A 72,089-nucleotide genomic window follows, 5' to 3' on the forward strand; every position below is an offset into this window, starting at 1 on the left:
TTTACTAATACTAAAGGGGCACAACGATCCCCTGATCTGGTGTTGCCACCCTACCAGTGTCTAGGGGGCTACTACATTGCCTATTCAATGCAGGAAATTCAAAGGGCTTAGTGTTCGGCTTGACCGAACTATGGGCAAACGCGTCTTCGGACAACAATAGGTACCATCTGGACCTATCTGGCGTCAAGCTAATATATTGCGGCAACTTCTCAAGACCCTCTCTCAAGGGCCCGTTCACTGATCACTATTATCTCTAATATATTACACTGTGTTTCTATTCCTACGTATGCTGCCAAGCTAGGAGTTGATCCTCAGGCCGATTTCGTGCATCGACCTGAGTCTCAGGGGCTACTAGGATTAGCGGTTTCATGTTTTCCTTCAGGTGCATATCGGGTTTTACACTGACACACACCTTGAGGGCTACTAGATATACATATACTGGCTATATATCTCGGCAGAGAATAAATTGCACCAGTCAAAAATGTTCACCAAAAATCAGCCCGCGGTCGGGGTGGTACACCACCTCGTAAATAGTCCGGCATAAGGCTCGGGCGCCAGTGGCTAGCTCCATAGAGGGCATTTACAGCATTAAGCTCGGCTAAACTCCTTCAACTTTTTCGAACCAAGGTGATCTATGACACTTCGGATACAGTCCGGCGTTGGAGCTTGGACACAGTCCGGTGTTGTAGCTCGATACATTCCGGCATTGGAGCTCGGAAGCAGTTCAGCGTTGGTGCTTGGCTGCAAAAGATACCTCAAATACAATCCGGCGTTGGAGCTCGGACGCAAGAGGACACTGCCGCCCGGGAACAACTTCAAACCCAAGGTGTGGCGTAAAAATAATAAGGCATTGATAAAGGCCGAAAACTTAAAGGGGCTCCTTGGATACCCGACGTGTAAACTCTTCGGATGCACTTCGGCGATCCTCAAGATCAAAGATGAGAAGATTTGTTGAACCAGTTTTCAAGACCAACGACTGAAGATGAAGAATAGTTCGGAAGAATCAAGGAGCGTCCCCAACTTGAAGACCGGTTCAGGGGGCTACTGTCGGTCTCCTAGACTAGGGGGTACTCACCATGTTGTCTCCCAATCAGTTAGATTGGGCTGAGGACCCCCATGGCCGTATACTCATGGGCCAGTTCGCACAACGGTCGCATACAAGGAAGATTCCACAAGACTTGGTGATCAAGACAAGGACTCCTCCCCACTGGCGTATTCTAGGACTCTTGTTATCCTAGGCTTCTGGTACATTATATAAGCCAAGGCCAGGCTAGTCGATAGATTATTATGACAATCATACAGGCTAGACCTCTAGGGTTTAGACCACAACATATGATCTCGAGGTAGATCAACTCTTGTAGCCCTATACTCATCAAGATAAATCAAGCAGGAAGTAGGGTATTACCTCGATAGAGAGGGCCCGAACCTGGGTAAACATCGTGCCCCCTGTCTCCTGTTATCCATCAATCCATGACACACAGCTTGGGACCCCCTACCCGAGATCTGCCAATTTTGACACGATAGTGACCGAATGTTGTTCGGAGTCCCAGATGAGATCACGGACATGACGACAAGTCTCAAAATAGTCGAGAGGTGAAGATTGATATATAGGACGATGGTATTTGGACACGAAGTGTTTCAGGACGTACCGAGAAGGAATCGGGTTTCCGGAAGGGGTCCCCCCCCCCCCAGCAAGATATGGGCCTTATGGGGCAAAGGAGGGGACAGACCAGCCCACAAGGGGGCTGGTGCGCCCCCTCCCTCGTTTGGCCAGCCCTAGCGAAGGAAAAGGGGGAGGGATAGCCCATCCTGCCTTTCCCTCTCATGGCATATAGGAAAGGGGAGCGCCACCCTCCCCTACCTTTCCCCGCACTCCAAATAAGGAAAGGGGCGCGGCTTGAGAGGGACCCCAAGTAGGATTCCTCCTACTTGAGCGCCTCCTTTGGCTGCTCCTCCCTCCCTCCCACCTATATATATGTGGGGAGGGGGCGCCACACAAGGACACAACATTGTCTTAGCCGTGTGCGGAGCTCCCGTCCACCGTTTACACCCCCAATTATATTTTCGTAGTGCTTAGGCGAAGCCCTGCGGAGATCACTTCACCATCACCGTCATCACGCCGTCGTGCTGATGGAACTCATCTACTACCTCGATGACTTGCTGGTTCAAGAAGGCGAGGGGCATCACCGAGCCGAACGTGTGCAGAATGCGGAGGTGTCGTGTATTCGGTACTTGATCGGTTGAAGCGCGAAGAAGTTCGACTACATCAACCGCGTTGTGAAACGTTTACGCTTATGCTCTACAAGGGTATGTAGACACACTCTCCCCCTCGTTGCTATGCATCTCCATGGATAGATCATTGCGTGTGCGTATTTGTTTTTCATGCAACGTTTCCCAACATATATCTCGCTTATAGCATGATGTATGCCCGGCTAGCTGAAGGATTTTGCCCGAAACCAGTAAATTAAAGAGTATTTTTTACAAAGGTCACTCCCATCTCCTAAGTTTGTCGCAACCTACGAGTATTCTCTTTTTTAGATTTGTTTATTCAAAATGTTTTATCTCTTAAACCGTGCGTATAGATCTCGAATCGTATTCACCGTTGAATTCCTCGCATCGCGATCTTCAAAACTAGATCCCACATTGATGGGTTTCGAAGAACTTTTTTTCTCAAAAAACCCAGACGAAATAAACCTAACCGAGAGCACTTTTTTCCCTTTCTTAAGAGGCACAATTGTGCCTCTCGCGGAAGCAAATCCGTCTCTCCACGATAAGTAATATGTGTCTCTTACGGAAGAAGAAAAAAAACGTGCTTTTCCTTTTTCGAGAGTCACGGTTGTCCCTCTCACGGAAGCAAATCTGAGACTCCACGAGAAGTAAATTAATGCCTCTCTCGGAAGAAAAAAACTGCATTTTTCCTTTTTTAAAAGGCACGACCGTGCCTCTAGCAGAAGCAAATCCATACCTCCAGGAGAAGTAATCTTTGCCTCTCACAGAAGGAAAAAACAAAACAACGTTTCCTCCTTTTCCGAGTGTCACAACCGTACATATGGCGGAAGCATATTCGTGCCTTCACGAAAAGCAAATATGTGCCTTCGCCGAAAGAAAGAGAAAAGGAAAACACGTTTTTTCCCTTTTCGGAGAGGCACGACTCGCAGAAGCAAATCTGTGCCTCCACCGGAAGCAAATCTATGCCTCTCAGGAAAGGAGGCATGACTGTGCCTCTCACGGAAGTAAATCTATGTCTCCACGAGAAGTAAATTTGTGTCTCTCATGAAAGGAAAAACACGTGCTTTTCCTTTCCGAGAATCACGCCTGTCCCTCTCGCGGAAGCAAATCCGTGACTCCACGAGAACTGAATTAATGACCCTCTCGGAAGAAAAGAAAAATGCATTTTTTTCCTTTTCTAAGAGGCACGATCGTGCCTCTAGTAGAAGCAAATCCGTGCCTCCAGAAGAAGTAATATTTGCCTCTCACAGAAGAAAAAAAAATACCTTTGTCTCCTTTTCCGAGGGTCACTACCGTACATCTCGCGGAAGCATATTCGTGCCTTCATGAAAAGCAAATATGTGCCTTCGCGGGAGAAAGAGAAAAGGAAAACACGTTTTCCCCTTTTCGGAGAGGCACCACTGCAGAAGCAAATCCGTGCCTCCACGAGAAGCAAATCTGTGCCTCTCACAAAAGGAAATAAATGTATTTTTTTTTCCTTTTAGGAGAGGCATGACTGTGCCTCTCACGAAAGTAAATTTGTGCCTCTCACGGAAGGAAAAAACATGTTTTCGTGCAAAAACTTGAGAAAACCCGGAGGAAAACTAGAAAGTTGGAAAAAAATTCTAAAAGCAAAATATGCATACAGAAAAAAAAATCCGGAGTGGCGTGCTCCCAGCCCACAAAAGTGACCCTTGTGGGGGCTCCGAAGGAGTACTCGCTGTACTCGCTGATTAGTTGTTGTCGATTTTGCCTGCTCGCTACAGTACATGGCTCTGGTCTGTTAGTACGCTTGCTTGTTGCGTTCAACCCATTCAGTTTCTGTTAGTATGCTTGCTTGTTGCGTTCAACCCATTCAGTTCACTAGTTTGTTTCGGTTTTTGCCTTTTGTTTTTCTTTATTTCTTCAATGATTTTCTCCCGTAATATGCTTTTCTCTGTTTTTATTATTCTTCACCAGCTTTCTTCTTTTATTTATCCGTTTTCATAGTTTTTATTTTCTTTCTTTTTCCTCGTTTTACTTTGGTTTTCGTAGTTTTATTTTTTTGTTCATCGGTTTCCTTCGGTTTTTCTTCATTATAAATTTAGTTTTCACTGGTTTTGTTTCGTTTTCCTATCTTTCTTTGTTATATTTTGGTTTTCTTTGTTTATTTCTTCATTTTATTTTGTTTTCTTTGCCTTTTATTTTGTGTTTCTTTGTTTTTTTATCGATTTTTATTATTTTTCTTTTTTTTCTCAACACATGTTAACCTCTTTCTTTAGAAATTTAGCATTTTTTGTATCCATCAGAAAAAAAAATTATGTATATGGTAAATATTTGAATACATGATTAAGATTTTTTTGAAAATTTATATATTTTATGTTTATTTTTCTCTATATACATTGTACATTCTTTGGTATATATCTAATACATGTTCAAAAAAATTCAAATAAAATATTAACATTTTTTGAATACATGGTATACATTTCCCATACACATTTTAAACATATTTAAAATGTTTGACTAACATTTTTCATATAAAAGATTATCATTTTTCATACATGGCAAACATTTTTCTGTACACATTTAGTATTTTTCAAATACTTGATTAATTTTTTACAAAACAAGATTAACATTATACATGGTCAATATTTTTTTCTATAAATATTTTAAATTTTCAAATGTCTGATCAATATTTTTCAAATACAACAACATTTTTTGAATTAATGTTCAACATTTTTCTATAGACATTTTAACATTTTTCCAAATCGATTGTAAAAAAATAAAAAATAAAAGATTAAAAATTCCAAAATAAAAGATTACATTTTTAAATAAATAACCAAAAATTTCCTACACATTTGTGTTTTCATATAAATTTTTTGAATACAAGAGAAACATTTTCTATATACACATGTAACATTTTCCAAATGATTGATTAACATTTGCTCGAATTTTTTATGTAAATTTATTTTGTAATATATTTATTTATAATATTTGAATGTATAAATATTTTTATAGTTGCACTAACCTTTTTTAACACTGCACACACATTTTTTCAAAGTACTTTTAAAAATACTAGTCAATGTGTAGGTGCAATGCACGTTAACTTGGATGTATGTTAAGTGCATGTGGATATTAAGTAGGATAATATTTGCGTGTTATTAAGTGATTGACACTATATTTGGCATAAAATTAACTACACGCTAAACATGTTAAGCGCTCGACATGGAAGCAATCTAGGTCATTGGATTGACATGATTTGATGGTCGAGATAAATTGGATCTGCCCCTTTGAGTCTTTTTATATTAGTATAGATATAGTTATAGATGTGTATTTTATTTGTTAAAAATACAGAAAAATAAAAAATGAAGGAACAGAAAACTAAATCGCGTTTTTTTAGCAATGAAAACGAAATAGAATGAATAAACGAGGAAAAACGATCGAGCTAATAGTGCCACTGGGCCGGTCCATTATTTCGCTGCTTCAGGCGAGCGGGTAATTTTCTCGCTTCAAGCAGAGGAATAGCCACGCGCGTAGTCAGACTGGCTCGCTGCCTAGCCCATGCACCAAAAAATGGCCGAGGAGGGCAGGCACATCGCTGCCGGTGACCCCATCCGGCCACTGCGGCTGGAGGATGCGGGCCTGGAAGACTGCGCGCTCCCGCCTGAATCCATCGCCGAGGCTTTCTCCCTTGCGGTGTTGGCCGTCGCCTCCCCCACCTCTCCCTCTTCGACGACGAGGACGAGGATGTCACGACCTAGAGGCGGTAAGAGTTCGCCGGCGGCGAGGAAGGGGTCAGGGAAGAGCTCAGCGAGATAGCAGAGAGGAGAGGGGCAAAGGGGAGGCAGCGAGAGGAGGAAGAGGAGCCTGTGGCTCAGGATAGTTCATTTCAAATTCTCGATGCCTATCCACAACGACACGCCTCGCTTATATACTCGCGAGTGACAAACGCACACACACGGCCCACGGGCCACCCATTACAAGGCCCATGGCCCGTCACGCACACATTCGAATTCAAACGCCCCGCGATGACTTTACGCTTTCGCCGCGCCTTCTTTCCGTCTCCCTTGTCGTACCCACACCTTCGCCACTTCCAGAGTACTGACAATACCTCCCCCTGAAGAACCAGCTTGTCCCTAAGCTGGTGCCGCTGGATAGCGATCTTTGAGCACCTGATAGTCCTCACACGTAGCCGAAGACGCAAGAATTGTTGTCCACTTAACTAAAATCTGAAGATGTGCAGCGTTCCCTTTTTTGACCAGGCGGCGATCTAAGATTTCTTCCGGTTGCACACCAGGCAGTGACAAATCGAGCGGCACAGGTAGTGTAGTGAACACCGGAGTATGATCCGGTACATGAGCTTTGAGCTGGGACACATGGACGACTGGGTGAACCATACTGCCTCGCGGCAACTCCAACCTGTATGCTGCATTTCCAAATTTTTCCAGAATCTTGAAGGGTCTGAAATAATTGAGCGCCAGTTTTGGACAGGGACGATTAACCACAGACGACTGAGCATATGGTTGTAGCTGCAAGTACACTATCTCTCCCACCACAAACTGACGATCAGACCTTTTTCTGTCAGCAAACTGTTTATACTTGCACTAAGCTCTTGCTAAATGATCTTTGAGCAACATTGTGTGTTCATTCTGAGAGGCTAACCAAGTCTGCACATCCGGATTCATGGAAACAGACTGACCTGCCAACTGTCCTACATTCGGATCTTGACCATATAATGCTTTGTAGGGAGTGCAACCCAAAGAAGAATGATAAGTAGAATTGTACCAAAACTCTGCCTGAGGAAGCCAGGCCGCCCATTTAGCTGGAGAAGCATGAACTGCACAGCGTAAGTACATTTCCAAGCACTGGTTCACACGCTCTGTTTGACCATCCATTTATGGGTGATACCCTGTGCTCATTTGAAGTTCAGTGCCCCAAACTTGAAACAATTCTTTCCAGAATGCACTTGTAAAGATCTTATCTCTATCAGAAACAATGGACAAAGGCAGTCCATGGAGTCTGACAATGTTATTGAGGAAGACCTTAGCTACCGATGCTGCTGTAAATGGATGCTTCAGAGGCAGAAAGTGACTTACTTTTGTGAAACGATCTACTACAACTAGTATAGCACTAAACCCCTCTGATTTAGGTAATCCTTCAATGAAGTCCATACTAATGGCTTGCCATGGTCAATCTGGTAAAGGAAGAGGTTGTAACAACCCAGGTGTTTTGCACAGCTCATGTTTAGCCTGTTGACAAGTACTGCACTGTTTCACAAAGTTTTCCACATCTGTCTTCATACCTGTCCAACTAAACAATTGCTTCACTCTGTGATAAGTAGGAAGTATCCCAGAGTGGCCTCCCACTGGTGATGAGTGGAAAGCCTGAATGAGCTTTGTTTGCAGACCTGTATTAGCTCCAATCCAAATTTTGTCCTCATGCTTAATTAGCCCCTCTTGCAAGTAAAACCCAGGGCAAGCCTTGTTATCCACTGCTAGCTTCTGTAACATCTGTTGAGCAGCAGGGTCCACTGTATAAGAGTTCAGCACTTCTTGTATCCAGACAGGCTTGCTTGTAGACACTGCTTGGATAGGAAACAAATGAGCTACTCTGGAAAGAGCATCTGCTGCAGTATTTTCCACTCCTTTTTTGTACTGGATGGTGAACTGCAGTCCTACCAGCTTTGTCATGGCCTTTCTCTGCAAGTTTGAAGTGAGAAGTTGATCCCCTAGGTGACAGAGGCTCTGATGGTCTGTTTTGATTACAAAAGGTGCTCTGGCCAAATAAGACCTCCACCTGTCTATTGCCATCATGATTGCCAGAAACTCTTTCTCATAAATGCACAGCTTCTGACTAGCTACTCCAAGTGCCTTGCTATAGTAAGCAATAGGATGCCCCTCTTGAGAAAGAACAGCTCCCACTCCAGTATTACAGGCATCTGTCTCCACAGTGAAAGTTTTTGCAAAATTTGGTAAGGCTATAATAGGAGTAGTGGCCATGGCCTGTTTCAACTACTGAAAAGCTGCTTGGGCTGTGTCAGACCACTGAAAGGCTTGTTTCTTTAATAACACAGTTAGAGGTCTAGCCAACAGACCATAGTTCCTGACAAACTTTCTGTAATACCCTGTTAACCCCAAAAATCCTCTCAACTCAGTCACATTAGTTGGTACAGGCCAGTGGATCATAGCTTCAGTTTTTGCAGGATCAGTAACCACTCCTTTGTCAGAAATAATGTGACCCAAATATTCCATGGGTTGCTGAGCAAAAACACACTTGCTCTGTTTCACATATAGCTGGGTTTTTTTCCAGAATTTCAAACACAGTCCTCAAGTGTTGAACATGATCTTCCAGAGTGAAGCTGAACACAAGGATGTCATCCATGAATACTAACACAAACTTTCTGTTGGGCCCTGCCATAAACACATTCATATTACACTGGAATGTGCCTGGAGCAGTAGCCAGTCCAAAAGGGACCACTCTAAACTGGAACTGGCCATGGTGTGTTTTAAATGTTGTCTTATGCTCATTTGCTTCTTTCATTCGAATTTGATGATATCCCAGCTCTTAAATCCAGTTTGGAGAACCACTTGGCACCTCCCAATTCATCCAGTAACTCATCAATCACTGGTAGAGGAAACTTGCTTTTAACAGTAATGTCATTCAACCTTCTGTAATCCACACAGAACCTCCAAGTGCCATCTTTCTTCTTTACTAGGAGAACAGGAGAAGCAAAAGGGCTAATGCTTGGTGTAATCAAACCAGCTTTGAGCATTTCAGATACTTGTCTTTCTATTTCATCTTTCTGAAGTGGAGAATATCTGTATGGTCTGCAATTAACTGGAACAGCCCCAGGAATGAGATGAATTTCATGATCCAATGGCCTGTGAGGGGGCAATGTCTGAGGGTCTTTGAATATAGTGTGATGTTGTTGCAATAACTCTTGTACAGCCGGGGGTACTGGAGTTTCAGGTGCCATCACAATTCTGTTCAACACAGCAGTTGCCCAAACCTCATTGCCTTTTTCCCATTTTAGCAATTGTTCAACTGTTACTTCTGTGATCTCTACTGGTGTTGCAGGTAGCACACCCTGTAGCTTCACCTCTTGTCCTGAATAATTGAACTGAATCCATTTTTCTGCCCAGTGACATTGCATAACTGTTGGGTTTTGTAGTAATTTCAAAAAATTTCCTACGCGCACACAGGATCATGTGATGCATAGCAACGAGAGGAGAGTGTTGTCTACGTACCCAACGCAGACCGACTGCGGAAGCGATGACACGACGTAGAGGAAGTAGTCGTACGTCTTCACGATCTAACCGATCAAGCACCGAAACTACGGCACCTCCGAGTTCGAGCACACGTTCAGCTCGGTGATGATCCCCGGACTCCGATCCAGCAAAGTGTCGGGGAAGAGTTTCGTCAGCACGACGGCGTGGTGACGATCTTGATGAACTACAGCAGCAGGGCTTCGCCTAAACTCTGCTACAGTATTATCGAGGAATATGGTGGCAGGGGGCACCGCACACGGCTAAGGAATCGATCACGTGGATCAACTTGTGTCAACTTGTGTGTTTAGAGGTGCCCCTGCCTCCGTATATAAAGGAGCCAAGGGGGAAGGGGGCGCCGGCCAAGAGGGAGAGGCGCAGGAGGAGTCCTACTCCTACCGGGAGTAGGACTCCCCCCCCCCCAATCCTATTCCAACTAGGATTCCCAAGGGGGAAAGAGGGAGAGGGGTGGCCGGCCACCTCTCCTAGTCCTAATAGGACTAGGGGAAGGGGGGAGGCGCGCAGCCCCCTTGGGCTGCCCCTTTATCCTTTCCACTAAGGCCCATGATGGCCCATATGGCTCCCAGGGGGTTCCGGTAACCTCCCGGTAACCCGGTAAAATCCCGATTTCACCCGGAACACTTCCGATGTCCAAACATAGACTTCCAATATATCAATCTTTATGTCTCGACCATTTCGAGACTCCTCGTCATGTCCGTGATCACATCCGGGACTCCGAACAACCTTCGGTACATCAAAATGCATAAACTCATAATATAACTGTCATTGTAACCTTAAGCGTGCGGACCCTACGAGTTCGAGAACAATGTAGACATGATCGAGACACGTCTCTGGTCAATAACCAATAGCGGGACCTGGATGCCCATATTGGCTCCTACATATTCTACGAAGATCTTTATCGGTCAGACCGCATAACAACATACGTTGTTCCCTTTGTCATCGGTATGTTACTTGCCCGAGATTCGATCGTCGATATCCAATACCTAGTTCAATCTCGTTACCGGCAAGTCTCTTTACTCGTTCCGTAATACATCATCTCACAACTAACATATTAGTTGTAATGCTTGCAAGGCTTATGTGATGTGTATTACCGAGAGGGCCCAGAGATACCTCTCCGACAATCGGAGTGACAAATCCTAATCTCGAAATACGCCAACCCAACATCGACCATTGGAGACACCTGTAGTACTCCTTTATAATCACCCAGTTACGTTGTGACATTTGGTAGTACCCAAAGTGTTCCTCCGGTAAACGGGAGTTGCATAATCTCATAGTCATAGGAACATGTATAAGTCATGAAGAAAGCAATAGCAACATACTAAACGATCGGGTGCTAAGCTAATGGAATGGGTCATGTCAGATCATTCTACTAATGATGTGACCTCGTTAATCAAATAACAACTCATTGTTCATGGTTAGGAAACATAACCATCTTTGATTAACGAGCTAGTCAAGTAGAGGCATACTAGTGACACTCTGTTTGTCTATGTATTCACACATGTATTATGTTTCCGGTAAATACAATTCTAGCATGAATAATAAACATTTATCATGATTATAAGGAAATAAATAATAACTTTATTATTGCCTCTAGGGCATATTTCCTTCAGTCTCCCACTTGCACTAGAGTCAATAATCTAGATTACACTGTAATGAATCTAACACCCATGGAGCTTTGGTGCTGATCATGTTTTGCTCGTGGAAGAGGCTTAGTCAACGGGTCTGCAACATTCAGATCCGTATGTATCTTGCAAATCTCTATGTCTCCCACCTGGACTAGATCCCGGATGGAGTTGAAGCGTCTCTTGATGTGTTTGGTCCTTTTGTGAAATCTGGATTCCTTTGCCAAGGCAATTGCACCAGTATTGTCACAAAAGATTTTCATTGGACCCGATGCACTAGGTATGACACCTAGATCGGATATGAACTCCTTCATCCAGACTCCTTCATTTGCTGCTTCCGAAGCAGCTATGTATTCCGCTTCACATGTAGATCCCGCTACGACGCTTTGTTTAGAACTGCACCAACTGACAGCTCCACCGTTTAATGTAAACACGTATCCGGTTTGCGATTTAGATTCGTCCGGATCAGTGTCAAAGCTTGCATCAACGTAACCTTTTACGATGAGCTCTTTGTCACTTCCATATACGAGAAACATATCCTTAGTCCTGTTCAGGTATTTCAGGATGTTCTTGACCGCTGTCCAGTGATCCATTCCTGGATTACTTTGGTACCTCCCTGCTAAACTTATAGCAAGGCACACATCAAGTCTGGTACACAGCATTGCATACATGATAGAGCCTATGGCTGATGCATAGGGAACATCTTTCATATTCTCTCTATCTTCTGCAGTGGTCGGGCATTGAGTCTTACTCAATTTCACACCTTGTAACACAGGCAAGAACCCTTTCTTCGCTTGATCCATTTTGAACTTCTTCAAAATTTTGTCAAGGTATGTGCTTTGTGAAAGTCCAATTAAGCGTCTTGATCTATCTCTATAGATCTTAATGCCTAATATGTAAGTAGCTTCACCGAGGTCTTTCATTGAAAAACTTTTATTCAAGTATGCCTTTATGCTATCCAGAAATTCTATATCATTTCCAATCAGTAATATGTCATCCACATATAATATCAGAAATGCTACAGAGCTCCCACTCACTTTCTTGTAAATACAGGCTTCTCCGAAAGTCTGTATAAAACCAAATGCTTTGATCACACTATCAAAACGTTTATTCCAACTCCGAGAGGCTTGCACCAGTCCATAAATGGATCGCTGGAGCTTGCACACTTTGTTAGCTCCCTTTGGATCGACAAAACCTTCTGGTTGCATCATATACAACTCTTCTTCCAGAAATCCATTCAGGAATGCAGTTTTGACATCCATTTGCCAAATTTCATAATCATAAAATGCGGCAATTGCTAACATGATTCGGACGGACTTAAGCATCGCTACGGGTGAGAAGGTCTCATCGTAGTCAATTCCTTGAACTTGCCGAAAAACCTTTTGCGACAAGTCGAGCTTTGTAGACAGTAACATTACCATCAGCGTCAGTCTTCTTCTTAAAAAAATCCATTTATTCTCAATTGCTTGCCGATCATCGGGCAAGTCAACCAAAGTCCATACTTTGTTCTCATACATGGATCCCATCTCAGATTTCATGGCTTCAAGCCACTTTACGGAATCTGGGCTCACCATCGCTTCTTCATAGTTCGTAGGTTCATCATGATCTAGTAGCATGACCTCCAGAACAGGATTATCGTACCACTCTGGTGCGGATCTTACTCTGGTTGATCTACGCGGTTCAGTAGTATCTTGATCTGAAGTTTCATGATCATTATCATTGGCTTCCTCACTAACTGGTGTAGGTGTCACTGAAACAGTTTTCTGTGATGAACTACTTTCCAGTAAGGGAGCAGGTACAGTTACCTCGTCAAGTTCTACTTTCCTCCCACTCACTTCTTTCAAGAGAAACTCCTTCTCTAGAAATGATCCATTCTTAGCAACGAATGTTTTGCCTTCGGATCTGTGATAGAAGGTGTACCCAACAGTTTCCTTTGGGTATCCTATGAAGACACATTTCTCCGATTTGGGTTCGAGCTTATCAGGTTGAAGCTTTTTCACATAAGCATCGCAGCCCCAAACTTTAAGAAACGACAACTTTGGTTTCTTGCCAAACCACAGTTCATAAGGCGTCGTCTCAACGGATTTTGATGGTGCCCTATTTAACGTGAATGCGGCCGTCTCTAAAGCATATCCCCAAAATGATAGCGGTAAATCAGTAAGAGACATCATAGATCGCACCATATCTAGTAAAGTACGATTACGACGTTCGGACACACCATTACGCTGTGGTGTTCCGGGTGGCGTGAGTTGCGAAACTATTCCACAGTTTTTCAAATGTACACCAAACTCGTAACTCAAATATTCTCCTCCACGATCAGATCATAGAAACTTTATTTTCTTGTTACGATGATTTTCAACTTCACTCTGAAATTCTTTGAACTTTTCAAATGTTTCAGACTTATGTTTCATTAAGTAAATATACCCATATCTGCTTAAATCATCTGTGAAGGTGAGAAAATAACGATATCCGCCACGAGCCTCAATATTCATCGGGCCACATACATCGGTATGTATGATTTCCAACAAATCTGTTGCTCTCTCCATAGTACCGGAGAACGGTGTTTTAGTCATCTTGCCCATGAGGCACGGTTCGCAAGTACCAAGTGATTCATAATCAAGTGGTTCCAAAAGTCCATCGGTATGGAGTTTCTTCATGCGCTTTATACCGATATGACCTAAACGACAGTGCCACAAATAAGTTGCACTTTCATTATCAACTCTGCATCTTTTGGCTTCAACATTATGAATATGTGTATTACTACTATCGAGATTCAATAAAAATAGACCACTCTTCAAGGGTGCATGACCATAAAAGATATTACTCATATAAATAGAACAACCATTATTCTCTGATTTAAATGAATAACCGTCTCGCATTAAACAAGATCCAGATATAATGTTCATGCTCAACGCTGGCACCAAATAACAATTACTTAGGTCTAATATTAATCCCGAAGGTAGATGTAGAGGTAGCGTGCCGACTGCGATCACATCGACTTTGGAACCGTTTCCCACGCGCATCGTCACCTCGTCCTTTGCCAGTGCCCGCTTATTCTGTAGTCCCTGTTTCGAGTTGCAAATATTAGCAACAGAACCAGTATCAAATACCCAGGTGCTACTGCGAGCTCTAGTAAGGTACACATCAATAACATGTATATCACATATACCTTTGTTCACCTTGCCATCCTTCTTATCCGCCAAATACTTGGGGCAGTTCCGCTTCCAGTGACCAGTCTGCTTGCAGTAGAAGCACTCAGTTTCAGGCTTAGGTCCAGACTTGGGTTTCCTCTCTTGAGCAGCAACTTGCTTGCCGTTCTTCTTGAAGTTCCCCTTTTTCTTCCCTTTGCCCTTTTTCTTGAAACTAGTGGTCTTGTTAACCATCAACACTTGATGCTCCTTCTTGATTTCTACCTCCGCAGCTTTCAGCATTGCGAAGAGCTCGGGAATAGTCTTGTTCATCCCTTGCATATTATAGTTCATTACGAAGCTCTTGTAGCTTGGTGGCAGTGATTGGAGAATTCTGTCGATGACGCAGTCATCCGGAAGATTAACTCCCAATTGAATCAAGTGATTATTATACCCAGACATTTTGAGTATATGCTCACTGACAGAACTGTTCTCCTCCATCTTGCAGCTATAGAACTTATTGGAGACTTCATATCTCTCAATCCGGGCATTTGCTTGAAATATTAACTTCAACTCCTGGAACATCTCATATGCTCCATGACGTTCAAAACGTCGTTGAAATCCCGATTCTAAGCCGTAAAGCATGGCACACTGAACTATCGAGTAGTCATCAGCTTTGCTCTGCCAGACGTTCATAACATCTGGCGTTGCTCCAGCAGCAGGCCTGGCACCCAGCGGTGCTTCCAGGACGTAATTCTTCTGTGCAGCAATGAGGATAATCCTCAAGTTACGGACCCAGTCCGTGTAATTGCTACCATCATATTTCAACTTTGCTTTCTCAAGGAACGCATTAAAATTCAACGGAACAACAGCACGAGCCATCTATCTACAATCAACATAAACAAGCAAGATACTATCAGGTACTAAGTTCATGATAATATTTAAGTTCAATTAATCATATTATTTAAGAACTCCCACTTAGATAGACATCCCTCTAATCCTCTAAGTGATTACGTGATCCAAATCAACTAAACCATAACCGATCATCACGTGAGATGGAGTAGTTTTCAATGGTGAACATCGTTATGTTGATCATATCTACTATATGATTCACGCTCGACCTTTCGGTCTCCGTGTTCCGAGGCCATATCTGCATATGCTAGGCTCGTCAAGTTTAACCTGAGTATTCTGCGTGTGCAAAAACTGGCTTGCACCCGTTGTAGATGGACGTAGAGCTTATCACACCCGATCATCACGTGGTGTCTGGGCACGACGAACTTTGGCAACGGTGCATACTCAGGGAGAACACTTCTTGATAATTTAATGAGAGATCATCCTATAATGCTACCGTCAATCAAAGCAAGATAAGATGCATAAAAAGATAAACATCACATGCAATCAATATAAGTGATATGATATGGCCATCATCATCTCGTGCTTGTGATCTCCATCTCCGAAGCACCGTCATGATCACCATCGTCACCGGCGCGACACCTTGATCTCCATCGTAGCATCGTTGTCGTCTCGCCAATCTTATGCTTTCACGACTATCACTACCGTTTAGTAATAAAGTTAAGCATTACATCGCGATTGCATTGCATACAATAAAGCGACAACCATATGGCTCCTGCCAGTTGTCGATAACTTGGTTACAAAACATGATCATCTCATACAATAAAATTCAGCATCATGCCTTGACCATATCACATCACAACATGCCCTGCAAAAACAAGTTAGACGTCCTCTACTTTGTTGTTGCATGTTTTACGTGGCTGCTACGGGCTTAAGTAAGAACCAATCTCACCTACGCATCAAAACCACAACGATAGTTTGTCAAATAGACTCCATTTTAACCTTCGCAAGGACCGGGCGTAGCCATACTTGGTTCAACTAAAGTTGGAGAGACAGTCGCCCGCAAGCCATCTCTGTGCAAAGCACGTCGAGGGAACCGGTCTCGCGTAAGCGTACGCGTAAGGTTGGTCTGGGTCGTCTCGTCCAACAATACCGCCGAACCAAAATATGACATGCTGGTAGGCAGTATGACTTGTATCGTCCACAACTCACTTGTGTTCTACTCGTGCATATAACATCAACATCAATAACCAGGCTCGGATGCCACTGTTGGGTTTCGTAGTAATTTCAAAAAATTTCCTACGCGCACACAGGATCATGTGATGCATAGCAACGAGAGGAGAGTGTTGTCTACGTACCCAACGCAGACCGACTGCGGAAGCGATGACACGACATAGAGGAAGTAGTCGTACGTCTTCACGATCCAACCGATCAAGCACCGAAACTACGGCACCTCCGAGTTCGAGCACACGTTCAGCTCGATGACGATCCCCGGACTCCGATCCAGCAAAGTGTCGGGGAAGAGTTTCGTCAGCACGATGGCGTGGTGACGATCTTGATGAACTACAGCAGCAGGGCTTCGCCTAAACTCCGCTACAGTATTATCGAGGAATATGGTGGCAGGGGGCACCGCACACGGCTAAGGAATCGATCACGTGGATCAACTTGTGTCAACTTGTGTGTTTAGAGGTGCCCCTGCCTCCGTATATAAAGGAGCCAAGGGGGAAGGGGGCGCCGGCCAAGAGGGAGAGGCGCAGGAGGAGTCCTACTCCTACCGGGAGTAGGACTCCCCCCCAATCCTATTCCAACTAGGATTCCCAAGGGGGAAAGAGGGAGAGGGGTGGCCGGCCACCTCTCCTAGTCCTAATAGGACTAGGGGAAGGGGGAGGCGCGCAGCCCCCTTGGGCTGCCCCTTTCTCCTTTCCACTAAGGCCCATGATGGCCCATATGGCTCCCGGGGGGTTCCGGTAACCTCCCGGTAACCCGGTAAAATCCCGATTTCACCCGGAACACTTCCGATGTCCAAACATAGACTTCCAATATATCAATCTTTATGTCTCGACCATTTCGAGACTCCTCGTCATGTCCGTGATCACATCCGGGACTCCGAACAACCTTCGGTACATCAAAATGCATAAACTCATAATATAACTGTCATCGTAACCTTAAGCGTGCGGACCCTACGGGTTCGAGAACAATGTAGACATGACCGAGACACGTCTCTGGTCAATAACCAATAGCGGGACCTGGATGCCCATATTGGCTCCTACATATTCTACGAAGATCTTTATCGGTCAGACCGCATAACAACATACGTTGTTCCCTTTGTCATCGGTATGTTACTTGCCCGAGATTCGATCGTTGGTATCCAATACCTAGTTCAATCTCGTTACCGGCAAGTCTCTTTACTCGTTCCGTAATACATCATCTCACAACTAACATATTAGTTGTAATGCTTGCAAGGCTTATGTGATGTGTATTACCGAGAGGGCCCAGAGATACCTCTCCGACAATCGGAGTGACAAATCCTAATCTCGAAATACGCCAACCCAACATCGACCATTGGAGACACCTGTAGTACTCCTTTATAATCACCCAGTTACGTTGTGACGTTTGGTAGTACCCAAAGTGTTCCTCCGGTAAACGGGAGTTGCATAATCTCATAGTCATAGGAACATGTATAAGTCATGAAGAAAGCAATAGCAACATACTAAACGATCGGGTGCTAAGCTAATGGAATGGGTCATGTCAATCAGATCATTCTACTAATGATGTGACCTCGTTAATCAAATAACAACTCATTGTTCATGGTTAGGAAACATAACCATCTTTGATTAACGAGCTAGTCAAGTAGAGGCATACTAGTGACACTCTGTTTGTCTATGTATTCACACATGTATTATGTTTCCGGTAAATACAATTCTAGCATGAATAATAAACATTTATCATGATTATAAGGAAATAAATAATAACTTTATTATTGCCTCTAGGGCATATTTCCTTCAATAACTCCCCATTGTTCTAGCCAATCCATGCCCAAAATAATGTCATGTCCCCCAAGAGGCAGGACATGCATTGTATTTGTGAAGTTATGTCCTTGAATCCACCAGGTTAACTGTGAAACCTTTTTAGAACATTGCACCAGTTCTCCATTAGCTACCTTCACTTTCATAGGCCTATTTAGTGGTTCCCCAGTAACCTTTATCCTGCTGAGCAGTGCTTGATCCACAAAAGTGTGGGTGCTCCCTGAGTCCACTAATATGAGCACCACCTGATTTCCCACTAAGGCTCTTAGTTGTATGGTTTTTGGGTGAGCTGCGCCTGACAAAGCAGTAACTGAAATAGTAGCACAGTCTGCTGTAGACTGTTCAACGAGAGCATCCAAAAGAGCATCAGAAATTATCTCATTCTGCACCACTGTTTCTGCTGTTTTTAGGTGAGCTCCAGTCGCCGGTAACTGACTGCATACATGCCCCGGAGTGAACTTCTCTCCACACTTATAACACAGGCCGTTAGCTCGTCTGTACTCCTTCAGTTGTTTTTCTTTCCACAGATCACCAGTAGCTAGTGCTGGCCGAGTGTCAGGTTTAGTGAATGCCGACTTCTGGTATGATCCTCTGATAGTCTTCTGTTGCAGTAACAGTCCTTCCTGAACAGAAGCATACATCGCTGCCATTTGGACATTTGCTGGTAACTGAAACTCCACAGCCGATCGTAACTCTGACTTGAGCCCCATAATGAAACGAGTTACCAGGAAAGTATCACTGATCGATGGTTCATACAACTTAACAGTGTAAACCAACTGAAGGAACTTCTGCTTGTACTCCTCCACTGTTTCCCCTTGTTTAAGTGACATGAGGTCCTTAATCTTCTGCCTGTATACATTCACATCAAACTCTTGTATGACTGCTGCACAAAGCTGTGGCCAAGTGTGATATGCGCTGTTTTGTTTAAAAGCGTGGTACCAACTTGCAGCGTTATCCGTCAGATACAGAGATGCAGAAGTGACCTTGAAATTTTCAGGTATGCTGTATAACTGGAAGAATGCCTCGCACTTATCTAACCAGATCCTGACATCATTTCCATCAAAATGGGGAAAATCCATCTTGGGCAACCACGGCCTCTTGCCTAAATTCTCCTCCTGAACTGACTGCACAACTTGTTGGGACAGAGCGGTATTGGGCGGTACCTGGAGAGTACGAGGCAGCTCCTGAACAACGAACGGTGGCCCGGGGCCCAGGATTTCGGCCGACACCTCCGATGCTGTTGGCGACGAGGTCTTCGGTACCTCTGGTGGTTTCCCCTTTTGAGCGACATGGAATTGGCTCTGCTGAACCTGCCCCAAGGTGTCGCATGACAAATTCACCTTCACTTGGACCTGATCTAGCCGCGCCGTTTGCTCTGTAAGCTTGGAGCGCCTCCATCTCATCCGCGATGAATCGCGACTGCGGATTGGGTTTGAATGTCGTCGTGGTGACCAATTCGTCCCCAAATCAACCCACCTCAGGTCGAGATTTACACAGATCAAGCCCACAGGCGATCCGCTACCGTCGCCTCGGATTTGCCGGGTACGATTCGGGAAAAAAATTTCAGCGCGCGGCGGAGCGAGGAGGTGGCTCTGATACCAGATTGTCATGACCTAGAGGCGGTAAGAGTTCGCCGGCGGCGAGGAAGGGGTCAGGGAAGAGCTCGGCAAGATAGCAGAGAGGAGAGGGGCAAAGGGGAGGCAGCGAGAGGAGGAAGAGAAGCCTGTGGCGCAGGATAGTTCATTTCAAATTCTCGATGCCTATCCACAACGACACGCCTCACTTATATACTCGCGAGTGACAAACACACACACACGGCCCACGACCCACCCATTACAAGGCCCACGACCCGTCACGCACACATTCGAATTCCAACGCCCCGCGATGACTTTACGCTTTCGCCGCGCCTTCTTTCCGTCTCCCTTGTCGTGCCCGCACCTTCGCCACTTCCAGAGTACTGACAGAGGACGAGGGAGATGACCCCCTCGCGCCTCCTGGAGGCTGCGTGGAGGACGCGGGTATGAAATAGTGGAGAACGTCGTACCTCTCTCGAGGCGACGGTTGCGTGTTAATATAGGCAGGGGCATATCCCTGATAAGCATACAAGTTGTTGAGATTACATCTTGAGGTACAAGGAAAGTAGAGATAAGATATGCATGGAAAGATTACAACTCAACTAGCCTAAACCGAATCTATCTCAATCTGAACCGGTACGTATATGCCCCTTGAACCTGAATATTGCATGGTTTAACACCCTCCCATAATCACAGCTTGGACAAGTTGAGATTACGCTTAAACTCTTCAAAACTTTTGGTAGGTAAGGCTTTAGTGAAGCCATCCGCAACTTGATCTTGAGATCAAATAAACCGAATGTCCAGCTTTTTCTCTGCAACTCTTTCTCTGACAAAATGAAAATCTATTTCTATGTGTTTTGTTCTTGCATGAAATATTGGGTTAGCAGAAAGATAGGTGGCACCCAGATTGTCACACCATAAACATGGAACTTGCTTACTGTGTATCCCAAGCTCTTTCAGTAATGACTGAACCCAAATGATTTCTGCAGTAGCATTTGCGAGTGCCTTGTATTCTGCTTCTGTGCTGGATCTGGACACAATAGCTTGTTTCTTAGCACACCATGAAATTAAATTTGGACCAAGGAACACTGCAAAACCTCCTGTTAAGCGTCTGTCATCTAGACATCCTGCCCAATCAGAGTCAGAAAAAGCACTGACAAGTGTTGATGGTGACTTGGTGAAGGTGAGTCCAACATTGAAAGTGTTCTTGACATATCTAAGTATGCGTTTCGCAGCTGTCAAATGTACTGTAGTGGGTGCATGAAGAAACTGGCATACTTTGTTCACAGCAAAAGAAATATCAGGCCTGGTCAGAGTTAAGTATTGCAATGCACCAACCATACTTCTGTACCTGGTGCTATCTTCTTGATTCAAGAGGTTTCCTTCAATTAAGGATAACTTCTCAGAGCTGGATAAAGGTGTTGGAGATGGCTTGCAACCTTGCAACCCTGCTCTTGCTACAAGATCAGTTGCATACTTCTCTTGGGACAGATGAAGCTCATCTCCATTTCTTTTTACTTCAATGCCAAGGAAGTAGTGTAAGTCTCCTAGATCCTTAAGAGCAAACTCAGAGTTCAAGTCCTTAAGCAATGCTGAAATAGCTTCATCAGATGAGCTTGTGACAATAATATCATCAACATATATGAGTACAAATATAGATGTATTTGACTTGTTGAAAATAAACAATGAGGTGTCAGACTTGGAAGGAGCAAACCCAAGTCCTTGAAGCTTTGAACTCAACCGAGAATACCATGCTCTGGGAGCTTGCTTTAATCCATATAGAGCCTTGTCAAGCTTGCATATGTGAAGGGGTTTTTGTCTGTTTTCAAACCCAGGAGGTTGTTTCATGAACACTTCCTCTTCCAGAACACCATAAAGAAACGCGTTCTGTACATCTAGTTGGCGTAGACTCCATCCTCTCGATACAGCAATAGACAACACGAGATGAATAGTAGCAGCCTTTACGACAGGACTGAAAGTATCCTCATAGTCTAGACCATACCTTTGCTTAAAGCCTTTTGCAACTAATCTAGCTTTATAACGATCTATGGTGCCGTCAGATTTCTTTTTAATTCTGAACCCATTTACAATCTATAACATTTTTACCTTTGCCTCGATGTGCTGGAACTAAGTGCCAAGTTTTATTCTTGTGAAGCGCCATGTATTCATCTTTCATAGCCTTCTGCCACTTTGGATCGCCTAGAGCTTCTGCAACAGAGGTTGGTATATCTGGTTCATGTGAGATACAAGCAAGTCCAAATTTTGCCAAAGACTTGTAGTTTTTTGGGTTGAGTTACTCCCCTCTGAAGCCTAGTGCGAGGAAGGTCCACAGAAGATCCAGCACCAGGAGCAGCCGCCAGCTCGCTGGGCGAGGTCATGCAGATCGGATCTTCTGTGGCCGGTTCACGTGACGCTGAAGAAGAGGGAGCCGCAGAGGATCCCGATCCTGCATGGGGCTCATGATCCGCCAATGATTGGAGCAGCGGGCCAGGAGCTGCCGCAGAATCCACATGGGAGTCAGCGCCCGAGTCTGGCGGCGATGAGCGCCGTGCATAGCAGCGCGTGTCGGGGCCGAACCGACCAGGTGCGGGGCCAGGCGCGGGGCGAGACGCGTGACCAGGCGCTGGGCCAGGCACGGGCGGCTGGAGAAGGGGCCGCGTGGCGCTGGCGGGTTGGCGCGGAGCGGACGCCGAGCCACGGTTGGCGTGTGGCACGACGAGACTCGAGGCGGATCCGCCTGGCGCTGCTGGCGCGGATCCCGCTGGAGTCAGGATGGCAGGCTGGCGCAGGTGGGATCCCGAGGACGATACGCCCGGATCCCGAGGGAGATCTGCTCCGGTGCTGCTGCCAGTTAGTCCAGGGAGCATAAAATGATGGTGGAGGCTGATTTCTTCACCATTTTTTGCAGCATTTTTTTTCTGTTGCATCATAAGACTCAACACCATCATTAGTAGGAGGATTAGTCAACAATTCATCATTAGTGTCTAAAACGTCCCCATTGTTACCACCGGTGAGATGTGAAGGTAGAAGGAGAATTTCTTTTTGAAGAAGGGCTCCGGCGTTTGGGTGAAGTTGTGCAAAAGGGAAGATAGTTTCATCGAAGACAACGTCACGGGAAATATAGACACGTCCAGTGGATACATCAAGGCACTTCACACCTTTATGTTGTGGACTATAACCCAAGAATACACACTGTTTTGACCGGAACATGAGTTTGCGATTGTTGTAAGGCCTAAGATTCGGCCAGCACGCACGCCCAAATACACATAGTGATGTGTAATCTGGTTTTGTGTGAAGGAGACGTTCTACTGGAGATTCATTGTTGATGACTCTACTAGGCAACATGTTTATGAGGTGGACGGCGGTGAGGAAAGCCTCATCCCAGAATTTCAAAGGCATGGAGGCAGCAGCAAGCAGAGCCAAGCCAACTTCAACTATATGCCTGTGTTTGCACTCGGCTGATCCATTTTGTTGGTGAGCATGGGGGCATGACACGTGGTGTGATATGCCAATTTGTTGAAAAAAAGGAGTTGAGGTTGCGGTACTCCCCTCCCCAATCGGATTGGAGTGCTAAGATTTTGCAATCGAACTTTCTTTCAACTAGTGCTTGAAAGTTGTGAAAGACTTGAAAAACATCAGATTTCTTTTTGATAAGATAGATCCATGTGTACTTGCTATAATCATCGATAAAACTTACGTAATAAGTGTGTCTACCAACTGATGTAGGAGCAGGACCCCAGACATCTGAAAAAATGAGCTCAAGAGGTTTGGTGGAAATACTTGTAGACACAGGGTAAGGTAACTAATGACTTTTAGCACACTGACAAGAATCACAAATTGTTTCACGATCTCGCTCACCAACAAACGGGAGCTTATTCTTTCTAAGCAAATGTTCGACTAAAGAAAAAGATGCATGCCCTAATCTATCATGCCACCGTGTTGAAGAGACTTTGGTGACACCATAGGCTTGTTTATTCAATCTCCTAAGCTCCGGAATCAACGGGTAAAGCCCTCGAACGCATCTACCTCGATACAGAATTTTCTTCGTGACCTGATCCTTGATCAAAAAGAAAAACGGATGAAACTCAAGGAATACATGATTGTCAATGGCGATGCGATGAACTGAAAGGAGATTTTTTGAAGCACTAGGGACATGCAAGATTTTTCTTAGGAGAATTTTTTTGTGAGGAGTTTTAAGCACTGAATGACCAACGTGACTAATGCTCATACCTTCTCCATTCGCGGTGTGAACTTGGTCTTGCCCACGGTACTTTTCACGAACTGTCACTTTTTCAAGCTCGCTGGTGATGTGGTCAGTTGCGCCACTGTCCACATACCAGTTTGTGTCGATGCCATAGGAGCCATCAGCAGCACCTGCAACTTTTTCATCCTGTGAGGATTCGCCGTCTTCTTCGTAGCGATACCAACAATCGCGAGCGGTGTGGCCTAACTTGCCACAAATTTGGCATCGCGGCGCGTCAGGGTTGGTGCGAGGCATGCCACCACGGCGGCCCTTGTTGTTGTTGTTGGAGGGACGCCGCCGCCGCGGAAGGAGTTGCCACTGCTGCTGTTTCCGCCAGATGGCGGTTTGCCTTTGCCACGCGGTGGCCCATGATAGCGTGAGCTGCCACCGCCGCGGCTGCCACCACGGGCGACAGCATTAGCAGAAGACTTGAAGCCCCCGCCCGAGTTGTTGTTGTAGAGGGCGAGGCGCTGATCAAAGTTGCTCATCTGAGCATAGAGATCGTCGATGCTGATGGTGTCGGTGCGCGCGTCGTTGGCGGAGACGAGGGGTTGGTACTCCATGTCGAGGCCGGCGGCGATGTAAGAGACAAGCTCATCGTCGTCGATTGGCTTCGCAGCGGCTGCAAGCTCATCTGCTAGCGCTCTCATCTGGGCGAAGTAGGCGGCGACAGACTGCGTTCCCTTCTGCGCCGTGGAGAGAGCGACCCGGATGTTGTTGACGCGGGCTCGGGATTGCGACGAGAACATGTGGGCAAGAGCTGCCCAGAGCTCGTGCGGCGTGGCGATGGAGGTAACCTGCACGAGAACCTCCTTGGTGAGAGTATTGAGCAAGTATCCGAGTACCTGCTGCCCTTCTCTGAACCAGATCGGATGGAGAGGGTTCATCGTCTGCTCTTCTTTCCCGTCTTTGTCCTTTGTGACGAGGATCTTGACAGGTTCTGGCATGGTGCCGTCGGCGTAGCCGAACAGCCCAGCTCCTCTCAGCTGCGGCGTCACCTGCGCACGCCATAGGACATAGTTGGTGCGGGTGAGTTTTTCTGCGACCTGCCCAAGGGAGGCTTGGCCGGTGCTGGAGGAGGAGGACGACATGGCTGCGGTGGATGGTGCTAACTAGATGCGATGGATAGAGGTGGCTCTGTATACCATATGAAACAGTGGAGAACGCCGTACCTCTCTCGAGGCGACGGTTGCGTGTTAATATAGGCAGGGGCATATCCCTGATAAGCATACAAGTTATTGAGATTACATCTTAAGATACAAGGAAAGTAGAGATAAGATATGCATGGAAAGATTACAACTCAACTAGCCTAAACCGAATCTATCTCAATCTGAACCGGTACGTATATGCCCCTTGAACCTGAATATTGCATGGTTTAACAGCGGGAACCACCCGCGGGGCCATTCCCGATGCCCTTGTTGGCGCAGGGGGCGGCAGCGAGGGCGGCGCCGACGAGGTCGTGGTCGTCGGCGGCGGTGGCGGAGGAGGCTGCGACGAGGTGGTAGTCGTCGGGCGCGGAGACGAGGAAGATAGGGTTGTTGTGGTCGGAGAAGAGCTGGGGCAGGAGAAGCGTTGCGGCAAGGGAACCAGAGAAGGAGAGCGCCGGAAGGAGGAGGAGGAGGAGGAGACGGTGGAGAAGGCCATCTTGCTGGAAGATTTCGCGTAGCTTTTCCTTTAGCCTGATAAGATATTTCCCTAGTACTTTCTTGTTTGTTTGACTTGTAATGTAGTGAATCTCCCTATGAGCAAGGCAAGAGTGAATTTATCTCATCTCAGATGTAGTGTTTAATTTTAAGATCATTACCAATGTGGTGTTTGATTTTAAGATCAGATGACAGTATGTTAGTCTCTAAGTGGCAAGCTACTTAGCATCAATGGTATTCGATTTAGTGCACTGCTGATAATCGTTGCTGTTTTCCTGTTCGATTGTTCAAAGAAGTTAGTGACAAGCTGCGAATGCACCTGACACTATTGGTTGTTGTAAGGGGAAATAATGCAAATGTGATTGTGTCTGATATATAATGTGTCTTAGTAGGGCTTGCAAACAGAGAAATGTTAGAAGAAACCACTGGATCTGACATGGTATCAAATCTTTCTACAGAGAAATGTTTGGTGCCTCTGTCTTATTATTAATACAAAAATGAGTTCAGGTGGGCGATCGCCCCCCGTTGACTGCTCAAAAAAAGAAATGTTTGGTGCAGAAACCTTCCTCGATAAATTTATGAAGTGGGAAAATAATACAAGGCATCACTCGTAAAAATTAAATAGAGCAGAGCAGACTGTTTATTGATTATGAACATGATTTGTACTTTTTCAACTGAAACTGAAATTGGATTACAGATAAACTAACACCATTGCAGTGCATAGTGCCACTCTCGTGAGGGAATTTAGTGAAAGCTTTTCTGTAATTAGATGTGCTAAGGTCACTAGCAGGTTAGTTTTTTTTTTGGTGTGTGGAAATAGCAGGTTAGACTGGTTAGTGTGCTGATATCCCGGCCTAGCAGACAATTGTTGTGTCAAAGTGAATGGAAGCGTTGAAAGGATGTATGAGCACGTACATATAGCTGAGTAACTAGTTAAATAGCTTGAAGGATTTTTCATCGTATAACATGGTCGAAGATAGTCACTAAGTCATTTCATTTCATTGTTGTGCATATATTTTTGCAGCCCTGCAGGTAGCTTCCATGCTTAATCGTCTTTTCTACAACAAGATGAACTCAATGGTTCAAGTAATGATAAATGATTTCAGCTAAGTCATCTAACAATCTGCTTAACATAGATTTATTTTTTTTGCAACTAGCGCTTTTGATTGGCCGGTCACCCTTCCTGGTAGGATCACTGCAAAAAGGATATGATAGCCTGTTTCTCAAAATCGATAGATAAATTTTGATTGGGTCAGAGATTCACAGAACTACCATTATTTGCAATTGTTAATAGGTTTGAGATATAATCATATATCATTTGTCCATCTAGTCCTGTTTATGAGGTTTATCAGCTCCACATTTCCATGTTCTTCAGTGTTCCAACTTCCAAGTTAAGTCCTTGGCCTTATTACTGGTGACCAACTCGCATTAAATGGGAATGAGCGAGCAATTTATGTGATCTCAAGTGCTTAAAGCATCTGTGATGCAGATGTTTGGAGAGGTGCTTAACAAAAGATACCTATCTTTTCTTGCCATCTAGGACAGCTGCTAATTTACTAATTTTGTAGCACCGACGCTTGTGAGCACTAGTATTTAACAGGTATCTGGGTGTATAACTACCTCTAAGTAATAGAAAATACAAGTACCGAAGCACCTATGCTTCTTACTTGGGGGTAAATGATGATGTGGTTATACTGCCCCTCTGTAAGCACCCTGTAGAAGAATGTTTAATTGTGGATATCCTGATGGCTCCAATTTTTTTGTGTAGTATTAATTCATCTGGTCGTACAGAACACTGGATATTCTTCATACCATGCTTATAATGTGTTAATTATCTTAGTGATAAAAAGAAAGAAAGAAAGAAAAATTGGACAAGATCAAATCTGTTCTCACCCGAAATGAATGTATGTGGCTGTCACAGTTTCAGAGCCACTCACCTTCCACATAGCAGCAGTGCTGATATGTGGATTGTGGATATGGATATTAGGTGCCTAAGATGAGCTAATTGGTTACTGGGGATTGTGGATATGGGTAAGGTGCTTAAGATGAGCTAATTGGTTACTGGGGATGTCCTCGTTCCATGAACTGAAACTTTGAGAGCACCATGCAAGGGGTGCAGGCCTGCTGGGAACATTTCACACCTCTTAGCCTCCAATTTATCGACAACATATAATTAGACCATGTGAAGTGAAGCTTTTGCCTCATTGCACAGACCATCCCGTGGACAGTACCCACTGCAGTCACGGGGAGAACCGACGCCCCTAAATTGGATTTTGTTAGATGCTACTGTAGAAACCACCGAGACTACAAACAGAATCTCTACCTTGTTGGCAGGCTTACAAGCGCAAGAAGTTGCTCGTTGATCTTTCTTGCATCAGAAATGCCCAAAAACATTGCTCTCAGGTGCTTATCAGAAGATAGTGGAGCTAGGACTGTGCAGAGAAATGAGGCAGACATCAGTACATCACTGTAGCTGCTTTGATCAATCTGTGCACCATGTCCACCGCAGGCCTAGCCTGGAGCATCATTCACAGGGATCACGGGTGGTACTGCCTACTAATGAGGCCAAGAAGCTCAGCTTAAGTTGTGCCGGTGTGTAGGCTGCATTATTGTCCTTGCTTTCCAGGTGTTCAACTGCAATCAGTTTTGGCTGATGCTCCTGCTACAGGGTGAGGTACATACTGGCCTATGTGCACACAAGACATTTTCATCGCCATTAGGGATTTGAATCTCTGCTTCTCAAGATTTTACTGTGTTTATTTACATGCACTGGAGTGAGTATGGTCTGTTCATGGCCAGTGTGGATAACATTGTCACTCACGGGTGGTGGAGAACCGGAGAAGGAAATGCAGTGTCTTGCCATCCTGCAACAGTTGCGACTTTGTAGACATCCTTGTCATGAAGGTTTGTCTGATGTGGGGTGGTCTTGTCATCTCAATCTGCAAGGACATGTGAACAAAGATAATAGATAGGTCGAAAATCTGGTAGGGAAATGTTGCACAGTTTGCGGTGCAAAATTTTGGTACGCATCTCCTGAAGCTTTTCCTTGCAGGCATGTTTTTCGTGCTCCATTCTTGACGGTGACAGGGAGGGAGCAGACATCTCCACGACACTCGAGAGCCTGGAGAGAGAATGCAATGCCATGGCCAGCACAAAAGGCAGGCGATGAAGAAAAAGTATATAATATTCTTTAGTGCCATGGGCAACAGCATGCTTATGAATGATTCTGCATCCTGGAAAGATGATCCCTACACTGCATGTGATAATTATGCCAGTGTATGGTGGTGATAAGGTAACCCTACAAGGAGCGCTCCCAAGATTGGATCCATTCCAGTCCACCACCAGGCTTGATCAAAGTATGCCATCTTTCATTCTTGCAGATACCCATGCATGCATGTGCGGTTGCACCTCTGGTCATGCTGTTGCATCATTCATGGGGGGTTTAGCGGCTGGAGTGGAGATCTAAGGCCAACTCCACCGCACGATCCTATCTTATCCGCCGGACACGCTTTGGGGTAAAACACGGCCCAGCGCTAGACCCCAAACGGACAAAGTTGTTCGCAGATGTCCGTTTTCGTCCGGCTCAACCCCAAACCTGGAGCAAAGTTAGGCAACAAATGGGTCTGTGCGGACACAAACGGACGCTCTTCTCGCCCTCTCTCGTCCGCTCATGTCCGTCCCTGGCCCACGTATTAGCGACCCACGCCGAGCCACTTGTTGCTCCCCGCGCCAGCAGCCGGCCGCGCGCCGCCGCCGCGTACGCCACTACGTGCCCTGCGCCGGCCGCCGCGTCCGCCGTCGCGCGCCCGCGCCGGCTGCCGGGTCCCGCAACCCGCGCCCGTCGCCGTGACCGCGCGCCCGCTGCCGTCGTCACCGCGCTCGCGCCAGCTGCTGCGTCCGCCGTTGTGCGCCCCGCGACCCATGCCGGCTGCCGCGCCCGTCGCCGCGCCCGCCGTCGCGCGACCCGCGCCGGCCGCCGCACCCGCGCGCCCGCCGCTGCGTCCGCCGTCACGCGCCCGCGCCAGCCGCCGCGCGACCCGCGACCCACGCCGGCTGCCGCGCCCGCCGTCGCACGACCCGCGCCGGCCTACGCGCCCTTCGCTGCGCGCCGCGAGGAGGAGAGGAAGCGGCGGCAGGAAGTGGCGGGGCGGGACGGCGGCGAGGCGGAAGAGCTCGGGGCGGGGCGGAGGAGCTCGGGGCGGGGCGGCGGAGCACGGGGCGGGGCAACGGCGGGGCGGAGCGAGCTCGAGGCGGGGCGGCGGAGGACGGGGCGGGGCAACGGCGAGGCAAAGCGAGCTCAGGGCGGGGCGGCCGAGCACGGGGCAGGGCAACGGCGAGGCGGAGCGAGCTCGGGCGCGAGGCGGCGGCGTGCGCGGGGCGGCACGGCGAGGCGGTGGCGAGCTCGGGGCGGCATGGCGAGCTCGGGGCGAGGCGGCCGCGCGCTGCGACGAGCCGGGGCGGACCGTTTGGGTCCAATAGGCCTTGTGCGCGCTGGGCGCAGCTACCCCATATGCTTGTCCGCCCCCCGGACGCCCGCCCAGTCACTCCCCAAACTGTTCAAAACGGACGTCCGGATGAGGTCGCGCGGTGGAGTTGGCCTAAGTTCATTCCAAACGAAAACCGAAGACCATGCGTGTACCGTAAATACGGCTGCCTAGTTGCTGCCGTGCTGCCCTTTCAATAATGGAGATGCCAGATCCCTGGCCTGTGCTCACTTTTACTACTACGCACTACTACATGATGTGCATGACCCTTTCCAGGAAAGCTGAGATCGGGGTTTGCTTGTTCTGGGGATAAAGGTTCATGATTTTCTGGGTCAACTCGTAAAAGTGTGAAATCCTTGATAGCAACTTTTATGTTTCATTCACTTGAAATTCTCATGTTTCAGACCTCTCTGAGCATCCATCCACTGGTTATCTGATCTGCAGAACGCCATATTGATTGGGCCGACGCGTAGTACGTGGTGCAGCTCGCCAGCATGGAGCTGACTCACTCTTTTGTCCTGCTGCAGGCATCATCTTCTCTGGAGCACTTCTACTGTATGTGGTTACGGTCTGAACAGAGTCTTCTTTTTTCGTGCTTCGAGTGTGCAAAAAATGTCAGATTTGTCAATTCTGGCGGTCTTGTTGCAAAATAAATGCATTTTTGTATTGATGTGAACACTCACGATGGGGTGTGCTCATTGGTACGACAATCTTGTGAATTTAACTGCTCGTACTACACATTGCTCTCCTACACGACGGGGTGTGCTCTTCATGTTCTCTGTGGCTGGATCGGATCTCGCATTCAATGAACTCTGAATTTTCTGCAGAAGGTGTGTAGTAAATGGAGATGGCCGTGAGAAGTGGCTGAGCAACTGAAGACTGACAGACACAGGCACAGGTATAGTATCTTATTTGCCAGAACTGTCTTGATGAGTACTTGCTCCAGGTTCAGGTTCGGTTCTAGCCGGTGGCACTTGCCTTCCTCGCGCCGTCTCACGTGCTTGTGCTTGTAGCATGTGATTTTACCTCTTGCAGATCGGGATCTCGTTGGAATGAAACTCTGCGTCCGGATTCCGGCGATCGAGATTCGCCCCATCTGGGCCGTCCATCTAATTCCCCTAATCGGATGTGCGGAGGCTAGCATGATAAAACTCTGCCGAGTTAATTCCCTTGTCTCTGCAGTTCCGCATGTGATGTAGTACGGGTGATTTGACAGGAACTCACATGGTCCGGCCGCAGAGATCTTGTGATCCTCCTGTCGCTCAGTTCAGTCAGTTGGCTTCACTCCGGCCCTGCCAGTGGTAGTGTGTGGGCGAGAAGCCTCGAATTCTAGAATTTTTTTCAGCTTTCTTCTTTATGGGAATGATTATAAATTCTAGTACGATTGCTATGTTTTTGGCGCTTTGGGTAAATGGTGCTTCCATGAGTATATCTGCTGTTTTGCCAATCAAATCCTTCTTAGCGGTGCTGCGGATCTCGTGTGGATGCAAATGTTGGCCTAGCATGGCAAGGGCCCCCTCGTGTTAGTCCGGTGGTAGTAGGGTCCTGCCTGCAAAATGGGAAGGAACAAGCACAGGCCGGTGACGGTGATGCTGCTGGGTGATGGACAACAAACAGCCTACAGAACTTGACAAAATTGCCGAGCACCACGTGGGAAGGAACAAAGTTTCAGGTGGCCCCACTCCCACGGTGCCTTAGCCGTGCAATCTTGTCCGTGTCTCTAGGAGTCGTCTAGCTGACGATGAGCGGCGAGCGATGGCGCCATGCACATCCAACCGTCCAGGATGCAAGGTGAAGACTTTTACAAGTAGTGTGTGTGTAGGGCTAGAATTTTAACTTGAAATTCGCGAGTTAACGAGTAGCTCGTGGCTCATCTCGACTCGAGTCGAGTCAATTTTAATTTGAGTTCGTTCACATACCGAGTTTAAGGAGCCGAGCTAATGAGTTACCTCCTCCGTATTTAATGATCTAAACGCTCTTATATTTTTTTTATGGAGGAAGTATATGTTTAGCTCATTAAGCTCGTTAATTAGAGGAGGTGTGAGATAAGTACCAACATTTTTGTTGATTGTTGTTATTTATAGTGTATCAAGTGTTCCTGTAGTGTAAATTGTTGATTGTTATGATTTGTGAAGAAAAGTATGTGTCTACAAATATATTTTGTAAATAAATTGCATACATAATACATATATTTTGTTATTCACATCTATAATTAGCTTAACGTGCTAAACAATCTAGCTCACGAGTTATACGAGTCGAGCTGAATTTAAATCTGAGCTCGTTATGTTAATGAGTCGAGTCGAGCTAGTTCCATAAATATATCTTTTCATTGATAGAAGAAGTCAGAATAGTTCAAAATGAGGTACATCGTACGACACATACGCAATGCAAGGATGCGTTGACGATCTACCTAGAACAACGAGACATTGGGTGCCCATCCCAAATTCCCAATACATCACGAGTCTTAATTCTCAGGCCAAATGTTCTTAATCCCAGTGGCGACGGCGCGCACCCAAAGCCTCACGTCATCCTAGGTAGTCTGCACTAGGTCAGCAGCGAAGGGGCGCTGGCCGTTCAATATGCAGCCATTTTGGTGCTTCGAGTGCCACTAGGTTGTGAGCATGATGATGGAGGAGAGTCCATGACGATGCGAGATGGCGGCATGAGAGCAAGTGGAAGTCCACTAGTCCGGGAAGAGTTTCGACCGAAGGGTGTGAGCGTGGATTGACACCATGAAAGAATTGCATGCCATACCTGCCGAGAGAAGGAGCAACCTACAAGAAGATGGTGCATGTCCTCAAGGACCTGATTATAGAGTAAGCAGAAATCATCATGGGGAAGCCCGTGACGGTGAAGCCAGTCTAACAATGGTCCTTCAAGGCCAGCCAAGAGAAGACCTTGACCGCAGTGGGGGAGGGGGGGGTCTTCTAGGAGAGCCGCCAATGAGGGTCGGGGATAGATCCTTAATTAAAATATGGCAATGATGGTGGCAGGTGCCACCCGTGACACCAGACTTTGGTAGAAGTTGTGTGGGTGCATCCTTGTAGTGGTGTGCTTGTGTGCGTCTATGTTGTGCCCTTTTTTTCTTCTTCTAAAAAGGCATCATCATGTTCCACAACCACAATCCGAAACAAAGTTTTCAACGTGTGATGGGAGGTATCATTGTATGGAATTCTATACCGACCATGTTGTGGTTTCGTTGGGTGTTGAGACTTAGTATCAACCGATATTGATCATATTAGCACAATACTCCCACCGCCCCAATAGGTGGCCTATAAAATGAGTCAAAAAGCCAATGCTTTCTAAGTTTGCCGAAGCATGTATAACAAAATATGAAGATAAACAATATCAAATCAATATCAATGTATCCGCCATTAGATATATTTTCACAATTTACTTATATTTGATATTCTGGTTGTTGATTTTTTATCTTCCATATATTTGATCAAACTTAGAAATAATTAACTTCTACCTGAGTGTATACACCATCTATATGGGGATGGAGGGAGTATCGAGCATTTCAGCCGCTCAGAATAGATGAGACACTTTGAGTGAAAATGAATTATGTATAGGAAACAACAAAGGGAAATCCATGTGCCACAAACCAGGTTAAAAGCCAACTAGTTCTCAGAGTGCACAACAATCTTTTTCCAAAGGAGCGGAAGCTCTATATTAATCAAGCATCGTTGTTATAGGAAAACCCTTGAAGGAAAAGAAAAGTACAATCCCTCCATTTGTTAGTCATCCATAGTATCCATCCCGCACAAGCAGATGGACCGCAATTGTGCCGTTGATGGAGTTCCGCATCACCGTCTCGACAAGAAACTAGTATCCATGCAGGTGGCCAAGACAACAATGATCTCTATCGAGAAGTTTTGGCGATGTCGACCCCGAAGGATCCACAACTTCTGAAAGAAGACGACAGTGGGTCGATCAATGATATTTACAGGGGAAACAAAATACCCCATGCCTTGGAGCCACCCGGGTCATTTTGGTGGCAGGCTATCTCCCAATCCGGTGATATTTACCAGGGGACTTCCTCGGTCAATATTGGTGATGGCTCTTTCCCCCTCCTGTTTTGGAAAGACATGTGGCAACCCCAGATTGGAGTTGATGCTTACCTAGAGTCTTTTTCTTCGCGGTGAATGGAGATCTCTACATGCAAAAAATGAGTATGATTGAACTGCAACAAGGCTTACAACTCCCTCTCTCCACCCAAGTGCACGAAGGAATCAGACATATTAAAACCCTAAAGATTCTTCTTTAAAGATGGTATATTTAATCATGCATTCAGTTCGATATGGAAGTCAAAATGAAAAATGAAGCTTAAAGTGTTTTCTTTACTCCTCCTTGTTGATTGACTCAACACTAGAAATATGCTTCATCGTCGGCACTATAATATAGGAAATGACCATACATACCCATTGTGCTCCATTACGGTTGATAAAATAGTGGAACACCTCTTCTTTCGCTGCTCCTTCAGTATTTATTTATGGGATGCCCTTCATATGACTTGGCCCCTAACTAATGATAGACTTCATGCTATAAAGGAGGCCAGGGTTGGGTGTCTAGGCTAATGTATATGGAGATTTTCATCATGGTGTCGTGGAACATTAAGGAAGGAAAGGATAATCTCATGTTTCAAGTGACTCCCCCCCATAAATACACATATTGATATCCTAGAGGGATATGTTTAAGAATGACTTTGCTCTCCTTGCCCATACGGCAGAACCTGGCCTAGAGCCTTTCTATTCCTCTTGTAATTTCCTTCTATTAGACTCCCTCACCCTCTCTAGTTTCCCTTTACTATCCTTACCCCTCTTTGGTTCAATCTCCACCGCTTCTTCGAGGGTGGCGGAGGGGACACGTACGACTTGTAAAAGGAATGTAATTTTGGCAGTGGCACATTAATACATGTGTGGATAAGAGCCTTTCTGCTTGTCTTCAGGTTAAAAAAAATGCTCGATCGGTCACACCTAAACATCCACCCGAGTTGACAGAATAACGAGATTGATGTTATTGATGGCGAAGCACCACACAACCAACAAAGACGCATCCATCTCCCGCTGCTTCCACATAAGGAAAGGCAATTTTTCCACCTGATCTCGTTGCTAGATCTGACAGCACACACACACTACTGGCGAAGAGACCTTATTGAGCACCGCCGCCATCACCACTGGAATGGACGAAGCGACGAACAACGAAGACCTACATGTCCATCTGATATCACCACTAGATCCAACAAGGCACGCACTACTAAAGCTAGAGTAGAAGCTAAAGGAAGGATTATTGAACACCGCCACCACCATTGTCGAAAAGGCCAGAGCAAGAGACAATCGAATACCTACACAATGTCCCACGATAAGGTAACCACATCGACCCCACCAATAGATTGGGACCTCACCACATACCCCACCAATAGAGTGAGGCAACCGGCAAGAGGCGGCGAAGGAGGATGCAAGCGATCTACCAACAGAGGATGAGTGGCAGCATGGAAACCCTAGATCGCCTACTAGAGACATTAAAGGAGTACACTTATCACATATGGTTATGTTTCTAATGTTACTTATCAATCCAAGCTCGGCACTAAACAAAGTATTTTTCATGATACCAGTTTTAAAAAATGGAGCCCTCCATCAGCCGGATGGACTAAACTCAATGTTGATGGCTCATACTCACATGAGGACTGGAGTGCAGGTTTAGGTATGGTGTTACGTGGCCATGATGGGACATCCTCTTCTCGGCATGTTGGTCCTTGTGGTCGTGGCCGGACCCCTTGCATGCGGAGCTCGCCGATTGCATGGAAGGCCTAGCCCTTGCTCACCAATGGATGGAGCTGCCGATCGTCGTCGAGAGTGACAGTCTGCAAGCAGTACAGATGATCAATGCCCGAGGCCAAGATTGGTCTCAGTACGCTATGGTAATTTCTGAGGTGAAGCGTCTCATGGGTCTAAGGGAGTGTCGTGTTACTCATATCTCTAGAGAGCAGAATAATGTAAGCCACACGTTAGCAAACTTCAGGAGGATGAAGGATCGAACTGTGGTACGGATCCGTTCTGGTCACCATAACATCCCTAGTCTGTGTAGGGATGAACTTGTGAAAGCACAAGTGCTCCCTGGGTGATTTTGGTAATTAATGTCAACATATCTCTTGTTGGACTAATGTTTTTATCTAGTATATTCCAGACAAGTTCAATAATGGCGTGGAAAGGACAAAAGGATGTGGAACCCCTTCAAAATGCTAAGGACACATATTGGCAAAAGCTCAAAGACTCTTCATTTATATTTTAGTGATCCAAGATCACATTGAGTCCATAGGAAAGCCAATACTATTAAAAGGGGATGAGGTGTTGCTTAGTAGTATACTTGCTCAAGTGCTTAGTGATATTGCTCCAAAGCCCTCAACCACTTTCTCATTCCAAATATGTCAAAACCCCAACTCCAACTCGGCCCCACCGATTCTTTCTATCCGGCGCCACTGAGTTCATATGACATAGCCACTGTGAGAAACCCTAAAAGTTCGGTCACACCGATACGGATCTCGGTCTCACCGAGATGGCCTTTCCAATTCTCTATTGCCTATTGCAATTATTTTGGTCTCACCAAAATAGCAATCGGTCTCACCGAGTTGGCTTGACAATTTCTTTGTTGCCTTATTGCTTCACTTCGGTCTCACCGAGTTGAAGCAATCGGTGCCACCGAGTTGATGTTTGCCCTAAGCCCTAGCACACCAGTCCCACCGAGTTGTTTCAGTCGGTCCCACCATGATTCCTAACATTCACATTTTGAATTGAATCGGTCTCACCGAGTTCTTCTATTCGGTCTGACCGAGTTGGGTCAAATGAGTGTAACGGTTGGATTTTGTGTGGAGACTATATATACCCCTCCACCCCCTTCTCCATATGTAAGAGAGCCATCAGAACGTGCCTACACTTTCAGCATACATTTTTTGAGAGAGAACCACCTACTTATGTGTTGATATCAAGATATACAAATCCTACCACAAGAATCTTGATTTCTAACCTTCCCCAAGTTGCTTTCCACTCAAATCATCTTTCCACCATATTCAAATTGGTGTGTGAGAGAGTTGAGTGTTGGGGAGACTATCATTTGAAGCACAAGAGCAAGGAGTTTATCATCAACACAACATCTATTACCTTTTGGAGAGTAGGGTCTCCTAGATTGGAGGTGTCGCTTGGGAGCCTCCGACAAGATTGTGGAGTTGAACCAAGAAGTTTGTAAGGGCAAGGAGATCGACTACTTCGTGAAGATCTATCCGAGTGAGGCAAGTCCTTCGTGGGCGATGGCCATGATCGGATAGACAAGGTTGCTTCTTCATGGACCCTTCATGGGTGAGCCCTCCGTGGACTCGCGCAACCGTTACCCTTCGTGGGTTGAAATCTCCATCAACGTGGATATACGATAGCATCACCTATTGGAACCATGCCAAAAATCTTTGTGTCCTCATTGCGTTTGCACACTCCAATCTCATCCCTTTACATTCTTGTAAATAACATGTTTTACTCTTTTCGCTGCATATACTCTTGCCATGCTTACTTGAAATGTATTGTGAATGCTTAAACTTGTGCTAAAACTCCACCTCAACTTGAAGAACTTAAAAATTGCCACTTTTACCTGTTGAGGGTCTAATCACCCCCTCTAGACCCTTCTTCTCGATCCTTTCAACTTGTTTGCTCCTGAGTACTATACTCCTTTGACCCCCGCAAAAAAATAAGGATAGTAAAATAGCTAATAATTCCGGAATACAAATATGTCTAACTAGATTTTTTTTCTTACGTCGTGGAGGGAGATTTTGTATTACTCAAGGTGGATCATCATCCTTGAAATGCTCAAAACCGCATCTGCACCTCTTCCTAACCACAGCGCCCTGTGAGAGGTACTGCGCCCATAGGCCGCCAAGTGGTGACTAATTTTATTTTGGCAGCGGTTAATATGCGTAAACAAATTCTCCGTATCAGTTGAAATCAACTCTTGGATATCTCTAATGGTGGCCATATGATCTGTCTTGGGACATGTTTAAGGGCATCTCTAATGCCGATCCTCAACCCGTCTAAACCGCGCGGTCCGGACGTGTTATGCCATCCAAAGCGGGCCTGTATCGGTCCGCGGGGCGATTCGTACGTACCTTTTCCCGCAAATCGAAGACAAATGTGGGGGCTTTGCGGGCGTTCAGACAACACCCACTACCGCTTCTGACCACCCTCGCCCACCCAAACCCCATTCACCCTCGCTCGCCCGTGTTCTCGCCCGACACAAGCTGACTGAATTCATGCCGCTGCAGAGCAGCCGCTCCACATTGAAGTTGGCTCAGGTCTTACACGACCTCTCATTGCCTCCGTCATTGAAGCAGCGCGCCGGGCGAGGGCGCCGCCTGCTGCACGCCCGACTGAATACGCCTCCTCGCCGCATTTAAACACCTCCTCACAAGCTCCTCCCGCCCGCCCGCTATTTAAACGATGCTAGACACCATGCAAAATCGCACCACACCTCTGCTCCCATCTCCCCTTGCACCATTTTCTCCACAATCTCCATGGCACCCGACGAGCAGGAAGAGGAGGTCACCGACATGAAAGCCTGTTGGGTGGCCCGCCGAATCCACCGGATACGAGCAGGGCAACTCGTCGGTCCACGTTCCTCACCTAGACTGATGGAGCAAGTTGTCGCCCCAAGCCGGTGCGTGATTCAGCAACTCGCCGCTCCAAGCCAGCTCACGGAGGAGTCGTAAGTAAGCGCGCCCTGCCGGCAGAGAAAGAAGCCGACTATGCGGAGATCGACGAGTCGGTGGCCAGCGCGTCCGCTTCTGCCGCCAACATCAAGAGAAAGTAGAACATGGGAGGCCGTCGTCACTTGGGTCCCAGGAAGGCCACCGCCGGCTTCCACAACTGGTGACTTGCCCGATTCTTTAGCGAATACCATCGTCGACCCCCGCCTGAGCTCCATGGAAGCGGAGGAGCCCACCTTCCCCTCCGACTGAAGAACCCCCTTTGCCACTCCGATGAGCGGCGCAGCCGGACATAGACGGGGGAAGAATATACCTCCGGGGCTCCCAACAGTTCGATGAGCGATCTGTCGGACATGGGGAAGACAAAGGGATCCGCCGCGACAGGCCATTGATTGTGTAGTGTATTTGTGTCGTGGGAATGGAGCATCGCGCGGCTAGACATGCACATAGTTTTACTTTTTTAGTTAAAATATGTCCAAAATGTAAATGTTTTTTGTTCGGTTTGTATAAATCCGCTGTGTTGCATGAATTCCATCCGTTTTGTTGAAAAAATATTTGAAATATATGCGGATAGCGTTGGATGACCGGCTCTGGCACCTTCTGTCTGCGGACAGATGCCGGGGCAAATTTGCGGTCACTAACTAGACATGAACATTGTAGTCCACTTCAGTGCCTTCTACGTACTGCTTGAACCGTGCTCGACCGTATGCATATTGTTTCAGCTCGTTCAAGGATTGTTCTCCAACTGAGCCTGTGTCGTGAACAACGTGTGGTTGCAGGAAAAGGAGACGATAGGACCAAAACCACGTGCCCTCGTGAGAAAAAACATTTTGTTCCCTTCACGAGGGGGGTCCAAGCAAGGTGCAGTGGATGGGGGCATGGAGCCTGTTGTGGCACCCCCCTGCGTACGGCCTGGGGTTGATAGAGTGGCGATGAACGGACGTGCCAAAAATCACTTCCGCCTCGGGAGCTTTTACTTGTTGTTTTTTGCTTCATCATCCGTTATTCAGTTTGTTAGTTGGATTGTCGATGGCCTAAACTAAGTTCCCTTGCAAGCCACAGCCTGCCTGCATGGGGACGTAATGACAATTAAGCACATGGATTTTCCTAGTGGAAACGCCAGAGTTTCAAGCTAAAAAGAGGAAGAGTAGATGAGCAGAATAAGGAAGTTAGTGGCTCCGAAGATTCGTGTTTCTTTCTTTTCTGCAAAAAGGCAATGCACACATTGTTCTTGTTCTTTAAACACACCGTACAATCGTGGATGCTCACATACATGATGTACACTCACCCTTTGGACGCACACGCACACTCTACCCCTATAAACACATTGAGATGCTGAGCAGATACAACATCTTAAAACTAAGTCACCACATGCATCTTGTAACCTAGTGAAACTTTTGAAAATATTGACACCTTATTGAGTAATCTAATTCATAAGTAAACAGTAAGCATGACAATCACAATATGCAATTCATATCGATACCTAAACATGTGAGCACGTACAATACATAGAATCGAAATATTTATGAACACAACATATACGGCTAGCATATGAACGAGTAAATGAGGGATGAATAAATCATACCCTCCGGTTGGCCAGGCCAACGCGACGGCGGCAACAGCAACAACCTCAGTGTCGTCCGTGGCCCTTCTTGGCGGCGGCGTTGTCGACCATGCTGTCGATGCAGGGGAAGTAGTGAAAGAGAGGAGGACGAGATGAGGACAGATCGAGAGCAGTCCCGCCGAGACGCTCTCCAAAAACCTTATCACAATTCTCCATGGCACGACCTCGAACGACGGGGAACCAGAGGCACCTACTCTCTCGACCAACCATACACGCGGTCGTGGGGATGAGACCGCTGGAGGCAGCACAACGAGAGGAACAATAGATGACAGCTAGAGTTATGCAGAAGGGAGGTAGTGAGTTAGGGTTCATTCCACAAGCTAGCGATGGCCTGGGCTTAGGCCCACGACTGAGACCGCGAACAGCCTATGCCCTATGGTTCGTTAGCGACTCGTAATTAATCAGAGATAATTAATCATTTCTGACCGGCAAAAATAAGGCTCGGCTCGGCTTCCCGCAACCCGCGTCGTGTGCGTTGTGATGAGGTGAGGCAGACGATGGAGGAGGAGCGCACGTGTTGGGTTCACAAACATGGCCATGGAGTCTAGGGAGGAGAAAATGAAGGAAGAATCTGCCACGTGCAATGGACGTGTTTTCGTCCTTTACACGTAAGTATTGTACTGCACCCTCTCCCCATAAGAGCATTTTTAATAAAAAACGCTCTTATATTGTGGGATGACAAGGGTGGTACATATTTCTTCCATATCGTGGACGTATTAAAAGTATACTATACTAGTATATACTCATGTCTCATATTATGGAATGAAGAGAGTATTTCCTTTAGACCATAGGCATAAGAGCATCTACACCCGGACGCCTTAAACCCTCTCTCATACGTCCGCGGACGCGTCCGGTCAGTGACCGAACAGGAGAGAGAGGAAAAAAAATGACCCAACCGAACCTCTTATACCATCCCTATATACCCGGGCTGTCCGCGAACCCTCATATCCATCTCAAATGTAGGGAGGATATGAGGGCTCGCGGACGTGTCCGGGCGCGTTCGGTCAATTCGCCACGAGGACGCGGCCCCATCCCAGGCCATATTTTCTCTTTATTTATTCATTATTTTCTTCTGTCTTCTCATCTCCATCAATCACGTGCAAATGATTGGACATAAATGACCGAACATATGAGGAAGAAAATTAGGATTGTGGCTGCACGAACGGACAAATAACAGACACGTACGGTCAGTGACCGGGTGCGTCCGCGAACGTTTAGGGGGTCATATTTGTTAAGTTCGGCTGTACATGCTCTAATAATTACTACCTCGGCACCAAAATGACGGTCTAGTTTGCCCTAAGTCAAACTTCTTTAAGTTTGATTGAGTATGTAGAAAAATATGCCAACATCTAGAATATAAAATTAGCTTTATTAGATTTATCATAACTTATATTTTCATGATATATATATTTGATGTGGTAGATTTCAACATTTTTTTCTATAAAGTTGGTCAAACTTGAAGATGTGACGAGGGCAAAACTAAAAGGAATAGATGGACTAGATGATGCAGAGTATCCCACGGTCATCCTCATGGACCTACCTACGTCTCCCACGACACCACTTGGACCTATGACAAGAGCCCAAGCAAAGGCCATCAAAACTAAGGTGAACTCGCTCCTATCCGAACTACCAGTCTTTACATGTGAGACATGGCTACTACCTCAAACTGAGACTCTATGTGTAATCATGTACTTGGAGGAAGGCCACGGAGTAGCTACACCCAACGGACAAGACGACGAGGACACCAAATACAAGGAACAAGAAGAAGAGCTGCTAAAAGCCTACAACCACTGGACGACCGGTCTGGACCGGACGTCCGACGCCTGGAGCCTCCGCCAGCACGAAGAACCAGCTAGCAAACGCTACAGCGGCCGGACGTCCAACCCCGACCAGACGTCCGACACTTCCCAACACCTGGACAACCGAACCCCTCCGGACGACCGTTGCCACACCACAGAAGGGAAATTATCGGAACTCTGAAGCCTCCGGACGACCGGATGACCGACTGTCTCCGGAAAACTGACGCCACTTGATCCGAGCCGAAATGTCGGACGTCCGACCGCTTTCGGACGTCTCTATCCTCATGAGCCACCGAACGCCCGACAGCGTCCGGACGACCGATGCCTGTCTGTGCACAGCGTGTTGGGCCGAGGCCTATGTACCCTTTCATCCCTTCGACTATATATACTCCTCCTCCTTCCTCTTTCTAGGGTTAGCAAATAGTAGCTCATTTGAGATAGAGCTTTGCTCTCCACTTGATACATTCTCCATCGGAGCTCACGACCTCTACGGAGAAGATCCCCCAAGTGGATTCAATACCTCTCACGGGAAGACCCTCAAGACCTCCTCACGGAGAAGAACTTGCTACTTGTATCGTCCTTTGTTGACTGCCGATCATGTATCTCTTTGTGTTTCGAGGATCTAGCACATGTGTAATTGAAAGTGCAACTACCTCTGGGTGGTTTTGGTAATTCCTAACAACATATATCTCATTGAGCTAATGCTATTTCAAGATAAATATTTCAGGAAAGCTCAATGATTGGCATGACATGGATGAGAAAAGTGGATCCCTCAAAATGCTAAGGACAAAAGGATTGGCTCAAGCTCAAAGCACAAGACTCTACATTTTCTATTTTAGTGATCCAAGATCACATCGAGTCTATAGGAAAAGCCAATACTATCAAGCAGGGATGAGGTGTTGCTTAATGGCTTTCTTGCTCAAAGTGCTTAGTGATATGCTCCAAAGCCCTCAACTACTTTCTCATATCCACATATGACCTAAACCAAAAGTCAAACTCGGCCCCACCGATTCTTTCTATCTGGCGCCACCGAGTTCAGATGTCATAGCCACTACCACAAACCCTAGGCAAATCGGTCTCACCGATAGGGATCTCGGTCTCACCGGGATGGGATTGTAATCTCTCTATTTCTCTTCGTAACGTTTTGGTCCAACCGAGATGAGCGATCGGTCCCACCGAGATTGCAATGCAAACTCTCTGTTTCCCCTTCGTAACGTTTCGGTCCAACCGAGATGAGCGAATCGGTCCCATCGAGTTTGCCTGACCAACCCTCTGTGTGTCCATTACCAAATCGGTCTCACCGAGTTTGTGTAATCCGTCTCACCGAGATTACGTTATGCCCTAACCCTAACCATATCGGTCCTACCGAGTTGCATGTCGGTCCCACCGGAAACCCTAACGGTCACATTATTTGCGAAATCGGTCTGACCGAGTTTGACGATTCGGTCCCACCGAGATTGGCAAGTTGTGTGTAACGGTTAGATTTTGTGTGGAGGCTATATATACCCCTCCATCCACTCTTCATTCGTGGAGAGAGCCATCAGAACATGCCTACACTTCCAATCTATATTTTCTGTGAGAGAACCACCTACACTTGTGTTGAGACCAAGATATTCCATTCCTACCATATGAATCTTGATCTCTAGCCTTCCCCAAGTTGCTTTCCACTCAAATCTTCTTTCCACCAAATCCAAATCCTGTGAGAGAGAGTTGAGTGTTGGGGAGAATATCATTTGAAGCACAAGAGCAAGGAGTTCATCATCAACACACCATTTGTTACTTCTTGGAGAGTGGTGTCTCCTAGATTGGCTAGGTGTCACTTGGGAGCCTCTGACAAGATTGTGGAGTTGAACCAAGGAGTTTGTAAGGGCAAGGAGATCGCCTACTTCATGAAGATCTACCCCTAATGAGGCAAGTCCTTCGTGGGCTATGGCCATGGTAGGATAGACAAGGTTGTTTCTTTATGGACCCTTCATGGACTCGAGTAGCCGTTATCCTTCGTGGGTTGAAGTCTCCATCAATGTGGATGTATGATAGCACCACCTATCGGAACCACGACAAAAACATCTGTGTCTCCTATTGCGTTTGCACTCTCCAAACCCTTTCCTTTACATTCTTGCAAGTTGCATGCTTTACTTTCCGCTGCTCATATACTCTTTGCATGCTTGCTTGAATTGTGTTAAAATTGCTTGAATCGTGCTAAGTTGCTAAAATCTGCCAAGAACTAAAATTGGGAAAAGGCTAGATTTTTATTTGGCCAAGTAGTCTAATCACCCCCCTCTAGACATACTTTCGATCCTACAAGTGGTATCAGAGCTTTGGTCTCCATTTGCTTTGATCTCCATAGCTTTTGGTGGTCATAGCCTTGGTTTCACAACCTAGGAGAGTATGGCGTCTAGCGAGGGAAATTACCACCGTAGAGGTCCTTACTTTGATGGTACTAATTTTGCTAGTTGGAAGCATAAGATGAAAATGCATATTCTTGGACATAACCCCACCGTTTGGGCTATTGTGTGTATTGGCTTGCAAGGTGAATTCTTTGATGGGAGAGAACCGAACCGTGAAGCTACCGCGGAAGAGTTGAAGATGCTGCAATACAATGCTCAATCTTGTGATATCCTCTTCAACGGATTGTGCCCCGAAGAATTCAACAAAATCAGTCGTCTTGAGAATGCAAAGGAAATTTGGGATACTTTGATTGATACGCACGAAGGTACCGACTCCGTCAAGGAATCCAAGTTGGATGTGCTTCAAAGTCAGCTTGACAAGTTCAAAATGAAGGATGGTGAAGGTGTTGCTGAAATGTACTCTAGGCTTGCTCTTATCACAAATGTGATTGTCGGCTTAGGAAGTGAAGAGATGACCGACAAATTCATCATCAAGAAGATCCTAAGAGCTTTGGACGGAAAATATGATACCGTGTGCACATTGATCCAAATGACGCCCAATTACAAAGATCTCAAGCCAACGGAAGTCATTGGAAGAATTGTTGCTCATGAGATGTCACTCAAGGATAAGGAGGAGCTCCATATCAAGTCAAGTGGTGCTTAGAAAGCCTCATGTGAAGCTCCCACATCATCAAGTGAGAAACAAACCTTCAATGAAGAATTGAGCCTAATGGTGAAGAACTTCAACAAGTTCTACAAGAGTAGAAGCAAGGAAAGAAGTTCCAAGTCAAGGTCCTACAATGACAAAAGATCTGCTAGTCGTGAGCGAAATTGCTACAATTGTGGAAGACCCGGACACTATTCCAATGAGTGTATGACACCCTACAAAAGAAGAGAAGATTCTCCAAAAAGAAGAAGTAGAAGAGAAGAATCACCATCAAGAGAAAGAAGGAGTAGAGATGATCGTTATGAACAAAGAACATTCCGGAGAAGCAAGGATTTGGAAAGGAAGGACAAGTCATCAAGGAGCTACACAAAACGAAGACATCAAGCTCATGTTGGTGAATGGGTGTCCGGCTCCGACTCCGACTCCGAATATACTCAAGATGAAGGTGTTGCCGATCTAGCACTTGTGGCAACCAACTCCTACGACATATTTGATTCACCAAATGAAGGACTTGGAAGATGCTTCATGGCTAAAGGCCCAAAGGTATCACACCCTGAGTATGTTGATTTCAATAGTGATGAAGATGACTTGTTAGGTGATGATGATTTACTTGTTGACAACTCTAGTGATGAATACTATGATGAAACATCAATTAATCATGATAATCAAGATAAAACGAATGACAATGATAAGGAGAAGATTGAGCTCCTAACTGAAGAACTAAACACTCTTAAGTTAGCTCATGAAACTATCTTAGGAGATCATCGAGAACTTTTAAGAACTCATGAGAAGTTACGCTTTGAAAAGCTCAACCTTGAGCAAGAGCATGAGTTTTTAAAAGCAATCAATAATGATCTTCGCAAGAAAATTTCTTGTTACATTGCCAAGTGTTTACTCTTATCTACCTACATGCCTCAAGAAAAGTCTAGTAACAAGAACAAGAAAGATTCTTCCTCTAGTAGTAAAAATAATCATGCTAAATCCAATGTTGTTGCTTCTAGTAGTTCTCTTGATTCCACTAACGATTCTCTTAGCCAAGTTACACTTGAGCAAGAAAATAGCTTATTGAAGGGAATTATAGAGAAAGGTGTTTACAAGAGCCTTGCCGGGAGTAAGCAATTCGAGGAAATTGTACGCAAGCAAGGAAGGCACCGGAAGAACCAATGTGTTGGTTTTGAACGAAAGTTCAATGCCAATGGAGTTGAGTGGGAAGAAGATCAATACCCCAAGACGAAGTTTGTTCCTCAACAAGAGAAGTATGATACAACTTCCTTCAAAGGGACACAAGCTCAAGATGATCTTCCACCACAAGACCACAAGCAAAAAGGCAAGCATAAGCTTCAAGAGGAGATTGATGCATTTGAAGAAGCTCCTAAGGCCTTGGTCAAGTGGGTTCCCAAGACTACATCAAGTTCTACTTCATCAAGTATGACTACAACTCCAAGGATTCCCATCAAGATGATGTGGATCCCGAAGAAGAAGAACTAGAGTGTTCTTGAGGGTGACTCCGCCAACATTCTTCACTCATATCATTATGGCAAGGACAAGTGCAATCAACTTCCACATCTTGCACTAGTTCATGGAGTCACAAACCCTCTTGTTGGCAAGACAAGGGACAAGGTAACCTAATGCTATCATAGACATCATCTTGTGTGTGCATCACTCTATGTCTATGGATATCCTTGTTTGTTCCTTGTGGGACTAACCCGTGTAGGTATTGAAAGTGCAACCCACTCCAAAGGATTGCTCCAAATGATCTACATCAACATTGAGCATCCACATCTTCAACACCTACATGAAGTCATCATCGACAAAACCCAAGGTTAGTTCATCCCTCTTAGGGGGGATCTCACATCTAGGGGGAGCTTTACTCTAAGAATTGAGCTAAAGCAACTCTAATGGTGTGAACACAACAATGCATTATGTAAAAGTGGTAACCCCACTTTGTGCTTAAAAAGTGAGTATGACCTATGATCAAATGTTCTCATTTGACTCCTAAGTCAATATACTCATATATAGATGACCTAGTCATCGCCAATTGCTTGATAGATGCTAGAATTGGTTGTGCATGCTTTGCCACATATTTCATTTGCCATTTTATTGTGTGAGCATGTTGGTTGCATATTTTACTCATTCGAGGACATCCACTTGTTGTTTTGCTTGATTGGCTTCTTTTATTTTGCTAAGTGGATGGACAAGAATGCCTAAGAACCCTCTCTAGCTATTTATGCTTTTTTTGTCTCAAACTCTATTCATTCTACATCACAAAGTTTGATCAAGTCAGATTCGAAGCACTCTGTGTGAGGAGCACTCGAAGTCCCCGATTCGTCATAGACTTAAACTTCCAAAACTTCTTTGTGCGTTTCGGTCTGACCGATTCATCCATTTCAGTCATACCGAGATCACTAAGTCGATCTAGGTTTTCAATCTCGGTGCAACCGATTTGAACTTTTCGGTCACACCGAGTTGCAGTAACTGCTTGCAGTTATGCATCTCGGTGCCACCGAGTTGTTCCACTCGGTCACACCGACAGGGTCAGGCTATATATACCCCCGGGCCAAAATTTGGAAACTTTTCCGAAACCCTTCGCACGCGCATAGCCTGCTCTGCCTCTTTGGGTCTCCGAATCGTCCTCCTCATCGCCAGCGACCTCCCGTTGCTGGTCTCCACCGCCGTCAACGAGATTTGCTCTGCCGTTGTCGCCGTAGAAAATCCATCGCCGAACTAGGGTATGGATTTGAATCTTTGTGCTATTCCTAACTCCAATACCTAGCACATTGCATTGCCATGAATCTTGCCACGTTTGAAATCACTCTATCCAGCGAAATCACTCCGTAGATTAGTTTTGGATTGAAAATTTAGGGTTAGATTTCCGCCAAACTCATCTCAGACCGACCGAGTTGTAGAAACCGGTCTCACCGATTTGGCTCAGGCCATTTCACATGTAATTCTCGGTCTGACCGAGAATTGCAAATCGGTGTGACCAAGTTCGATTCTTTGTGAAATCCTAGCAGTCTCGGTGCCACCGAACTGTGACTTGGTCTGACCGAGTTCGCTAGTTTAGGTTCCAAAAGCTGCTTCGGTATCACCGAGTTTACAAATTGGTAGCTCCAAAATGCTTTCTATGGAAAACTAAAACTAAGTTTTTGACTCAATTTTTTGCCAAAACCTCTGTGCTTTGTGATGCTCATCTACTCTACCTCATCTACATCTATTCACAGGGTCTGCTATTAGAGTTGCATCATGTCAGATCAGAGTGACAGTCAGAACAAGTCAGAGGGGCAAGTTCACATGAGTGAGGGCAGTTATGATGATGTCAGCAGGAGCACACCCAACAATTTGCCCAAGGCAGCCACCAGGACCAGAAAGAAGAAGACCTCAGATTCTGAAGATGAGGACTATGTGGCTGTTGAGGATGAGGCCACCTCAAAGAAGAAGGTGCTGAAGAAGGAATATGGCACAACTGCATCCACTAAGCCAAGAATGCAAAAGAAGGCACCTGCAAGGAGAATTCCCACTTCCAAACCTAGGAAGGTTGCCACTGGTGAAACCATGAAGTTCACCATTGAGTCTAAAGATGAAGCTATTGGCCAAGATAAGAAGAAGAGAGTCAGAACTACTACTGCCAAAGTACTTGGCAAGCCCTCTATGAGGAGAGACTCTGAAGAAGAAGAAGAAGAGGTTGCTGCACCAGCGCCCAAAGCTCAAAAGCTGATGGGAGATGCTATAAGATCAGGGGCTGCTCCATCTAAGCCCAAAGATGCTCCCAAAGATGCTGCTCCTAATCCGAAGTCTGCACCTAAGAGGAATACCAGGAGTATTCCAGCTGAAGAGAAGAACAAGGCCCCAGTGCCTGAAGCTGCTGAAGAAGAAGATGAAGATTCACTTGTCTTGAGAAAGTTGAAGCCCAAGATTCCTGATCATAATGATGCTTATCCAGTTGCAGAAGATATGAAGCTCAGGAAGGATGCAGGTATGAGACTCTGGAGACAGACTGATCCCTATGGTGTCAGAAGAAGAACTGCTGTGGACTACAGGTTCCACACTAAGGAACAGCAGGATTTCTATGAGACAGTGCTGCTTGACAAGAAGCCCATAGTATGTGACATGAGATGGGTTGACTGGGATTACATCAAGAAAAATGAAGAGTACTACCCAGGAGTTTATGACAGTTTCAAGTCTTGTGGAGTAGAAGACTTTGTTGGCCAGAAGCTCACAAAGTGGAATGATGATCTCATCATGCAGTTTTACTCCACAACTCACTTCTACCCAGATGGGAAGATAGTCTGGATGTCTGAGGGTACTAGGTACCAATCAATAGTTGAAAATGGTCTAAATTGATAAATGCTCCAAAAGAGAATGAGGATGACTTGGATGTCTATGCCAAGAAGAAGAAAGACCACAACTCCATGGCTTATATGTACAGAGAGATCCCAGATGTTGCACTAGAGACACATAAGTTTGGATCTGTACATTATCTGTTGTCAGGATTGCCTATTATCAACTGGATCTTAAGGCACACTTTGTTGCCAAGTCAGGTGATCATAAGATGATCAGAGGCCATGCAATCAACTTGTTACATATATTTGATGTGCCTCAGAAATTCAAAGTCATGAGCCTGATTGTGGAAACAATCAAAAGGACTACTGCTGATCAGAAGAGGAGTTGTGGGTATGCCCCACACATTCAGGAGCTTATAAACTCCAAGTTGGGCACTGGCACATATCTTTTGGACAAGGAGCACCTTCCCATCTACCCTGACTTTGAGGACAACACCATTGTGATGGATGAAAATGAACCATCATCTGGGCAAGCACAAGAGAAGAAAGAGAAGGCAAGGGCTGAGAAGGCTGCAAAGATGCCAACTGCTGAAGAGGCATCTCAGATTTTCCTGAAGAGCAAGCAAGAAAAGCTTGGCTACTTGATTGCCTCCACCTTGAGGATTGAGAAGGGCTTGGCCACCCTGACTCAAAACCAGGAGAGCTTGGAGAGAATCATAGAGCAGAAGTTTTATGCTCTTGATGTCAAAGTGACTGAGATCCAAACTGCAGTTGAGCAACTTCGGGAGGATGTGGAGGAGAAGGGCAAGTCAACTACTGATGCTTTTGCTAGAGTTCCCAGAGGACAAAGATATGCTGCAGTGCCTGTTCCAGACACCAGAGCTACATCATCTGCACCAGCTACAGCTTCAGTGCCTCCAGCTCCAACACCCACTCCACCAGCTCCAGCTACATCAACAGAAGTCTTCGTCCAAGGAGCCATCTCTACACCATCACGTGAAGACCAAGCCTGAGAGTCGTTTAGCACTATGCATTTTTTATGAACTTTTTGGTAACTTGTTGCCAAAGGGGGAGAAAAACGTATAGATCATAGGCTTCGAGAGAGAGTGTTGCTTTTGGTCTCTCTTGTCTTTTTGGTGGTTGAACTTTGTTATTTGTGTGGTTGATACATTATGCTTTTGTGAGATACTTGGATGATCATGTGTTTGATCATATGCTATGCTACATTAATGCTTATTGGATATTATCTCTTATTAATGCTTGTTGGATATTATCTCTTATTGTTGGGGAACGTAGCAGAAATTCAAAATTTTCTACGCATCACCAAGATCAATCTATGGAGTAACTAGCAACGAGAGAGAGGGGAGTGCATCTTCATACCCTTGAAGATCGCGATGCGGAAGCATTGCAAGAACGCGGTCGGTGGAGTCGTTCACTAAGCGATTCAGATCGCGGCCGAACCCGATCTAAGCACCGAACAACGGTGCCTCCGCGTTCAACACACGTACAGCCCGGGGATGTATCCTCCTTCTTGATCCAGCAAGGGGAGAGGAGAAGTTGAGGGAGAGCTCCGGCAGCACGACGGCGTGGTGGTGGAGCTTGCAGTTCTCCGACAGAGCTTCGCCAGGCACTACTACTACGGAGGAGGTATTGGGGAGGGAGAGGGCTGCGCCAGGGGAAGGGTGAAGCTCCCATGCGCCTCCCCACTATATATAGGGGTGGAGGGGGCTGGTTTATTTCCCTCCATGTCCATTGGGGCGTTGGCAAAGGTGGGAGGAAAGAAATCCCATCATTTCCTTCCCCACCGATTGTTATCCCCCTTTTTAGGGATCTTGATCTTATCCCTTCGGGATATGATCTTATTCCTTCTAAGGGGGGATCTTGGTGCGCCTTGACCAGGGGTGTGGGGCCTTGCCCCCACTACCCACATTAATGTGGGCCCCCCATGCAGGTGGGCCCCACTATGGAACCTTCTAGAACCTTCCCGGTACAATACCGAAAAATCCCGAACATTTTCCGGTGGCCAAAATAGGACTTCCCATATATAAATCTTTACCTCCGGACCATTCCGGAACTCCTCATGACGTCCGGGGTCTCATCTGGGACACCGAACAACATTCGGTAACTGCACACTAATTCCCATAACAACTCTAGCGTCACCGAACCGTAAGTGTGTAGACCCTACGGGTTCGGGAATCATGCAGACATGACCGAGACAGCTCTCTAGCCAATAACCAACAGCGGGATCTGGATACCCATGTTGGCTCCCACATGTTCCACGATGATTTCATCAGATGAACCATGATGTCAAGGATTCAAGCAATCCCGTATACGATTCCGTTTGTCAATTGGTACGTTACTTGCCCGAGACTCGATCGTCGGTATCCCAATACCTCGTTCAATCTCGTTACCGGAAAGTCACTTTACTCGTTCCGTAATGCATGATCCCATGACTAACTACTTAGTCACATTGAGCTCATTATGATGATGCATTACCGAGTGGGCCCAGAGAAACCTCTCCGTCACACGGAGTGACAAATACCAGTCTCGATTCGTGCCAACCCAACAGACACTTTCAGAGATACCCGTAGTGCACCTTTATAGCCACCCAGTTACGTTGTGACGTTTGGCACACCCAAAGAATTCCTACGGTATCCGGGAGTTGCACAATATCATGGTCTAAGGAAATGATACTTGACATTAGAAAAGCTTTTAGCAAACGAACTACACGATCTTGTGCTATGCTTAGGATTGGGTCTTGTCCATCACATCATTCTCCTAATGATGTGATACTGTTATCAATGACATCCAATGTCCATGGTCAGGAAACCATAACCATCTATTGATCAACGAGCTAGTCAACTAGAGGCTCACTAGGGACATGTTGTGGTCTATGTATTCACACATGTATTACGGTTTCCAGTTAATACAATTATAGCATGAACAATAGACAATTATCATGAACAAGGAAATATAATAATAACCATTTTATTATTGCCTCTAGGGCATATTTCCAACAGTCTCCCACTTGCACTAGTGTCAATAATCTAGTTCACATCACTATGTGATCGTAATGAATCCAACACTCATGGGTTTTGATCATATCTTGCTTGTGAGAGAGGTTATTAGTCAATGGGTCTGAACCTTTAAGATCCATGTGTGCTTTACAAATCTCTACGTCATCTTGTAGATGCAGCTACCATGCACTATTTGGAACTATTTCCAAATAACTGTTCTACTATATGAATCTGGTTTACTATTCAGAGTCATCCAGATTAGTGTCAAAGTTTGCATCGACGTAACCTTTACGACAAACTATTTTACCACCTCCATAATTGAGAAAAATTCCTTAGTCCACTAGTCACTAAGGATAACTTTGACCGCTGTCCTGTGATCCATTTCTGGATCACTCTTGTACCCCTTGACTGACTCATGGCAAGGCACACTTCAGGTGCAGTACACAGCATAGCATACTGTAGAGCCTATGTCTAAAGCATAGGGGACGACCTTCGTCCTTTCTCTCTCTTCAGCCATGGTCAGGTCTTGAGTCTTACTCAATACTCACACCTTATAACACAGCCAAGAACTCCTTCTTTTCCGATCTATTTTGAACTCCTTCAAAATCTTGTCACGGTGCGTATTCATTTGAAAGTACTATCAAGCGAGTTTTGATATATCCTTATAGATCTTGATGCTCAATGTTCAAGTATCTTAATCCAGATTTTCCATTGAAAAACACTTTTCAAATAACCCTATATGCTTTCCAGAAATTCTACATCATTTCCGATCAACAATATGTCAACAACATATACTCATCAGAAATGCTATAGTGCTCCCACTCACTTCTTTGGAAATACAAGTTTCCAATAAACTTCGTATAAACCCAAAATCTTTGATCATCTCATCAAAGCATATATTCCAACTTCGTGATGCTTACTCCAGTCCTTAGAAGGATTGCTGGAGCTTTGCATACTTGTTAGCATATTTTAGGATTGACAAAACCTTCTGGTTGTATCACATACAACCTTTCCTCAAGAAAATCGTTGAGGAAACAATGTTTTGACATCCTATCTACAAGATTTCATAAATAATGCAGGAACTGCTAATATAATTTCAACAGACTCTTAGCATCGCTACGAGTGAGAAAGTCTCATCATAGTCAACTCCTTGAACTTGTCGGAAAACATCTTAATGACAAGTCGAGCTTTCTTAATGGTGATACTTACCATCATTGTCTGTCTTCCTTTTAAAATCCATATGTACCCAACAGCCTTACGACCATCAAGTAGTTCTTCCAAAGTCTATACTTTGGTTTCATACATGGATCCTCTCTCGGATTTTATGGCTCGAGCCATTCGTCGGAATCCGGGCCCACCATCGCTTCTCCATAGCTCGTAGGTTCATTTTTGTCTAGCAACATGACCTTCAAGACAGGATTACTTCACCACTCTGAAGCAGTACACGTCCTTGTCGACCTACGAGGTTTGGTAGTGACTTGATTCAAAGTTTCATGATCACTATCATCAGCTTCCACTTCAACTGGTGTAGGCACCACAAGAACAACTTCCTGTGCCCTGCTACGCACTAGTTGAAGTGACGGTTCAATAACCTCATCAAGTCTCCACCATCCTCCCACTTAATTGTTTCGAGAGAAACTTTTCCTCGAGAAAGGACCCGATTCTAGAAACAATCCCTTTTGCTTCTGGATCTGAGACAGGAGGTATACCCAACTATTTTTGGGTGTCCTATGAAGATGCACTTATCCGCTTTGGGTTCGAGCTTATCAGCCTGAAACTTTTTCACATAAGCGTTGCAGCCCCAAACTTTATAAGAAATGACAACTTAGGTTTCTCTAAACCATAGTTCATACGGTGTCATCTTAATGGAATTGTGTGGTGCCCTATTAAAGTGAATGCGGTTGTGTCTAATGCCTAACCCATAAACGATAGTGTTAATTTGATAAGAGACATCATGGTATGCACCATATCCAATAGGGTGCAGTTACGATGTTCGGACACACCATCACACAATGGTGTTCCAGGCGGTATTAGTTGTGCAACAATTTCCACAATGTCTTAATTGTGTGCCAAACTCGTAACTCAGATATTTATCTCTATGATCATATCATAGACATTTTATCCTCTTGTCACGACGATCTTCAACTTCACTCTAAAATTATTTGAACCTTTCAATAATTCAGATTTGTGTTTGATCAAGTAAATATACTAAGAATCTACTCAAATCATTTGTAAAGTAAGAGCATAACATTATTGATTGCGTGCCTAAGCACTCATTGGATTGCACACATCAAATGTATTACTTCCAACAAGTTGCTCTCTTGTTCCATCTCACTGAAAACGAGGCCTTTTAGTCATCTTGCCCATGTGGTATGATTTGCATGTCTCAAGTGATTCAAAAACAAGTGATTCCAAACGATCCATCTGCATGGAGTTTCTTCATGCGTATATACCAATAGACGTGGTTCACATGTGTTAATCTTTTCAAAAACAAGTGAGTTCAAAGATCCATCAATATGGAGCTTCTTCATGCGTTTTATACCCATATGACTTAAGTGGCAGTGCCATAAGTATGTGGTACTATCATTACTATCTTATATCTTTTGGCACGAACATGTGTATCACTATGATCGAGATTCAATAAACCATTCATTTTAGGTGCAAGACCGTTGAAGGTATTATTCAAATAAACAGAGTAACCATTATTCTCCTTAAATTAATAACCGTATTGCGATAAACATAATCCAATCATGTTTATGCTCAACGCAAACACCAAATAACAATTATTTAGGTTTAACACCAATCTCGATGGTAGAGGGAGCAGGCGATGCTTGATCACATCAACCTTGGAGACACTTCCAACACACATCATCATCTCACCTTTAGCTAGTCTCTGTTTATTCCGTAGCTCTTTTATTTCGAGTTACTAACACTTAGCAACCGAACCGGTGTCTTAATACCCTGGTGCTACTAGGAGTACTAGTAAAGCACACATTTAATACAATGTATATCCAATATACTTCTGTCAAGCTTGCCAGCCTTCTCATCTACCAAGTATCTAGGGTAGTTCTACTTCAGTGACCGTTCCCTCATTACAGAAGCACTTAGTCTCGGGTTTGGGTTCAACCCTGGGTTTCTTCACTAGAGCAGCAACTGATTTGTCGTCTCATGAAGTATCCCTTCTTGCCCTTGCCCTTCTTGAAACTATTGGTTTTACTAACCATCAACAATTGATTCTCCTACTCGATTTCTACTTTTGCGGTGTCAAACATCGTGAATTACTCAAGGATCATCATGTCTATCCCTGATATGTTATAGTTCATGACGAAGCTCTAATAGCTTGGTGGCAGTGACTATGGAGAACCATCACTATGTCATCTGGAAGATTAACTCCTACTTGATTCAAGTGATTGTAGTACTCGAACAATCTGAGCACATGCTCAATGATTGAGCTTTTCTCCCTTAGTTTGTAGGTTAAGAAACTTGTTGGAGGTCTCATACCTCTTGACGTGGGCACGAGCCTGAAATCCTAATTTCAGCTCTTGGAACATCTCATATGTTCTGCGACGTTTCAAAAAATGTCTTCGTTGCCTCAATTATAAATCGTTTAACATTACGCACTGAACTATCACGTAGTCATCAAAACGTGTATGTCAGATGTTCGCAACATCAACAAATGATGCTCGAGGTTCAGCACACCGAGCGGTGCATTAAGGACATAAGCCTTCTGTGCAGCAATGAGGACAATCCTCAGTATACGGACCCAGTCCGCATAATTGCTACTATCAACTTTCAACTAAAATTTTCTCTAGGAACATATCTTAAACAGTAGAACTAAAGCGCAAGCTACGGCATAATTTGCAAAGTCCTTTTGACTATGTTCATGATAATTAAGTTCATCTAATGAACTCCCACTCAGATAGACATCCATCTAGTCATCTAAGTGATACATGATCCGAGTCAACTAGGCCGTGTCCAATCATCACGTGAGACGGACTAGTCATCATCGGTGAACATCTCCATGTTCATCGTATCTACTATACGACTCATGTTCGACCTTTCGGTCTCATATGTTCCGAGGCCATGTCTGTACATTCTAGGCTCGTCAAGTCAACCTAAGTGTTTTGCGTGTGTAAATCTTGCTTACACCCGTTGTATGTGAATGTTAGAATCTATCACACCCGATCATCACGTGGTGCTTCGAAACAACGAACTTTTGCAATGGTGCACAGTTAGGGGGAACACTTTCTTGAAATTTTAATGAGGGATCATCTTATTTATGCTACCGTCATTCTAAGAAAATAAGATGTAAACATGACAAACATCACATGCAAATCATAAAGTGACATGATATGGCCAATATCATCTTGTGCCTTTGATCTCCATCTTGAGGCATGACATGATCACCTTCGTCACCGGCATGACACCATGATCTCCATCATCGTGTCTTCATGAAGTTGTCTCGCCAACTATTACTTCTACTACTATGGATAACGGTTTAGCAATAAAGTAAAGTAATTACATGGCGTTTTCAATGACACGCATGTCATACAATAAATTAAGACAACTCCTATGGCTCCTGCCGGTTGTCATACTCATCGACATGCAAGTCGTGATTCTATTACAAGAACATGACCAATCTCATACATCACATATATCATTCATCACATTCTTTTGGCCATATCACATCACATAGCATACCCTGCAAAAACAAGTTAGACGTCCTCTAATTGTTGTTGCATGTTTTACGTGGCTGCTATGGGTTTTTAGCAAGAACGTTTCTTACCTACACAAAAGCCACAATGGTGATATGCCAATTTCTATTTACCCTTCATAAGGACCCTTTTCATCGAATCCGATCCGACTAAAGTGGGAGAGACTGGCACCCGCTAGCCACCTTTATGCAACAAGTGCATGTCAGTCGGTGGAACCTGTCTAACGTAAGCGTACGTGTAAGGTCGGTCCGGGCCGCTTCATCCCACGATTCCGCCGAATCAAGATAGGACTAGTAACGGTAAGAAAAGTGAACAAACCAACGCCCACAACTACTTGTGTTCTACTCGTGCATAGAATCTACGCAATAGACCTAGCTCATGATGCCACTGTTGGGGAACGTAGCAGAAATTCAAAATTTTCTATGCATCACCAAGATCAATCTATGGAGTAACTAGCAACGAGAGAGAGGGGAGTGCATCTTCATACCCTTGAAGATTGCGATGTGGAAGCGTTGCAAGAACGCGGTCGGTGGAGTCGTTCACTAAGCGATTCAGATCACGGCCGAATCCGATCTAAGCACCGAACAACGGTGCCTCCGCGTTCAACACACGTACAGCCCGGGGATGTCTCCTCCTTCTTGATCCAGCAAGGGGAGAGGAGAAGTTGAGGGAGAGCTCCAGCAGCACGACGGCGTGGTGGAGGAGCTTGCAGTTCTCCGGCAGAGCTTCGCCAGGCACTACTACTACTACAGAGGTATTGGGGAGGGAGAGGGCTGCGCCAGGGGAAGGGTGAAGCTCCCATGCGCCTCCCCACTATATATAGGGGTGGAGGGGGCTGGTTTCTTACCCTCCAAGTCCATTGGGGCGTTGGCAAAGGTGGGAGGAAAGAAATCCCATCATATCCTTCCCCACCGATTGTTATCCCCCTTTTTAGGGATCTTGATCTTATCCCTTCGGGATATGATATTATTCCTTCTAAGGGGGGATCTTGGTGCGCCTTGACCAGGGGCGTGGGGCCTTGCCCCTACTACCCACGTTCATGTGGGTCCCCCCATGCAGGTGGGCCCCACTCTGGAACCTTCTAGAACCTTCCCGGTACAATACCGAAAAATCCTGAACATTTTCCGGTGGCCAAAATAGGACTTCCCATATATAAATATTTACCTCCGGACCATTATGGAACTTTTCGTGACGTCCGGGATCTCATCCGGGACTCCGAACAACATTTGGTAACTGCACACTAATTCCCATAACAACTCTAGCGTCACCAAACCTTAAGTGTGTAGACCCTACGGGTTCGGGAATCATGCAGACATGACCGAGACAGCTCTCTGGCCAATAACCAACAGCGGGATCTGGATACCCATGTTGGCTCCCACATGTTCCACGATGATCTCATCGGATGAACCACGATGTCAAGGATTCAAGCAATCCCGTATACAATTCCCTTTGTCAATCGGTATTTTACTTGCCCGAGATTCGATCATCGGTATCCCAATACCTCGTTCAATCTCATTACCGGCAAGTCACTTTACTCGTTCCGTGATGCATGATCCCGTGACTAACTACTTAGTCACAGCTCATTATGATGATGCATTACCGAGTGGGCCCAGAGAAACCTCTCCGTCACACGGAGTGACAAATCCCAGTCTCAATTCGTGCCAAGCCAACAGACACTTTCGGAGATACCCGTAGTGCACCTTTATAGTCACCCAGTTACGTTGTGACGTTTGGCACACCCAAAGCATTCCTACGGTATCCGGGAGTTGCACAATCTCATGGCCTAAGGAAATGATACTTGACATTAGAAAAGCTTTTAGAAAACGAACTACACGATCTTGTGCTATGCTTAGGATTGGGTCTTGTCCATCACATCATTCTCCTAATGGTGTGATCCCATTATCAATGACATCCAATGTCCATGGTCAGGAAACCATAACCATCTATTGATCAACGAGCTAGTCAACTAGAGGCTCACTAGGGACATGTTGTGGTCTATGTATTCACACATGTATTACGGTTTCCAGTTAATACAATTATAGCATGAACAATAGACAATTATCATGAACAAGGAAATATAATAATAACCATTTTATTATTGCCTCCAGGGCATATTTCCAACACTTATTTCCTCATATGATCATTCACTTTGCTTGGAGATGAGTGCATGTGTTTAATTATTATCATTTTGAGTGCTCCACCAAGATGTATGTGACATGGAAGAGTAACCCACGATCCTAACTCATTGTGCATTTGCAGTCCAAAGCAAATTTTAAACAATGCACAAATTTAGGGGGAGCTCTTACTTTTGACATACTTCTCAAAGCGACAATGTTTGTCAATCTTATTATAATTTGTCGAAGCTTTAATCTATATGTTGTCATCAATTACCAAAAAGGGGGAGATTGAAAGTGCAACTATCCCTGGGTGGTTTTAGTAATTCCTAACAACATATATCTCATTGAGCTAATGCTATTTCAAGATAAATATTTCAGGAAAGCTCAATGTTTGGCATGGCATGGATGAGAAAAGTGGATCCCTCAAAATGCTAAGGACAAAAGGATTGGCTCAAGCTCAAAGAACAAGACTCTACATTTTCTATTTTAGTGATCCAAGATCACATTGAGTCTATAGGAAAAGACAATACTATCAAGGAGGGATGAGGTGTTGCTTAATGGCTTTCTTGCTCAAAGCGCTTAGTGATATGCTGCAAAGCCCTCAACTACTTTCTCATATCCGCATATGACCTAAACCAAAAGTCAAACTCGGCCCCACCGATTCTTTCTATCCGGCGCCACCGAGTTCAATGTCATAGCCACTGCCACAAACCCTAGGCAAATCAGTCTCACCGATAGGGATCTCGGTCTCACCGAGATGGGATTGTAATATCTCTGTTTCCCTTCGTAACGTTTCGATCCAACCGAGATGAGCGATCGGTCCCACCGAGATTGCAATGCAAACTCTCTGTTTCCTTTTCGTAATGTTTCGGTCCAACCGAGATGAGCGAATCGGTCCCACCGAGTTTGCCTGACCAACCCTCTGTGTGTCCATTACCAAAATCGGTCTCACCGAGTTTGTGTAATCGGTCTCACCGAGATTACGTTATGCCCTAACCCTAACCATATCGGTCCTACCGAGTTGAATGTCGGTCCCACCAAAAACCCTAACGGTCACATTATTTGCTAAATCGGTCTGACCGAGTTTGACGATTCGGTCCCACCGAGATTGGAAAGTTGTGTGTAACAGTTAGATTTTGTGTGGAGGCTATATATACCCCTCCACCCACTCTTCATTCGTGGAGAGAGCGATCAGAACATGCCTACACTTCCAACCTATATTTTCTGAGAGAGAACCACCTACACTTGTGTTGAGACCAAGATATTCCATTCCTACCATATGAATCTTGATCTCTAGCCTTCCCCAAGTTGCTTTCCACTCAAATCTTCTTTCCACCAAATCCAAATCATGTGAGAGAGAGTTGAGTGTTGGGGAGACTATCATTTGAAGCACAAGAGCAAGGAGTTCATCATCAACACACCATTTGCTACTTCTTGGAGAGTGGTGTCTCCTAGATTGGCTAGGTGTCACTTGGGAGCCTCCGACAAGATTTTGGAGTTGAACCAAGGAGTTTGTAAGGGCAAGGAGATCGCCTACTTCATGAAGATCTACCCCTGGTGAGGCAAGTCCTTCGTGGGCGACGGCCAAGGTGGGATAGACAAGGTTGCTTCTTCGTGGACCCTTCGTGGGTGGAGCCCTTCGTGGACTCGCGCAGCCGTTACCCTTCGTGGGTTGAAGTCTCCATCAACATGGATGTACGATAGCACCACCTATCGGAACCACGACAAAAACATCCGTGTCTCCTATTGTGTTTGCACTCTCCAAACCCTTCCCTTCACATTCTTGCAAGTTGCATGCTTTACTTTCCGCTGCTCATGTACTCTTTGCATGCTTGCTTGAATTGTGTTAAGATTGCTTGAATCGTGCTAAGTTGCTAAAATCTGCCAAGAACTAAAATTGGGAAAAGGCTAGATTTTTATTTGGTCAAGTAGTCTAATCATCCCCCTCTAGAAATACTTTCGATCCTACAGTAATCGAATCATATTGGTTTGAGTGAATCCTCTCGTGTTTCCCCTCGTGTTCGTCGTGTTCTTCGTAGGGTCCGCTCCAATCATGAAAGATCGGGCATCTAGGGTTCTACCCTACATCATCTTGGTATCATGAGCCATGTTGATCACGATTTTGGAGCCCTCCCTCTTTGTTTTCTAGCCTAATTTTGTTGATTTTGGTCCTAATTTCAAAAATCCCCACAAAAATAGCCCTCATTTTTTTGTGATTTGTTGGTTTTGGTGAAGTTTTGTTGGATTTGATCCGTGGATTTGCTTTGCCTCGAGTGGACCTAGCTTTTCCCCATCATTTCCACCATTTCCATCCACAAATCCGTCCAATTTTGACCAAAATTTGCCCCTCCACCATGAACCGTACAAGTTCATCCCGTGCCCAAAATTGCCCAGGCACCAGAAGACCGACAGCCTCCGGCCGTTCGACGAGTACCGGTCATCTGACCAGCACCGGACGTCCGACGTTCCCTGACGAAACTGAAATTTTTTAGTTCAACCACCATTCTACTTCCACTTCCGCATACGCATTCTCTTACCACCATCGTTTTCTGCAACCACCATTGCTCACCCACTACCAACTCCGAAAAATTTGACACACTTTTGTTCTTTAAGAACTTGAGTTGCGGTTCCCGTTTCCTAACGTGCTTCACCTACTTAGGGACGGTTCAACATCAACATCACCGCCGCTCATCTTCATCATCGACCTCGACCCCGTCATCACATTGACACCTCAACTGTAAGCAAGGACGGTAACCACAACGACACCTCCTTGCCATTGCATTGATAACCCCATAGCCCATTTTTGCGTACCTTTCCTATAGAGACTAGCCATTTGAGTATTGCCGACAACGTTACTTGTGCACATTAGTGATCATTACATATATCATCATCTTGGTGTCCATATGTTGGTATCATCTTTTGTGTCACAAGGTTGTCATATCATATACACAATTTCTAGCTTGATTCTTGAAGTTTTGCATAAGTGGCCATCAAAAGAGCTCAAAAGAGAAAGAGCCAAACAAGCTTGTAAGCAAAAGAGAAAGATAAGCAAAGAGCTTTTTAAGCAAGAACCATAGCATTATACTACATTAAGATTGTCATACTCGATCATCTTGGATCATACCACCAAAACATCATACATATCGCATACTTGGGATAGAAGTCATTGCATTTTTTCTTAATAGGTTGTGCACAAGTCTCGTATCCACCTATTGTGCGATCGTGCTAGCGTCTCTCTAGTCTTGCGCAACAAGAGCATTTTCCATGGATTCCACATTTTGAGCTCATTTTTGGTTTCACGACCCCATTTATCCTTTCGTGTGTGTGTTTCCGTGTATCACATTTTGCTATTGGTCTACTTGTTGCATTTGCGAATCTTTTTCAACATTATTGAGTCTTACTAACTCCTCACATAAAAAATTTGTGCCACCATCCTCACCAAGCTCCACCAAAGGCTCTATTTGTGTAGGTGTGAGAACCGACAAGAATTGGTACCAATTGTGCTATTTCCTTACTACACATTTGAGTGATCATTGATCCATCTTCAACTTTGGTCAAGGTATATTGGTATAGTTCTTCTCTTTCTCCCACTCACATATTTTCTTGGAATGATGGATAGGCCAAGTACTTCTACCAACCCACTCTACATCAATAAAGACGAGGACCCGAACACCTACATCACCAAGAACCACCTCTTCGGTGCACAACGAGCTTTGCATCAAGAACATCAAGCATTGAACGACCACATCAACAATCTCTCCACCAACCTGGGACATTCCGAGCAACATACAAGAGACTACTTCGACAACAAGCTCGATGAACAAAAACAAGAGAACAATGGAAGAATGGACGAGATTCGTGCCTTGTTGGTCAACCGCTCTTCTACCACTTCGTCATATTCAAGACGGAGCCGCTCGAGTCAACACTCCGATGAAACCATCTCCATGTCAAGTACACTGACATCAAACGCTCTTCGACGAGCCGCACGCCAAGACCGTTAACCAAATCACAATCCTCTACAAGGCAATCACCCACAAGAGCAACTTGACGAGCAAGAACATCGACATCGCCAAAATCAAGCTACCTTTGTGCAAGCACAAGAAAGGTAACGCCTACGCCAACAAGAGGAAGAGTGAGCATGCCTACACCAAGACGAGCAAGACGCCAAAGCTCTCCGTCAACAACAAGAACAGCGTGAAGCACAAGACCTTGAGGTGGAACACGCCCTCCTCAACACCAATTGTGCGGTCGCCGCCCGTAACCGACATGTTCAAGAAGAAGAAGAAGCACTTCGCGAGCAAGTACAAGAACGACTATATCAAGCATGTTCGCAACGGCAAGCTCCTCCTCAAGATAGTCACAAAAAACAAGCTTGACAAGAACCACAACTTCACCAAGCGCAACAAGACAATGGGAATCCTCCATGACAAGAGCAACTTGAAGTTGACAATCTTCCACGTCAAGGGCATCAACATCCTCGACCCCAACACAATGAAGAGCAACGCTATGGCAAGCTCAAATTCACCATGCCCAAGTTCACCAGAAGCAATGATCCCGTACAATATATCTCATGGGCATTGAAGGTTGACAAAATCTTCCGTTTGCACAACTATGAGGAAGAGAAGAAGATAGCCATGGCATCCCTTGAGTTCCAATATTACGTCCTCATTTGGTGGGAGCAATTCATTGAACATCGTGAGGCAAGAGGCGAGCCACCCATCACAACATGGGCTCAAATGAAGGATGTCATGCAAGAACGCTTTGTGCGAACCTACTAAAACCATGACCTCTTCAGGAAAATCCAACTCCTCGAGCAAGGAACAAAGATCGTTGAAGAGTACTACAAGGAGATGGAAATTGCCATGATAAGAGCCAATGTCACGGAAGATGATGAGAAAATGATGGCACATTTCTTGAATGGACTCAACCATCCTATCAAGAAGATCGCAGACTTCCAACCCTACTCCAACCTTATCGAGCTAGTGCACCAAGCTACCAAGGAGGAACGCCAAATGCAAGATGACTTCAAGTATGCCAAGTTCACTTCTAAGACCTACGGCTCCTCCTACAACCAAGCTTCAACAACTACAACGACTCCTACCTCGACAAAAGTTTCACCAAGCAACACCGATAAGTCAAGTTACAAGAAAACTTCGACATATTCAAGTTATCCTCCTACTACAAGCAACTTCAAGCCGAGAGTTTCATCATATACAACTCCACCGGATGAGACCATCAAGACAAGTTCCATCAAATGCTTCACATGCGGTGGCCGAGGCCACATGTCTTTCGAGTGTACCAACAAGCGCACCATGATCCTGAATGATGACGAAACCTATGACTCCGGCAAGTGGAAATGGAAGCCCTTGAGCATGTGGCAATGCACAGGCAAGTGAATAAAGATGAAGATGATCAAGTCTTTTGTGACGAAGATTCGGGCCCCGCCCTTGTTGTCTCCAAGGTCTTGACACTTCAACATCAACAAGACAAAGACCAAAGATGCCATATCTTCCACACCAAGGCGAGCATCAATGGACGGTTCATGAAGGTCATCATTGACGGAGGAAGTTGCCACAACTTGGCAAGTAAAGAACTATGCAACAAGCTCCAATTGGTCAAGATGAAGCATCCTCGTCCCTACAAGGTCCAGTGGCTAAGCGACTCCGACAGAATTCAAGTGGAACACATGGTACAAGTCTTCTTCAAAATCGGAGCATACAAAGACACTTTGGAGTGTGATGTTGTTCCTATGCCCATTTGCCACCTCCTACTTGGACGACCATGGCAATTTAACCGTGGCGTAATCCACAACGGATGAACCAATCACTATAGCTTCAAGATGAAGGGAAAGGAGTATGTGCTACGACCTATGTCTCCAAGTCAAGTAGTCGCCGACAAGAAAGCAACCACCCATCATGGAGAGAAAAGCGAGAGAGTGAACCACCAAAAAGAGAGTGAGCGCCACAAGCCAAAATTGAGTGCCTCCATGATGAGCGACAAGAAAAATCTAGTCCTTTTTTCCACCAAAAGTGAGATGAGAGAAGTGTGTGACAACCCATCAAGTGTTATGCACTATGTCCTCTTGTGCAAGGACGAGGCAACAACAACTAACACCTCCCTCCCGCTTCTTTTAGTGCTATCTAATGTCTTGCAGGAATTCAAGGACGTCTTCCCCGATGAGCTACCTCTGGGACTACCTCCACTTTGAGGCATCGAACACCGAATCGATCTCATCCCCGGAGCCCCTCTTCCTAACAAGGCACCCTACCGCGTGAACCCCGAGGAAACCAAGGAGATCCAATGGCAAGTACAACAACTCATTGACAACGGCCATGTCAGAGAAAGCTTGAGCCCATGTGCCGTACCGGTAATCCTTGTTCCCAAGAAAGATGGTACTTATCGCATGTGTTCGGATTGTAGACCCATCGATGCTATCATGATACGCTATAGATATCCTATTTCTCGCCTCGATGACATGCTAGACGAACCTAGCGGAGCCAGTATTTTCTCTAAAGTTGACCTTAAAAGTGGCTATTGCCAAATCTGCATACAAGAAGGTGACGAATGGAAAACCGCATTTAAGACCAAATTTGGCTTATACGAATGGCTTGTTATGCCAATGGGCTTATCCAAAGCACCCGGTACATTCATGAGAGTCATGCATTTTGTTCTTCACCCCTACATTGGCATATTTGTTGTGGTCTATTTTGATGATATTCTTGTGTTTAGCAAATCTCTACAAGATCATGTCACCCATCTTAAAACAGTTTTGCAAACTCTTAGAAAAGAGCGTTTTTATGCTAATATGGAAAAATGCAAATTTGGCGTAGACAAGCTCATTTTCTTGGGTTTTTTTAGTATCTTCTAAGGGTATGCACGTAGATGAATCTAAGATTAATGCCATTAAAACTTGGCCACACCCAACCAACTTGCAACAAGTGCGAAGTGTCGTGGTTATCTCGCGGGCGGGTTCACGAGATGGCAGATGCCACGGCGTGGCTTGAGGTGAGGGCAAGACTGCTGTGGAGATCAGGGGACGGGATTGGGCAAGCAGCACACTGTGGTTTACCCAGGTTTGGGGCTCTCCAGAGAGATAATAAACCTAACTTGCATGCCTGAATATATATGCAGTGTACATGTCTGATAGTACAGAGTTGCTCCTGGAGCTGTATCTGAGGTCAGTTCCGTGGACATCTGGTCTCGTATGTGTGTGAGCACAAGTGCAAAGAGCACTAGTAGTAGTGTAGCATGGATGTATGCATGCGTGAGTGGCCTTGTGGCCGTGGGAGTGTGTGTGTACATCCTCTTGTATGGATGGATGTGTGCTTATATATATAGTGTTGGCTAGCTTTGGCTGTACGCTGGGTGGGCATGGGTGTGTGCTTGGGATGTAAGCTACAACATGTAGCTTACATCTCAAGCTATGCTTGCTTGAGAGCTAGGCAAGGTATTGTCCCTGGGTCATTTTAGAAATCAATTCCCAGGGGACAAAATTCACTCTAAATGATGCCGCGTGTGACAAGCGAATAGTGCATGCTTTATCAGCAACAATGGTCGCGGTATGGCCTTCTCGTCAATGTCGGGTTGATGTAGTGGTTGACTCGCGTAGTAGGCCGGTTGGACCAGCTGGACAGGGAGCCGGCCTGGCAGACGAGTGGCGAGCCGACCGGGTAGCCGGGATGGCGAACCGGCCGGGGTGGTCGGGCAGCCGGACTGGGGCTTGGTCGCCCCAATGTTTTTTGAAGCGTCGTTTGCTGTCTGGGGCCTACGCGGGGGTCATCCCCTCGACACCAAGTTTCCTTGGCTTAGCCGGTTTCTATCGTAGATTCGTTAAGGACTTTAGCACAATTGCAACTCCTTTGCATGACTTGAGTAAGAAGAATGCACCTTTTGTTTGGGGACCATCCCAAGATACCATTTTCAATGAGCTAAGAATTTGCTTACACACACTCCCGTGCTTGCTTTGCCTAATTTTGACAAATCTTTTGAACTTCATTGTGACGCTGGTGGCAATGGTATAGGAGGTGTGTTAATGCAAGAGAAGTGCCATATTTCTTACTTTAGCGAAAAACTTACCAGAGCGCAACTCAATTATCTCATATATGACAAAGAGCTTTATGCTTTATTGCGAGTTTTGTGTGAGTGGGAACATTATCTTTACCCTCATGAATTTGTCATCCATACCGACCACGAAACTCTCAAGTACCTTAAGGGTCAAACCAAATTGAACAAGCGTCACGCTAAGTGGAGTGAATTCATAGAGTCTTTTCCTTAAGTCATCAAGTACATTAAGGGCAAAGAGAATGTTGTAGCGGATGCACTTCCTGCAAATGCATGCTTGTTACTAGATTTGAATTGAATGCCATTGGATTTGAGCTCATAAAAGACTTGTATGCGCATGATCCTACTTTTGCTATTCCGTATGCTAAATGTTTGACGTATACCTCTTGGGAACGATATTACATCAAGGATGGTTATATTATGAGAGCTAACAAACTATGCATCCCCGAGTCTTCTCTTCGTTTGTTACTTTTGCAAGAGGCTCATGGAGGAGGACTTATGGGACACTTTGGATGCGGCAAGACATTTGCAATGCTCGCAAAGAACTACTTTTGGCCCAAGATGTTCCGCAACGTCTCACGTTTCACTAACGATGCTCTACATGTCGCAAAGCTATGTCTAAAGCTCAATCCGATGGTATCTATATGCCACTTCCAATTCCACATCACCCATGGGAGGATATTAGCATGGATTTTGTGCTTGGTTTGCCTAGAACTAGAAATGGCAAAGATTATGTGTTTGTTGTTGTCGACAAATTCTCTAAGATGGCTCATTTCATCTCAGGCAACAAGATAGACGATGCTTCACATGTTGCAAATCTCTTTTGTAGGAAAATCTTGCGTCTCAATGGAGTACTAAAGATGATTGTCTCGGACCACGATGTCAAGTTCCTAAGCTACTTTCAGAAGACTCCATGCGCCAAGCTAGGAATCAAGCTCTTGTTCTCTTCGGCGTACCATCCACAAACCGATAGCCAAAAGGAGGTCATGAACCGGACACTATCCACTCTACTACATGTGTTGATCAAGAAGAACATAAAGGAATGGGAAGAGTGCCTACCTATTGCCGAGTACGCCTACAACCGCGCAATACATTCGACTACCGGCAAGTCCCCTTTCGAGGTCGTCTCCAGCTTTACCCGTTGTCCCCATTGGACATTCTATATCTTCCATTACAAGAGCGCATCAACATGGATGTGAGTGCACGAGTGAACTATCTCAGGAAGATGCATGAAGATACAAGACTCACCATCGAGCGCCAAGTACAACGACTCACGACCAAGCTCAACATCAACAAGCAACCCATGCTATTCGACATTGGGGATCTCGTGTGGCTACATCTTTGTAATGACCGCTTTCCCAACGAACACAAGTCCAAGCTCCTACCTCGAGCCGACGGACCCTTCAAGGCTAGCACACTACAACAACAATGCATACAAGATTGATCTCCCGCGTGACAAGTACAACGTGAGCTACGTCTTCAACGTCAAAGATCTCTCTCCCTACCATGGTGATGAGGTTTTCGATCCGAGGTCGGATCTTCCCCAAGGGGGGGGGGGGAGATGATGCGGAGCATCCCACGGTCATCCCCATGGACCTACCTACGTCTCCCACAACACCACTTGGACCTATGACAAGAGCCCGAGCAAAGGTCATCGAAACTAAGGTGAACTCGCTCCTATCTGAACTACCACTCTCTACATGTGAGACATGTCTACTACCTCAAGCGAAGACCCTATGTCTGATCAGGTACTTGGAGGAAGGCCACAGAGCAGCTACACCCAACGGACAAGACGACGAGGAAACCAAATACAAGGAATAAGAAGAAGAGCTGCCAAAAGCCTACAACCCCCGGACGACCGGTCTGGACCATACGTCCGATGCCTGGAGCCTCCGCCAGCATGAAGAACCAACCAGCGAACGCTACAGCGGCCGAACTTCCGACCTCGACCAGTTGTCTGACACCTCCCAGCGCCCGGACAACCGAACCCCCCTGGACGACCGTTGCCGCACCACAGAAGGGAAATTATCGGAAGTCTGAAGCCTCTAAACGACCGACGACCGAACGACTGACTATCTCCAAAAATCCGATGCCACCTGATCTGAGCTGAAATGTCAGACGTCCGACCGCTTCCGGACGTCTGTATCCTCATGAGCCACCGGACGTCCGACAGCGTCTGGATGACCAACGCCTGTGTATGCATAGCGTGTTGGGCCGAGGCCCATGTACCCTTTTGTCCCTTAGACTATATATACTCCTCCTCCTCCCTCTTTCTAGGGTTAGCAAAGTAGTAGCTCATTTGAGATAGAGATTTGCTCTCCACTTGATACCTTCTCCATCGGAGCTCACGACCTCTATGGAGAAGACCCCCCAAGTATCCAAGACCCGTCACGGGAAGACCCTCAAGACCTCCTCACGGAGAAGAACTTGCTACTTGTATCATCCTTTGTTGATCATGGATCGTGTATCTCTTTGTGTTTCAAGGATCTAGCCCATGTGTAATTGAATCTTGTTGGTTTGAATGAATCATCTCATGTTTTCCCCTCGTGTTCATCGTGTTCTTCGCGGGATCTGCTCCAATCGTGAAAGATCGGGCATCTAGGGTTCTACCCTACATCACTAAGTATAAACAAACATTGAACACCTAAAAAACTAAAAAAAGTATAAACCAACATTGGTTTTGTCAACTTGCGCCTTCATTGTCCAGTCATGTACAAGATCGAAGCTCTCTCTGACATAGTAGTATGGTTTTTTAACAACAATTTCTTATTGTTTCTTAGTCAAATTATCTCCCGTTTACCCTGCAAAGTGACAACAAAAAATGCAAAATTTTACTCATCGTGATCACGTCCTAGTCATACCGTACAAATAAAAAATACTCCCTGGCAACTAAAGAAAACTCAATGAAGGCTACATCTACATGTGAATCTTAGTAAAAATTTAACACACCAATTTGTAATTGCTTCCACGTCAACATTCTATTATGATGAATGATCATACATGTCGGTTGTGCCCCATTGCAGTTGAGGAAACAGTGGTACATCTCATTTTTTGCCGCTCCTTCAATGTTCATTGCTGGAATGCCATTCAGATGAGTTGACACCTAAACAATGATAGATTTCATGCTACCAAGGAGGGTAGGTGTTGGGTGGTCCACGTTGACATATATGGAGATTTTCATCACTACGGCATGGAGCATATGGAAGGAAAGGAATAATCTCATGTTCCGAGGTAGCCCTCCCTCCCCTGCACACATTCAGATTCTGGAAGGATATGTTTAATTAAGCAATACTTTGCTCTCCTTTCGCATAGGGAAAAGCCTAGAGCCTTTTATTTCTCTTTTGCAATCTCCAACTCTTAGACACCCTCACCCCTCTCGTTTCCCTTTATTATATAACCTTGCATCTCTTTGTCAGGGAGGAGGGGCGAAGGCATGTAGGACTTGATGGTCCATTAATATATTATGTCATTAGGAGCCTTTCCAATTGTCTTTGATTTAAAAAAAAACTTGGTCAATCACACCTAGACATCCACCCGAGTCGACAAAATAACTAGATCAACAACATTGCTACCAAAGCATCACATGAACGACAAAGGCACTCCCATCTCCCTGCTTCCATAATGGGAAATGTAAAAATGTCCATTCGATCTCATTTTTAGATCTAACGATGCACTCACCATCGCTAAAGAATACCTTATTGAGCACCACTGCCACCACCACCGGAAGTAACAAAGCGACGGACAACAAAGATATACCTCTCTAGCTGTTCTCATTTCTCGATTCAATGTCGCACGCATCGCTGAAGCTGGAGAAGAAGCTAGAGGAAGCATTATTGACCATCACGGTCACCACCGCCAGAAGAGTTGAAGCGTCAAACAATCAAAGACCTACTTAATTAATGTACCAAGACTACTTGAACGATATCTCCGAACAGTAGATTGGGATATCCCCGCACAACCCCACTGGTGAGATCTGACGCGCGGCAAAGAAGGAGGGGTGGCGACGTGGAAACCCTAGACCGGCTAGGAGTCGCAAGAAACATACACATGTAATTGGAGGCTCTAAAGTGGGTAACATTTTTTTGAGATTCTTAAAGTGGACAACATTAAAGCACTACACTTTCCACATATGGTTATGTTTCCAATGTTTATGAAAAGTGCATTGTGAAAAAAAAACTATAAGTAGATCTTATAATTGTATATAGTCCACTTAAGGAGTAGGACGTTTTGGAGGCTGAACTCCTTGGAGGCCAAAATTTTGAAATATTCAAACTTCAAACTTTCCAGTTTCAAAATTTTTCTGAAGAATATACGCATATGCAACGATGTAATTATATGTATATAAATTTCATGATGAATTACCTTGAATTCCGAGCTGCACAAAAAATCATGGACTTTCAGAATGAACGGTGCATGTGCTGAAAAGCTAGATATTTGTTTTTTTGTAGCTCTCATTTTAACAAATTCCATCATAAAAGTTTGCACACATGTACATCACGTCTCTAGGTATATGCGTAGTTTTTTTAAATAAAACATAAACAATATGAAATTTGATTATATTTTTTCTAAAATGGCCTCTATGGAGCTCGTTCCCCATTTGACATTTTCGCCACTTAAGTGCCTAGCTACTACGT

At 45.3% G+C, this 72,089-nt stretch overlaps 2 pseudogenes; one reads left to right on the plus strand and one right to left on the minus strand.

The window, feature by feature from the left end:
• Positions 1-5,760: 5,760 nt before the first annotated feature.
• LOC123116083 (uncharacterized) lies at positions 5,761-25,817 on the plus strand (annotated as a pseudogene).
• On the minus strand, positions 24,391-24,529 carry LOC123118182 (uncharacterized; annotated as a pseudogene).
• Positions 25,818-72,089: the final 46,272 nt, after the last annotated feature.

This window comes from Triticum aestivum, chromosome 5B (genome assembly GCF_018294505.1).
Source record: "Triticum aestivum cultivar Chinese Spring chromosome 5B, IWGSC CS RefSeq v2.1, whole genome shotgun sequence".
Classification (NCBI taxonomy): Eukaryota; Viridiplantae; Streptophyta; class Magnoliopsida; order Poales; family Poaceae; genus Triticum; species Triticum aestivum.